The 72,089-nt window shown below is 37.8% G+C and overlaps 2 protein-coding genes across 4 annotated transcripts; one reads left to right on the top strand and one right to left on the bottom strand.

The window, feature by feature from the left end:
- The first annotated feature begins 15,074 nt into the window (after nucleotides 1-15,074).
- On the top strand, nucleotides 15,075-25,032 carry LOC105033401 (uncharacterized). Of its 3 annotated transcripts, none has more exons than XM_019846638.3 (2): nucleotides 15,075-17,198; nucleotides 24,640-25,032. In XM_019846638.3, exon 1 carries the CDS (start codon nucleotides 15,197-15,199, stop codon nucleotides 17,036-17,038), a length of 1,842 nt encoding a protein of 613 aa, XP_019702197.2. In that variant the 5' UTR covers nucleotides 15,075-15,196; the 3' UTR covers nucleotides 17,039-17,198; nucleotides 24,640-25,032. The 3 variants fall into 3 exon arrangements, with proteins under 3 accessions (XP_019702197.2, XP_019702196.2, XP_010906478.2); XM_019846637.3 differs by having other exon boundaries at nucleotides 15,075-17,232; XM_010908176.4 differs by having other exon boundaries at nucleotides 15,075-17,382.
- A 1,655-nt stretch (nucleotides 25,033-26,687) lies between these two features.
- On the bottom strand, nucleotides 26,688-37,428 carry LOC105033400 (C-type lectin receptor-like tyrosine-protein kinase At1g52310). Its single transcript, XM_010908175.4, has 4 exons — nucleotides 37,062-37,428; nucleotides 32,772-33,197; nucleotides 31,935-32,505; nucleotides 26,688-27,517 (listed from the first exon to the last, which is right to left on the bottom strand). Exons 1-4 carry the CDS (start codon nucleotides 37,144-37,146, stop codon nucleotides 26,938-26,940), a joined length of 1,662 nt encoding a protein of 553 aa, XP_010906477.1. The 5' UTR covers nucleotides 37,147-37,428; the 3' UTR covers nucleotides 26,688-26,937.
- Between the last annotated feature and the right edge of the window lie 34,661 nt (nucleotides 37,429-72,089).

Genomic DNA, 72,089 nt, shown 5'->3' with positions numbered 1-72,089 from the left:
AGGCTACAAGAATTTCTAATGCAAGTAGGACCTGTATCAAGGGACTATTTAATTTTGAATGGGATTCAAATCTTTTGCCTATTTAAAGAAACTTTCTCTAAGGCTCTAGGCATCAGCTTTCTAGTAACCCCATGCCTCCCACAAAATCCCCATGCCTCCCTATCTTCTCCCCTTTTGGTTCCAACACCTAAAGGTGTTGAGCGTCCTCCATCTCTTTGCCCAAAGGGTGTTTGGGCATCCCTCCTTGCTAGCTGATTTTCATATCTTGATTGCTTCATAAGCAAAAGAAGGAGAGAGAGAAAAAAAAATGATCAAGAAAAAGATCAAAAAGTTGATTGTGATCTAGGTTTCGTTAAGATTCACAGGGTGATCATTCTTGGAGAAAAAAGATCAACACCAAAGAGATCTGTTCCAGACTGATCCTAAGTGGATACCTATAGAGGTCAGACACTTGCATAACTAAAAAAAAATCTACTCTCTTTCAGATCCAGATTCAAAAAAAATAATTATAAAATAGGTATGTGATTCGATCATATATTTAATTTCAGCATAAAATCCAGTATGTGTTTAATTTTAGCATATGAAGTAAATTCTTCTGTTCTATATTTTATGCATGCATGATTTAGATTAAAAAATATTTTAATCTTTTATTTTATTATATTATTTTAAAAAAATTAAAACATACATGCATACCCTTACACGAAATTCCAATAGTGGTATCAGAGCCACAGGTTCATATGCATGAAATTGACATACATATTTTGAAAAAAAATTTAAAATCTAATTTTTTTAATATATGAGATATATAGATAATTAGTTTAAATTTAAAATTTATTTTAGATTTAATTTTTAATTCATATATTCGATATATGAAGACATGCGTAGATTTAAAATTTATTCTAGATAGAATTTTGGTTCATGTATATGTGATACATAGATGCATGTATAAATTTAAAAATTATTTTGATATGATTTATGATTTATATATAAGATATATGATTGCATATTTAGATTTAAAAATTAGTTTTAAATAATTTATTATTTATATATGAGATATATGATATCATGATATGATCTAAATTTTTATTTAGATCTGAATTTTACATACGTATATGAGATATATACTTATATATTAAATCTAAAAATTAGTTTTATAATTTAAAATTTATCTTTCATATAATAAATTTAGATCTAAAATTTAATTTCAGAATATGAAATTTATGTTTGTGCATGAGAATTTTTGATCATAAAAAAATCAAAAATTAGGTCATGTAATTAGATTACATCTAGAATTTTTTATTTGAACATAATGGATCTAATTCAGTTAAGTAATTGATCAAACTAAGTCAAATATTAATTAAGATTAAGATCAATTAAGTTTAAAATCATGCAATTATTGTTGATCAAATTGATTAAATCCCATATGTAGAATCGATTAACCTAAGGACCTAATTCGGCTCAATGACTTGAGCTTGATTCGCTAAAGCTAATCTATTTGGACCAATTAACCTATTGGTATCTAAGATAAGTAATTGAGAGGTGGTTATTTAATTAGTTTCATTTGCTGATCTAACTAATTTATTGGTATCTAAGAAAAACAACGGAGGACCCCTACCGATCTCCACTTACCTGATCAATTTGAAAGATTGAGACTTGAATAAGGTTGCTTGGCAGTTTAGTTTAGTCCATGCTAATTAGATCGATCATATAATGACTGATTAGATAAGACTTAAATCTAAATTTTTTCATAAATATTAAGTCCATAGGTCTTCCATCATTATAGATGTGTGGATGTGGTACTGGTGTTGATTATTTTTGACTGATCACAGTGATTCAGTTGCATTAAGAATATGCAACCACTTTATTAGCAAAGAGTTGCTCTAGGGTAAGGATGGGATTGGGCTCAATAACTATTAGACGAAGAACCCAATAATGGCTTTGCACCTGCTTGTGAATGGTGGATCAGATTTAACTAAGGAGTGTGGTCAATAACTATTAGGTGAGCTCACATAACTTAGAGACCAAGTCACTACAACATGCTTAGAGAAGTATCTGAGCAAAGAGTTATCCATGCATTGATGTGTATATTACCAATAACTGTTAGGTGAGGTGCATGGCATCGGTGGCACTACAGCACCCACTAGAAATTCAGTTATCACGTTAGAATTTTTACTTTCTACTCAGAGAGTGGAGGGATCTGAAAAAATAGTAGGAGTCATTATTTACTTCTTAAAATTCATAAAGCAAATATAAATTTAAAGTATAAAAGTCTAACTTGAATCTCTACTCTCGCAGTTAAACAATATCAGCTTTAAACCCTCTAACCCGCATCCTTGAATCCAACCATTTGATTAGAATTAATTTTAAAGACTGGTTAAGAAACCTCAGAATTATCCTGACTTCTAAAAAATTAAGTCATGTACTTGATCAAAAACTCCTAATATTATCAAATCATACTACTGCTGAGCAAAGAATAGCATATAAAAAGTGGACGGATGAAGACAGTCAGGTTAAGTGCTATATGCTAGCTTCCATATCAAACAAGTTACAGAGTCAGTATGAGCATATGCCCACTGCTAGAGCTATGATCACTCACCTACAAAAATGATATGGTGAGTAGAGCCACACAGCGTGCTTTGAAGTATCCAAGAAACTCTTCAATCTGAAGATGCATGAAGGACAGTCGATCCATGAGTATTGTATGATAGTGATCAAGGATATTGAGGAGCTTGGGAAGCTCAGACTTGATATGCAAAAAAAATTACAGATAGATTTGATCCTTCAATCCCTTATGAGTTCATATAGTCAATTTATTATAAATTTTCATATAAGCAAAGTGGATTGCACTATACCTGAACTGATCAACATATTGGTCACTACTGAAGAAATCTTGAAGAGTTCAAAGGACACTGTTCTTACTGTGGAGTAGACTTCTTCATCCAAAAGAAAGTCTGGTTGGAAGAAAAAGAGTAAATTCACGAAGAAGTAAAAGAAAGAGAGCAAGCCAAAGAAGAATGTTTCGAAGAAGGCTGAAGCAAAGAAAAAATATTTTCATTGCGATGCTGATAGCCATTGGAGGAGGAACTGTCCACTCTATCTGAAGAGCCTAAAGATCAAAAAGGATGACAAACCTTCAAAAGGTATATTCGTAATTGAATCTAATCTTACGATTTCTTCTACTTCTAGTTGGTTATTAGACTCTGATTCGAGTGCTCATATATGTACTTCAATGTAGGATCTAATAAAAAATAAAAAATTAAGAAAAGATGACATGATCTTTTGGATCGGTAATGGATCGGTAATGGAGCAAAAATTACTGCAGAAGCTATTGGTACTTATCCTCTTCGATTACCATCTGGGTTTAGATTAGATTTGAAAGACTGTTATTTTATTTCTGTAGTTAATCAGAATTTAATTTCTGTGTCTGTGCTAGCACAGGATGATTTTAATTTTAATTTTAATAAAAAATTTTATTTTATTTATTTATGAAATAAATTGATTATACATGATCTTTTAATTGACAGTCTTTATCACTTGCATGTTGATGTGAATGTAAATTTAAATGAGCAAGTAGTGAGGACCGTAAATTAAAAGAGATCTAGAGATAAAATTAATCAAAAGTACTTATGGCATCATAGATTAAGCCATATTGGAGAGGATAGAATAAACAGATTAGAAAAGGATGGGATCTTAGGTTTTTTGACTCAGGTCATATCCAGCTTATGAATCTTGCCTTCGAAAAAAAATGATCAAGTTATCCTTTGTAGAACATTGAAAAAGGGCCACCGAGTTACTTGTCCTGGTACACGCCAACGTGTGTGGGCCATTTAATGTGTAAATCAAGATGGTTATATCTACTTTATCACCTTTACTGATGATCTGTCATGGTATGGATATGTGTATCTGATGAAACGTAAGTTTGAAGCCTTTGAAAAGTTCAAAAAATTCAAAAACAAAGTAAAGAAACAAACAGGCAAACCCATTAAGGTTCTTCAATCCGAAAAGGTGAATACTTTAGTCAAAAATTTTTAAGATATCTTAAAGACAATGGCATAATCTTTCAATGAACTCTTTTTAAAATATCTTAGCTCAATGGGGTATCCGAAAAGAGAAATAGGACTCTATTAGATATGGCCAGATCTATGATGAGCTTCACTGATTTATCCTTATATCTTTAGGGACATTCTTTATTAACTGTAATTTATTTATTGAATAGGATTCCATCAAAATTCATTACTACCACACCATATGAGATATGGCATGGTAAGAAGATGAGTCTAGATTATCTTAAGACTTGGAGATGTCCAAACTATGTCAAAAGACAGATGGCTGATAAATTAGAGAATAGATCTATAATAGCTCATTTTATTGGGTATCCAAAAGAATCAAATAAGATACTACTACTTTTCACAAGATTACAATGTGATTGTGAGTCAGAATGCCATATTCCTAAAAAAATAGTTTATCTAGGATGGTGGCAATGGAAGGTTAGTTGAGCTTGAAGAGAAGGTCTCTGAAGAGCAAAGAGCTATTGATTCTCATGAACCCATTATTCATGAGCTAGTAGTTGATGTTCCTCCACCACTTTGTAGATCTAGCAGGATCTTCCATCTTCTTGAAAGGTACATAGATATGCTTACGAAGGAAGTAAAGAAAATATTTCTTATGAGAGATAAGGGTCATAGTGATGATCCTAATACCTTTGATGAGATAATATCTGATATCAATTTTGAGAAATAGTTAGATGTAATGAAGTCAAAAATTGACTCAATGTACTTGAACCAAGTATGGACCTTAATGGATTCACCCAAGGGTATAGTACCCATTAGGTGTAAAAAGATCTACAAAAGAAAAATAGATGTAGATGGCAAGATAGAGACCTATAAAACTAGGCTCATGATAAAATGTTATAGTCAATGTGAAGGTATTGACTATTAGAAAATCTTCTCACTCGTTGCCATATTGAAATCCATCCACACTCTGCTTACTGTTATAATTTATTTTGATTATGAAATCTGATAAATTGATGTGAAAACTGTCTTCTTGAATGGATATCTTGAGAAAGATATCTATATGAAGCAATTTTTGGGTTTTCCATCTAGTGATGGTGATCACCGAATCTGCAAGCTGCAAAGTCCATATATGGATTAAAGCAAGCTTCTTAGAGTTGGAATCTTCATTTTGATGGTGCAATTAAATTATTTAATTTCATCAAGAATGAAGAAAAATCTTGTGTATACAAAAAGGACAGTGAGAGTATAATAATATTTCTCATATTGTACGAGGATGATATTCTCTTCATTGAAAATGATATTCTCATGCTGACCTCAGTCAAAAGACAGTTGTCCAAGAAATTCTCCATGAAAGACCTAGGAGAAGCATCCTATATTCTTGAAATAAATGTCTATAAGAATAGATCTAAAAAGATGCTAGGCTTGTCACAAAAGCTGTACATAAAGGAGATGTTGAAAGGATTCAGCATAAAAAATTTTGAAAGAAAATTTCTATCTCTTGGGCATAAGAGTATGCCATGCTATGTACTTAATCTGATATAACTATTGCTGTGAATGTCACGAACAGATATCAATCGAATATAGGCTGGGAGTGCTAAATTTCTGTGAAAAATATCCTTAAGTACTTGAGAAGCACTAAGGATTTAGATTTCTAATCTTTGAAGAAGAATCAAAGCTAAGAGTGGGAGGATACAAAGATGCTAATGATAGAATATCTATATCAGAGTGTATTCTTGTTAGATATATTGGAAGAATTTTGAGTAACCGATCAATGAAAGCTGTGTATGCTGTAGATGTGTAAGATGAATTTTGTTTCAAAAGTTAGTTGTAGAATTGGATGTCATATCATTAGATGTCATGACACAGTATTGCAAAGATAATGACACTGTAACCCTTGCTAAGGAGCCAAGATCTTATCAGAAGTCCAAGCACATGGAGCAGCGGTATATACGACTACCTCAAAAAAAAAATATCGAGGTGCGAAAAGTAGACTCTGCAGATAATATAGTAGATCTGCTGACAAAGTAATTAAGCCAGCCAAAGATGAAAGTCCACCTTGAGAAGATGAGACTTAGATTAGTGGCTACTTGACTTTAGTCCAAGTGAGAGATTGTTAGATGTATATCCTAGAAGTTAATATGACTGACACATTATAATAAATCTTGGACATAATTTTATACTTAAAATATTGATTTGATCAATAAAAGGATAAGTTTATTTTCCTTCAAATGTGATGTATCTTTGAATCATCCATAAAATAATACTTTGATATATATTCTCAAAGGATTGAGAATTACAGACATGTATAAAATTTTTAAATACTTTCGATCATAATATCATCATGAGAATGGTGATCGATCTGGATAGATCGATACATAGATCACTTTCTTCGAGATAGATGAGTCTCTTATCAACAGTGCAGAGACACTGAGCAACGAGTGCTGGTAGTTGTTAGAGAATAATTAGTATTAAGCATGACCATATGAGAGATCATTTGGATTTCTACTCGATCATCAGTGATCATCTCGATGTTGTAGTTGTGTGAATGGTCTTTTGATCTGTGATGGTATGATTGCTCATAGTAAGGCTACTGAAGTTTGACTGACATATAAGCATGACCTCAATGAGATTTTATAGTAGATGTTGGTGACAGTTGATCCATTATAAAAATAGAGTATGTATCTAGATGAAATCTATCGATCTTGATAGAGAAGAGTGGTCGTATGAAATTTGAGAGGCTAAGTCTGAGATCTATGGCTACAGCAATATGATTGATGGAAAAAAAATTTTATAAGGATTACAATTAGACTTGAGCTAATCGAATGTATCATATGACTGATGATGAGATTTGATAATTTATCCATGACCTACCATCTAGTCGAAACTCATGATAGAGAGACTAAATTACATATGAACTATACCTTGAGGTTCTTTTCGGTTCTATTGGATTGCTACTACATACTGCTAGGTGTCACTAGTAGATTGTGAGAGCTCACTAAAATTCTCAGGATCGACAATCCTTGATGAGTTAGAGTGAAATCATTCCGACCCATTAAAAAGAGTTTCAATAATACTATGATAAAGATCATGGTATATCTCACTACCAGATAGAATTGAACCTATGAGATTACACAATAAAGGGATTAGATCTGGAAGAAGCAATTGAGCTTATAAAGTCTCATTTAGGTTTAGAAAAATCTTATTGGATTCAGGATAACCTTGCTAGTACATGATTGAATCTAATTTTTTCTTTATATTTAAATTTTTTATTTGATAAGATTAATTTAAATTAATTATCTGTTAATAATCTTAATGAATTAAATTTATTGGACTTAAATTGTCGGATCCCTAAGATTTTGGATCATATGCATTAAGGGTTCAAACCTTTAATTAATTTTTTTGATCGTTTGCACTGGGGCGCCACTTGATTTGATCAAGTTGGGCATGCTCACATAATAGAGAGTGTGTGGGACCAATATGGGGCATCCCCTAAGCCCCATGTGGCATATAAAAAAATGGATGAAAAGGCTCCAATAGTTGGCACCTCATGGATCTCCTAAAGGGGGTCAAATATCTAAGGCTATAAGGATTTCTAATGCAAGTCGGACTTGTATTAAGGGGCTATTTGATTTTGAATAGGATTCAAACTTTTTATCTATTTAAAGGGGTCTTCTTTAAAGCTCTAGGCATCAGATTTTCAGCAGTCCCATGCCTCCCACAAAGTCCCCATGCCTCCTTCTCTTATCCCCTTTTGGTTCCAGTGCCCAAAGGTGTTAGGCATCCTCTATCTCCATGCTCAAAAGGTGTTTGGGCATCCATCTTTGCTTGCTGATTTTCAAACCTTGATTGATTCATAATCAAAGAAAGGAGAGCAAGAAAAAGAGAGAAGAAAAAGATCAAAACAAGGATCAAAGAGTTGAACATGATTCAGGCTTCATTCAGATTCATAGGGTGATCGTTCTTAGAGAAGAAACATCAACACCATAGAGGGTAGTTCCAGACTGATCCTGAGTGGATACTCATAGAGACCAGATATTTATATGACTAAAGAAAAATCTACTCTCTTTCAGATCCAGATTCGAAAAAAAAAATTATGAAATAGATATGTGATTCGATCATATATTTAATTTCAGCATAAAATTCAGCATGTATTCAATTTCAGCATATGAAGTAGATCTTTGTGTTTTATATTTTATGCATGTATGATTTAAATTAAAAAATATTTTAATCTTTTATTTCACTACATTGTTTAGAAAAAAAATTTAAAAACATACATACATTTCCTTATATGAAATTTTAACAAACTTTATATCAGGACAACCTTATTTTAGCACAAGATTGAATCAAATGAAGTCTAACTTTCAGATCTAAACCAAAAAATTAGATCCATTCATGTCACAAGAACCTAAGGCTCTGATACCACTATTAGAAAATGGGTAGGTTGCATGTATATATTTCAAAATAATTTAAAACGTAGCAAAAACAATCTAGGTTAAATTTTTTTAACCCCTCATGCAATAGATTAGAACTATAATCTACCCATGCTTAGATCTATGACATGCATAATTTGAAATAAAAATATAGATATTTTAGATCAGATCTCAATACCTTATGCGGGTCGAAATACACCACTACTGATGATCCATGGATTTGAATGGTTCTTTTAGCCGCGCATGTGTCTGACCTCCACAGGTATCCACACGAAGATTCATTTCGATCAGAGCTAGGTGATCTCTCCGGGGTGCTAGCTTCCTTGTAAAAATCTCCTCTTTGATGGCTGACGTAGCTTCTTCTTCAGATCTCACAGACACTATGAAATGAATTGAAGAAGAACAAGAGGAGGAGGCTCGATGTCAGAAAATAATTTTCTCTTCTCCTTTTTCTTTTTTCTTTCTTACTCAAGGCATCCAACTTTTGGACCCTCTTTTATAGGGGGCATTGGAATTAGGGTTTAAGGAGATGCCGCAAATTATTACGTGCCAAACAAGAGGGATGTCCAATAATTTTGTCATCAAGAAAGAAGAGTGGTGTGAGAAAGAAATCAAATCTGATTTCTTCTCACACCAACTTCTTTCTCAATGTGCGAAGGATAGGTTGGCACCATCTTTCTTTCCTTTTATCCCTGATTTGTTTCCTTCTTATCCTCTTATTAATTTGAATCAAATTCAAATTGGTTGAAGGGATAAGATGATGAGTCATCACACCATGCCGCCTACCCTTTCTACACCCCTCTCTTTCACGCAAAAACAATTCATGCCAAACTTTTTAGCATGAGATTTTTCTTGTGAATGTTAGGGTGTGTGCAAGAGAAAGAGTCCCAGTGAGTTGGGACTCTAAGTGTTTCAATTTGATCTCAGTCCAAATCTGATTTGGTTGGACCCAAAGAGAAGAGAGAATCTAATCTAATTAGGAATCCAATCTCCTCAATGAATTCTTAATCTAATTAAGAATTAACTGAACCCAAATCCTAATCAAATCAGGAATTAATCTTTCTTACAATCAGGCTTGATCCAATCAAATATAATCTAAGTCAAACTGAATCCAATTCAATTAGACTTGATCCGAACCTCAATGCTCAATCAAATTGAGCCAATTAGTAATTTAATTTCTAATTAATCCTCTTATAATTCACTAACACTTAACAAATTCCTTAATTGTAACTTTTGCTTAGGATTAATCATCAATCATATTGACGATTATAACCTTCAATGATTTATAATCATTAATCATCCATCTGATCAAATAAGAATCTCTTTTGTGTGTGATTCCATAGATTTTACTCTGTCTGATAGTGAGATATATTGTGATCTTCATCACAATATCATTGAAACTCCTTTCGCTAAGTTGAAACAATTCCAACTCTATCCTTCAAGGATCATCGATAATCAAAATGATGTTCAATGAGTCTCACAATCTACCAGTGACACCTAGCAGTATGTAGTGATAATCTAGCAGAATAAAAGTAATGAATCTTTAGGTATAATTATCATATGATTCAGTCCTTTTATTATGAGTTTCGATTGGACAGAGGTTATGAAGAACTCGTCAAATCCCAATGTCAGTCATATGTCAGATTGGTTCAACCCCAAGTTCATTCGTGAATCTCGTGAAAACTCATTTTCGATATTCATACTTGCTTTAACCAAAGATTTTCTAGACTCAGTCTCACAAATTGCATAGGATTTCTTCTTTTCTATCAAAGTCGATAGATTCTATCTAGGTGTATTCTACTCTTATCAGTGAATCTAAATCTACCGTAGCCAACATACACAGCAAGGATCTGAATGGCTAGCGACTAAGTAAACATGTAGTCAAACTACAGTAGTCTCACTGCGAATAGCCGATGCACTGCAAGTCAAAGGACAACTCACACCACTATAGTATCGAGAAGACCACTGACGAGTGAGTAGATATCCAAGTGATTTTTCGTATTGATTATGCTTGGTATAAGTTGTTCTCTAGCAATCACCTGCACTCTCATCCTAATATCCCCACACTGCAGACTCAAGATTCATTTGTCCAAAAAGAAGGTGATCTATGCATCAATCTAACTGAATCGATCACTATCCTCTATGATGATCCTTCGATCAGGAGTATTTAAAAATTAATCAATAATGTATGTCTCAAATTTTTAACATATTGAGAATATATAAAATCATCTGTTAATCTCTAGGATAAGTCATGGACACATAATACATGATTGAAAATAAAAATTATCTTTTATTAATAATAAATATTTTATAAGTACAAATACATACTCTGAAATTATAAAATGTGTCAGCCAATAATTGACTTCTAGGGTACACATCTAACATCCGAATTAATCACCATCCCCGTGATGATCTTACGATCGAAAATAAATTATGAGTTAACTAATAATAACACATGTCTCAAATTTTCAACTCTTGAGAATATATGTTATTGTACCTATTAACTCAATGGACGATTTACAGACACAATAAACTCAGTTGTAAATGGATAAAAATCTAAATTTTATTAATATAAAAGTCAATAATACAAATTATATCCTAAGAAAGTTTTACAATTATCGGCCAATCTAACTTTTAAGGCATACATCAAACACTAAAGAGTCCTAAAGCTAAAAAGAGAAAGAAGAATTAGTTACGGTTAGATGTTAATTGCAATCAAATTAGCATAAAGTAAACTTTTTATCCTGAGATTATTCTATATCTATATAGTTTCTAACTATTTCAAGTACACCATCAAGCACTTCAAGTGCGAATCTAACCAACCAACTAGCTAGATAAGTGTAAGGTTGGTGGGGATCCTCCCGTTGCTTTTCTTAGACATCAATTACGTTGGCCAAATCAGCGAATGAAACTAATTAAATAACTATCTTCCTTCAGGATGTAGTCTCTAAATCATTTTTCTAGACACCAACTGATCAACTAGGCCCGATCTGATTCAACTTTCGAGGTTATTTATCCTATTGAGCTCGAGCTTTTTAGGAACTGACGTCTAGTTAATTTTAATTTAGAGACTTGGATTAATGCAAATACAGGATGGTGGTTTGTGGGCCAAGGAAAGATGATGAAATCTCTACCTCATGTTGTTTATGGGTTATATCCTTAAGATATTTGATGAAAATATGCAATACAAAAAGAAAGGATATCCAATATAAGTAAGAAGGTTTAATTAGTTTTTCTATTTTAGTTAAGTGTTATGTGGTGTCTTTATTTTCTTTTTATGTTATGTTATATTTAAGCAAGAAAAAATAAGAGGTAAATTTTAAAATTAGGTTAATTAAGTATGAAAAGATGTAAAGAGTCTAACCTAAATTAAGTTAGGAATATAGGACAATTAGATATACAATTAAAGTAAGAAATCAAATCTACTATTTAAAATTTAAATTTTTTTATTTTTTTATATCTAAAGAATCTATTAAAAAAATAAATTATTCTAAAAATAAAAGACAAGTCTAAAATAGATAGAAAGTCAAATCTATATAAAAGGCAGAAAATTATTTTACTAGAAAGACAGTAAAGCAATCTAAAGCAAGAAATAAAGACCTAGAAAGCAGTAAAATATATATTGTTTATATTTTATAATTTTTTAAAATTTTTTCAAAATAATCATGTCAAAGTCTTCAATAATGGTGCCAAAATTTGATGCGTATTGTAATACACCAAAATTAATCTTACTTACTACTATATAGGTAGGGTGAGTCAGGATCATATCCGCAGGGATCTTAGTTCGATTATTTCAAAAAAAAAAAATAATAATAATAGATTGAGATAAACTAATAAAAAGATAAAAAAATTATAATAAAAAATTTTTTATCAATCTAATAAAGCATACATAAAAGAAAAGATAAAAGTGTGATATATGACAATTAACTCTAAGTTGAATCTTCTAACTACGCCTAATGGTAGGTGTGCTTCCTTGAATCCTTCATCTTTCTTCATACAGACAGCGATAGGATGGCTAGAAGGCTTAGTCTAGAAACTCTAAAAAAAAAAAGTAAATGAAAGGATGGAGATAATGGAGAAGAAGTGTAGCAGCACTAGGATAGGGACTTCTTCTAGATTTGATAGAATGAATGATAGGGTTAGGACCTCCTCCAGTCTTTTTGAGATGTGGAGAAGGGATCTATAGAGGAGTATGGTGGTGGCTAGGAAGAGAAATAGGGGTTGCTAGGGTTAGGACCTCTCTTAGACTTTTTGGGTGTGAGGCTTTATAGGCAAAAAGGAGGGCGGCCAAGGCTTTAAATAAAGGAGCCAGAGGGCCGACCTAGGGTTGGAGCCAAATGAGTGGGCAGCATGAGGGAGAACCATTGGATCTTCATGTTGCTTCTCTTGTGTCGATCAATAAGTCGTATTTACATTTGGATCCATGTGATATGCAATCTTATAATCTGAGCCATTAATTTTTAAGTTATGTTCATACTTGGTTGAAAAGCCCTGATTCTTTATGAATGGCGCCTCATCTATGGATCCTTGGATGGAGTCTTTTGCTTTTTAGCCCTTGGATCTCCTGCTTAATTGGTTGCCCCTTTGGAATTAGTCTTAGTTTACTTGATTTGAAGCCCAATTGGATTGAATTGAACCTGATCTCTTAATTACCTATAAAATAGAATAAGAACATCAAATTCCAATTAATTAATATCAATCAATATAATATTCAAAGTTCTTATTGTTATAAATTAAGTGTTCATCAGACGGTGTGGTGGAGGGTGGGTTAAGGAGCTACGGGCTGAGGATGAGAAGGGAGGTAGGGGGAAGAGAAGAGGGAGGCAGGAGGCTGCCGCTGGCCGCTGTGGGTTGAAATAAGAAAGAGAGGATTCTGAAGATTTTAGGGTTGGCAAATGATGTCGCTTTGCTACCAAGCCACCAAGCTGACCTGAGCCTTCAAAGCCTCAACCTTACTAGCTCGAGTTCAGTTTGTTAAATCGAAACGAGCCTATATTTTGGCTCAAGCTCGGGTTTGGGTTCGGTTTAACCAATCTCAAGTCAAGCTTTCAACGAGTTGAGCCCGAGTCGGCTCACTTGTTAACCACCCCTAGTTTCACATATTTTCTCAGTGACTCCCACTCTTGCTGCTTGATGGAGAAGAGGCTGTCAGAATTTTATGGTATCCTTTTGCTAGTACTGAAGTGAGCTACGAACAAATGCTCAAACTGCTCAAAAGAATTAATACTTTCCGATTGAAGCCCAGAATATCAGGCTTGAGCAGTTTTTCGAAGGGTAATCAGGAAAGCAATGCAAAGAAGGACATTGGAAGCCCCTGAAGTAAATGAGAGCCTTATAGCCCTCCAAATGATCAAGTGGATCAGTGGAGCCATCGTAAGGCTCTATTTACGGCATCTTGAATCGATTCATCCAGAAATTTATCAAAAAAGTAAAGGATGAGTATTGATGCGAGGATGTTGGATGAATCTTGATTGTCAAGCTGGAGTAGATTAAGTCGGCAATCAATCTCCCGTAGCTTATGGTTGTAGTTGTCCAATCGTCAGTGAGACTCATCAAGGTGTCGGAAATAACCTGGGGTAGAATCCTTCCTAGAAGAACTCAAAGGAGAATGAGGTCTTTTCCTCTTTTTGGAAGTTTGTCTGGGGAAAGAGACTATCGTTCCTTAGATCTAGCATGCCAGTCATGCCAAAAATTGGCACGATATGAGTGCTGAACAAGTTGAGGATCGACATAGTGGGAGTGCCAAGTTTATCGGTGTGGAGGAGGCCGTCGGCTGTGTCTTGATGGCATAGGCTGCGGTGCAGCTCCTCCGACTATTACTATTGGTGCTGTCGCTGTTTCGTAGTTTGCTGTAAACTGTGAACAGCCCCTGTCAGAATTTTGATTTGCTGCGCTAGAGCAGCAAATTGCTATAGGTCTGTTGTGACCATCGATTGAGAAACACTGGCTCGGCATTGGTTGTCGGAAGTGCTTCACATCTCGAGGAGCATCTGGCGGAGCTCGTCGATGCATTTTGGGCTCTCATTTTAACCATGGTTCTCCCTTGATGGATCTACCTCTCCCTCCTACTTGGCACATTAAACTGTTGCCGCTAAACTTCGGCGAAGTGGTCGATCTTGAGCCGAGAAAAAGCACCTGAATCTTGGAAAAGTAGAAACCTATAAAAACAAGTCCTTTTGTCAGAAGTTGTCTAGTGGAAAATCCTTCGATGTCTAAATCAATCGAAGAAAGAAAACAGTTGAGAGAACCAAAGCTCAATAATAGTGAATTGAATCTCAAAAAAATTTATTTAGGTCCCCCACTTATCCTTTTTTATATAGGGTGAGATTGTTGTTATCTTGTAACCTCCATCCTATAGAATATAGGAATTAGGATGGTACTAAATTTACATGGGTATTTTATCGCCGTCGGTAATGTAAAGGCTGAGTAATAAATTTTGTTGGTGGTTATCATGACTTACAATCTCATAATTATGAATAATTAATATTCATATTGCATAACCACCGTTCGGCCCTCATTTTTTTGAAGTTGAAATAGCTGACTAAATACCGAAAAAGTCATCAACCAAAAATAGCCAGCTGCATGCCGAGCTATAAGTCTGTCGTGCCGCATCTGGCCAGCCAAAATTATCTGAGGATTCTTCCCAACAGATATGGATACTGGCTGATCCGATCGGTTGCGATCCCTAGCAAACCACGCTGCATAGCATATAAAGGTAAGTCTACTGAGCGCGACACAACGGTAGAATGCAGAATGATGGTGAGGGGTTGCCCGACCTGGTGCTGCTGCAACTGGTGGCACGCGCACACGCTCAGCAATAGCCGTAGCGCCATCTGCTGCTCCTCCTCCTCGGCGCTCACCCGAGCCAGAGGCCTCTCTACCTCCTTGGAAAATCCAGCTCCCCTTGGAGGATCGGCCGACGAGGAGAATCCGGTGGCGGAGACCGCGAGAAGGGTGTGCGAGACGATCCTGAGGCAGCCCCGGTGGGAGAGCTCCCTCTCCTCCCGCTTCCCTCCCTCCCGCCTCTTCCACCCCGCCTGCGTCCGCCTCGTCCTACGGCCCCTCGCCTCCTCTCGCCCCCTCCTCTCCCTCCGCTACCTCCTCTGGCTCTCCTCCCACCACGACGCCGCCCCTCCTCTCGACACGCCCACCGCCTCCTGTCTTCTCGACGCCCTGGCCCGCGCCCGAGCCTGGCGGGCCGCCCTTCTCGCTCTCCGCTCGACGAAATGCCGCCCCGACCCCGCCGCCCTTGACTCCTTCCTCCTCCGCCTTGTCCGCAGCGGGCTGCCAGATGAAGCCGTCGAGGCCATCTCCGAGCTCGGGACCCACCTGGGCTTCTGCCCATCTCTCCCCACCTGGAACGCTGCCCTCTCTGCCTCCCTCAGGGCAGGGCGGACCGACGTCGTGTGGCGCCTCTACGAGACGATGATGCGGTTCGGTGTCGCCGGCGATACGTCCACTGCCAGCTACCTCATCCGTGCCTTCTGCGCCGAGAGCAGGTTGGCGGAGGCCTACAGGCTCCTCCGGGAGGTCTCCAGGAACGGGCTCGTGCCGGACGTTGTCTCCCTCACCAGTTTGGTCTCCGGGTTCTGCAGGGATGGCAACTACGGCAAGGTCTCCGAGCTCCTCCACGTGATGATCGCGGGCGGCCGTATGCCTGACATCTACACGTACCAATCCATCATCCACGGGCTGTGCGACAATGGCATGGGCGACGAGGGCTTCCGGGTTTTCAATGATCTCAAGCGGAGGGGTTACTTGCCCGACGCGGTCACGTACACCACCATGATCGACGGGCTCTGGAAAATGGGCCGGATCAATGACGCGCGGAAGCTGTGGTCCGAGATGGTCGGGAAGGGGATGGAGCCGAACGAGTACGCCTACAATGCCATCATGGATGCCTACTGCAAGGTGGGCGACATGGAGCAGGCTCAGAGGGTGTATGATGAGATGCTTGCCAAGGGTCTCAAAGATAACACAGTGAGCTGCAACACCTTGATCAAGGGATTTTGCTTGCAGGGGAGGATAGGAGAAGCAATCGAGTTGTTCGAGGAAATGCCCATGAAGAGAATCGAGCGTGACGTGATAACCTACAATACACTGATTCAGGGCTTCTGCAAGGCTGGGAAGATGGCCGAGGCAATGGAGCTTTATTGGGAGCTGCTGTTGGCAGGCGTACAGCCCAGCGTTTCAACATACACGCCTTTGATTCATGTTCTTTGTGAGGAAGGCAAGGTTGCTGATGCGATAGAGCTGATGAGATCTATGGAAGCTAAGGGTTTGGAGCCGTTAGTTTGCACCAATGATTTCATCATAACTGGATTCTGCAAGCAGGGCAAGGCTGAAGAGGGCATGGCCTGGCTGGTAAGCATGCTGGAGAACAATCTCAAACCACGAGGAGAGACAGTTAACGCATTAATCAGATCCCTAAGCTCACTGGGACGGTTGGATGATGCACTGCTGGTGCTAAGTGCTATGTTTGAGATCGGCTACTCTCTAGGAAGTTCTGCATGCCATGTGCTTATTAATCAACTGTGCCAAGATAAGTGGTGCAAAACTGTGGAGTGTGTGGAGGAGATCTTGGTGAGTGACTAGTTGCAGACTCCTGCTGCTGCCCTCAAGGCTGATGCTATCTCAGCGAAGGAGAAGTATTTAATTTGAAGAAACACTGTGGTCTCCAGCAATATGATGCTTGCTCTGTAGTTCGCCTCTTGCTTGGATAGGTGTTTATACTCCATTTCATTGTTGGTGGAAGGTCAGTTTATACTCCATTTCATTGTTGGTGGAAGGTCAGTACCCATAACTTCTTAACTTGAGAGGGATCTGATTGTCCAGAATGATCTTGGAAATCAAATAAAATATGCGACTTAGAAAAAAGATGGCATGAACATGGTCTTGGAGCTGTTTATGACTATGCTATGACTATTGTCCAACAGATGGTCTGTGAGGATCGTTTGCTCTTGGATTTTATACGCTTGCAGTTTCTCAGCAATGGTTTTATGCTATTGTGATGTTACAACAATTTATTTTGCTTAATCTTTGTTTTCTTCATTCTATTACATGTCAAACATTACATATTTAAGTTGCACTTTCTGTTTGTTTGTGCAAGTAGATCGAGTGACTGTTAGGCTATCTCCAATTTAGAAAGTGCTCTTTTTGAAAGCAAGCACTTTTACTCTTTGGTTTGCTGGGAAAGTAAGAAATGTTGAAACACACTTTCATGTCTGTAGGTGTTTGGTTTATGATGTAGAAAGTCAATTCGAACCACTTTGGATGTTTGGTTGGTTTGGAAGTGGGTGATATAGTCATCCAATAAGTGGATGGTGAAATTGCCCTCTTTTAGTGAATTAGTGTATAATGTGTATCATCTTTCTTTTCATTAATAGTATGAATAAAATATTTTGCGAAGTTTCAGTAGTTCTTCTGCTTCTAGGATAAATTCGCCTGCTTGTGCCTTATAAAAAGAACTAATAGGTTGGTGAATTATAACCCTAATGATATTGATATAACATCATGAAGGGTTCTTCTATCTTGCATGATTGGGCTAAAGTAAGGGATAAAAAAAATATATAAGAAACAAGAATAGAATTATACAATCGTACAGGCATCTTTTGTGCATATGGCTTTACAATGAAATTTATTTTTTTTCTTCTCTTCTATTTTATGGAAGAAAAAAATAGAATCCATCCGATCCAGATCGTTGAATGATCCATTTACCACCCTTCCTTTCGTATTCTGGGAAAACGTCAACAGCTCCTGACTTATTTGTCAAAAAAAAAAATAGAGTCCATTATAAGAAATTAATGGGTCAGTTGGATATTGGGGAACCAAAAACTCATAGCATGTATTGATAGATTAAAATATCATTAAATATTATCCACTACAAAACTAACAACTTAGTGCATGGGGCTTCTACCATTATGGGGTTTGGAAAGGGCAGACGTACACAGTCTTGCATGTAGAGAGGCCGTGTTTTTAACTCATGACACCTAGGTCACAATGGAGTGACCTGATTATTATGCCAAGATGCACCCTCATTATTACTATTATATCCATAGTCATAATATTTATGTGATATTATATAATAATAGTATGAGTGTGTGTTGAACAAGTTAATTTATATTATCATCATATTTTTTTTATTCTATCAATATTTGAAGAATATTACCTATCATATATAATGTGAACCTGGCCATATTCTGGTTGACTAAAATAATAATATTTGAAGATAAATTATTTTATTAATGTCCAAGCAATATAATTTAATATTTATTACAAAATTATGAAAATATTCATATATTTTTAGTAAAATGGTATCATTTTATTGTTATTTTTTTTTTACTATTTAACTAATGTCTTATATCGGTTTTCGATATTGAAAACATTAGTCATTTTCAATAATAAAATAAGGAACTTAAAATTTCTACTTATTAAACTTATTATTAGTTATTGAATAAAAATTATTACTTTATTCATATTATTTATTTAATTTAATTTTTTTAAGGTTGGCATCTATGGAGTTATGAACAAACTTTTTAATGGTCAAAGTTACATACTCGAAGATTTGGATTAAAAAGCATGATGATTAACCAAATTGATATACGTATAAATTTCTACATATTATTAAAAGGGGAATATGTTATTGGATGGGGCCCATGGGGGCAACCAACCTACACCTTCAAAATCCCAATGTCCAGTACACGGTCCATTTCACAACTTCAGACACCCAAAATCTATATGGAGTAGTAATATTGATTTACAACACATATTAAACATGAAGTTTATTGCTTTATAGAGCAGCAGTCATAGTCCTCCGTCTCTCATCTCTTATGCAAACCTAAACATAAGTAAAAATAAAAGACAAGCAGCAAGATATGGGGTATCATATGGATTAGATGGGCTTAGATTTTGAGGGCTTTTGATCATTGACCATGATGGAAAAAATCTGTGTTTCTCCTATCAGCTGTCTCCAAGCCACCTTACATGTCATTGCCTTATAGATGGTGATTGCTACGGTTGCCACATGTGTGGCCAACCAAGTGGCAACCACATATGGGTGATTGACAAACCTGTAAAGAAGGCATTAGACAACATATAAAATAGTTGTCTTAGTAACTTGTGAGCACAATATTGAAACTAAACCACATCCAAACCATATAATCCAAGGTTTGTTGAACGGATTGGTACTATACCGTACCATACGGGTTCCAAACCGTTATGCTGCCCAATATTGTACTAATGCTCAATATGACTCACTGTCTCATTTCATACAGTGTATCGTCACTGTAATAGAATGGTACTAATACAAGGTCTCTACCGAGACAGTGAACTTTTATAATCCATCATAAATACAATTGACATGGCAACATTATAAGGAACCTGTGAACAAGAATGATAAAATCAAAATATCCAACAATCTCACAAGAAACCTGCAAACAAGCATGATAAAATGCTTACATCGAAACTATGAACAAAAAAGATACCACCAAGATATTTAGTTGCAATGGTTGTCACATGTTTGGTTCTCCAAGTTGCAGCCATGTAGGCAATTGACAGACTTGTGAAGAAGGCATTGAAGATCATAAGCCACAAATGCTATAGCAACTTGTGAACAAATGGAAAAACCAAACCATATCCAAACCGTGTAATCTATCACCAAAGAAATCATGACAACAGTCTTACAATTAACCTGTGAACAATTATAAAAGCCAAAATGGTGACCAACAATGCAAGATAAAAATCCACCATAGAATAAAAAAACAAGCTTGGTAAAATATTGCAAGGGCAAAATTTTGCTATGCAATGTGAATATATTCATCATAGTCATTTGCCTAGGTTGTCATTTCTTAGTTTGCGATGTCATGTTAGACCTCATCAACATCATGCAAAAAACAACTCTATCTTTTTTACAGTCAACTTCTGACAAATAAACAATTATACTTAAATCTCATGGGAAAAGTCCATTTCTGCAAGAAAAGTAGAACCTATGAGCTTCATTTCAATTTTTCCATTCACAGTTTATAAGAAAGCATCTTATAGTGGCCCTTTTAACATAATCAAGGATGTGGCAGGCATGCATAGACAAAGGTAAAAAATTTCTAACTTGTAAAGTGTCAAGATAACAGTAATAAAATAACATGCTTCATAGACACTATTCCATGATGTTTCCAGGCCCTCCCGATATTAGAAAGTGACGTGAAGTAATTTTCGGGGCCAACCAAACAGGCCCTAACTGAAAGTATTATTACTATGATGTAGTTCTGCATGTTGTCTTGTTCAAGGATTCAGGTCCCAGCAGGACGTCCCACGAGATATCGGGATGGGGTACCATCCCATGTATTGGGATATAATATCCCGCTAGCATCCCAGCATCCCGATTGGATGTCTTGGGACATCTTTTGTCCCAAATGTCGAGACAGGATGGGATGAGACAGCGGCGCATCTCGTTCCATGAGAAAATCGAAACAATCCCGTCCCATGGGATTTAAAATCTTGGTCCTGTTTTTGCCTTATTGGACTATACTAAAGGTGGTTTGGTAAGCTTCACAACCAAAAGACATGAAAATTGGGAAGCTCGTATGTAGAGATTTATGTTCAATGTGCATTCTTACTACTTGGCTTGAAATGGTTCATATGGGATTCATGTTTGGTGAGAGGAGTTACTCACACTCTACCCTCTGGCCACCCTGCCCCACAAGGTCAGAGCCCAAGGATAGGACAAACTAAGCTACTACTCTCGGGACCAGGGCTTAGTATAGGTAGGATTGATGCCTTGCAGAATCGAATCTTTGCCTTTTGGCAAAGAGTCATACCATATGAACTTCAGTGGTAGTAAAGCTGTTATGCAATTTATCTAAGAGTACTTACATGCCTAGCATGACCAGCCATAGTTTGCAGTTAGTTTGGGAGGGAGGAGGGAAGTTTCCATTATGATTAGATTTGATTGGGGTCTTCTAGGTATTGTTTGGATTGAGGGTAAAGCATGTTTATCCCTGCTTTGTCCTATATATCTTTGATTTTAGGGTCAAGATAATTTATACCCAATGATTTGGTCAACCCTTTTGTTCAATATGAAATCATGCCATAGGTAGTGCACTTTAAATTCACTTTATTAAGCCCATATAAGAAATATTAATAGAAGTACACTTCAAGTTTATTGCCTTATCAATTCATAAATTTTCGTCAGTTGAACCTTAGCTAGGATTGGAGGACAAAAATATCTTTGTTTTACCAACAAATAAATCTCGGGACTTGGTCTCTTGTCAATTAGTTCTCCTTTTCTCACTTAAGACTTGGCCGCTGGGGACCAATTGTGGAGGGGCATAGTTGGGGGGTTTGTTAAGTTTCAAGACTAGAGATAAAAATATTTGGAAGGTGTAGAATTCATACTGTTAGAAGAATAAACATAGAATATTTTATTTTCATCAAGTTAATTTGCTGGATGTATAAGCAATGATTTACAAGATTTTAGGGATTAAAATAAAAATACCAAGGAGAAAGAGATTATTATGTAAATATAGAAAATTTCAAGGCTATGCCTTGCTCTGATTGGGGATAAGGAAGAAATTCTTTTAACTAGCTCAGCTCGAATTTTTTTAACAAAAAATATTAAAAATAGTAAAAGTAGGGTCTAGGTCCTCTTTTTCTTTTATTAGTGAATAATAAAATTGTGCTACAAAGCGTCTATTTGTGCTAGTGAGGTTTGCCTTTGCACAATTCGAATAGAATTTCTCTTCTAATTAAAAGAGGATATATCTATTCTAAAATAGACATGGCTAATTGAAGTAATTATCGAAAAGCCAAAATTCTACATGAGGTAGATCTTGACTTCTATATTAATTTTGTCTTCAACTTCACCTAATTCTTCTTAAATTGGGAGATGTGCTTGGTCAAAGTCTTTCTTGAAAAAAAAAAATTTGTATTAATTGGTCTGTTTTGAGATAGAATAAACTGTCCCTGATTGCTTGGTGCGCCGCATCCATGAAGGATCATGCCACATCATAGAGCTTGTTATTTGATTTGAAAAAAAAAAAACCCTCAATTGGACGCACAACCAAGTTAAGGCATTCGAAAGTTTAGCACATGATTTAGCTTCTCAATATGGTGGATTTTGCTTTTGAACCCTATTTAGTCCTCCCTGTGGTGGCCAGAGTGGCCCACATCAAGTCTAGTGTTCCTTTTGGATCATGTTGGTGGCAATCTTGGTGGCATGATTTGCTGTATTGCCCTATATCGCCCAGTACAGGCATACTATACCATACCAGGAGGAAACTGTATGTACGGAGGCATATCATCCCATACTGAGGCCCAAATCGAGGTGTACTGTGATAAAAATTGAGAAAATAGTTGGAAGCTATTTCGATACAAGATGCATACCATATCATACCGAACTAGTAAGGTATCAATATGGTATCCAGTATCGAGATGGTGGATCTTGCTTGGTGGTGAAAGTGAAAGGGCTGATGGTAAGACATTCTCTCTCCTATTTTGCGGTTGTAGCATAAGTGTTAAGAGCCAAAATTGCATGAAATGATAAAGGGTAGAGAGGTGAGGGAAATAGAGAGTGGGAGGAATTAGGAGTAGGAAGAGAAAGGTAGAAAAAATATAGGTTGATCGGACGAAAGGGAAGACAAATAAATACCTAGGAATAGTACCAGGATGCCAAGTCTACAATGTTGTGGCTATGGAATTTCTTTGAGGAAAAAAAATTGTGCTGTGCCTTAACTCTCTAATTACACATCTAATGAGATGGTGACTGATGCGGGAATCAGTCTATGCAGAGAAAACTATTTTATTGATAAATTTGAAACAAAATTATTTAGTTAAATATTATAAAAATAATAGTATTTTTAAATGAAAGGAAATATTATTTCAGTAAACCATTTGGCTTAGATTAGTCCGCTTATAGCTATGCACCTAGGTGCTTTGTCAAAAAATAAAGAAAAGAATCTCCATTCAAGTGAAGTGGAAGCACGTTGCATGCTTTGTGCTAGAACCAGTCACAACAGAAAGAAAGATCCTTGTCAATCTTATCGGGATTTAGGAAGAGAATGGCCCACTTTAGCCCTTCACCTTCCGATCAAATAGAAGTGAATGTGACTCTTCTTGATCCAACAGTATGCAGCTGTACCCCTTTTCCTAACTGACCAAGTAAGCTGCAAAACGATTGCATGTACTTTTTTTATGTGGGTTGGGTGATTCTGAATATCTAAAGGTTAACTTGAAATTAGATTCTTGACCAAACCACCCTGCAACAACTGTGTATTGGGTAAAACAGAAAATTAAATCAATTGTATAAATTTTTTTCTCCTTGGCTTCTCAACAATTCTGTGAGAAAAATAAGGTGGTGCATGATATATGACTTTAAACAAGCATGAATTTGTCTTTATTGTTGTTATTATTTTTTGTCTTTATTGTTGTTATTATTATCTATCAATACCTTATAAAATGGTACTACTCTGTTTAAGGCAACTGATGGTAACTTGTAGCAAACTTTAGTTTAAATGGTACTACTCTGTTTAAGGCAAGGGGTATGGTTTGATTCTAAAGGGCATTAGCCTTCCTTTTGTGCCTTTTTATTCAGAACCCTGGTTCTGTGGGTGTTAGGCTTGATCTGATCAGGGAGTGCAGCAAGATTCAACAACTGTACAACATTATAATGGCCAAGGGTGTCAATTGGCTTCGTTGGTAATGGATACCAGTGATGTAGATTAAAATCTGGCCCTCCCCTCAATTTCAACTGGGATTTCTCCCACCCAATTCTCAAAGAAAAAAATAATATTATAAATGTTATAATAAGTTATTTAATGTTAATGGACTGTCATAACACAGATAATGATTTGGGTTTGTATTTGCACTCTATTTTAGTAAATGGTGTTTTCCAAAAAATAGATTTTTGTACCATTATGTTATAATCTCTGTTGTCCATTATGTACCATGTTTGCTGTTGTATTATAATTGTTTAATTATTAAAGCTTTATTATTGCTTATGCATGAGATAGCAGTTGATCATTACATTTTTTTCTCTCCTTGTTTTGTTTAGTTAGTTAATGTTATATGGTCTTTTTGTTAACTAGAGAGTATTTCATAGTATTTTCTTGCCTTGATTTGTAAATAAGCTTGAGCTTCTGTTTTGCAAACATGTGTTTAATCCCAAACTAGCCAAACTTTTATTTATCATCTGAGTTGGTTGGCAGGGATTTATTCGCACTGATGCATTTGATCCAAAACAGTGCGTTATTCCTGGTGATTCTTTTGATTATGTTGAGGAGAACAGAACTTTCTTTTCAGATGTCAAAGATATTTATAACAGGGGAACAAGGTTGTTGCTGATTTTATTGATGCATTGATAGGAGCCTACCTTAGTGCTATTGGAGACTAGCAGCACTTCGTTTCCTAGATTGGCTGGGAATGAAGATTGAGTTCAATAAAGAGATCATTGTGGAAAGATCAGTATTAACAAGACCTGAAAAGTATGTAAATGTTGAAGTTCTCGAGTCACTGCTGAAGTATACATTCGATGACCTCTAACTGTTGGTTGAAGTATTGACGCATGGTTCTTATCACTTATCAGATTCCAGATATTCCAAGCTCCTATCGTGTTCATTTGAACATCATTCATAGTTTGATCGTTATGTTTTAGTGGCAATGACTCTATGTGCTTTTTTCTTTTCACCAAATTAAAAAATAGTTTTATTTTCTTGGTTTTGTGTTAAAATTGTCTCTTTTCCTGAAATTACTGGCTCAAGATGACTCTATACTTTTCATTATAATACATTGTGATGCAATAGTAGGCAATGCAGATTTTTCTATTGCTATGCATGGCATGTTTAACTAAAATGTATGAAATTATCATTAACCTTTGGTTATATAATGCTATTCATGCTACTGTTTTCATTAATGCAATGATTGTAATAAGATTCTGCTTTTGCCGTATTTCATTGTTTTGGGGTATGACAAGAGTTTGCTATTTTCCTTCATCACTTTTCCGAGCCATGAAAAAATAGATTTATGTTAAATTTCTCTTCCACTACATTCGTGAGTTCGGTTTGTAATCATTTCTGTTTGGTAACTGGAGCAGAGGTAGGCCAGCTCAGATTTTCTCTATATAAAACAGCGTGCATGGTATGGACTGCAAACCAATGGCATTATGCCATGAAGTAATGTTGTATTTGATGGTAATGCACAGTACTTATCAGTGAAAAGGACTCATGTTTCTACCAACATTTTTTTTATTTAATTTTTGATAAGCATGTTGCCTTTGAACTCGACTTGAGCAAAAGGCTTGTTGGTCTGTCAAGCATTTTTATGTGTTAGCATATAAAACGAAAATGATCCCTGGAGGACAACAATCAAGCACATAGGAATTTCTCTGCAGCCACTCTGCTACTGCCATCAAGTTCTGCAAATTAACCAATAATTAGTCTCGCTATTTGTGTAGTACTATTTTAACATTTCTGATGCACATTGAATCGAAAGTCTTCTGCTTGGAACATATGACCGTATTAATCTGATGCATGGGAAAAAAATTATGCTGCATAAAAAATCTGATGACTTTTCTCTCTGTTGCAGTTCACCGTAGTTCAAGTAGATGTGTAGCTGTGAACTACTTACCAATCCCCGACATCTTTTAATTTTCTAATTAACCCTTTCGTTATTTATACATCAAGAAATATTAGCCAACTGGAATTGCTTCCCTTCCAGGCACATGATCTAAAAGCATGGCTGCAATAAGTTATGTATGATGAGGTCCTCATGCAGGATATTCTGTAAAGTGAATACGAATTTGTTTCATGGTTGCACTGCAGGCGCTTGGAGTGATGGACTTGTGGTGTTGTGGCTATTCACCAAATGTACTTTCGTTTCTGACTGAAATGCGTTGCCATGTGGCATAGGTTCATGCCTCCCAGGGCACTTGTATAATGGTTGTTCTATGTTCTCTAGCAAGAAAATTGAACCAACAATTTGGATGTAAGTTGGAAGTGCAGCAATTTTAGTATTGATTTCTTGTCATTAATGTTCAACGCAAAAAGAACTGAAAATGATACTGGACGGTAATCTGCATATGGTTTACACCGGCAACGTGAGCTTCTGAACATCTGGTTTCTTTAAAATCATTTCACCTTAAAGAAGAAAATATTACTCAGAAGTAGGCGGTAACGACAAATTTAATATCTGAAGGAGACATCGAGGTCAAACGAGACGGCCAAAAAAAGGTACAGGGATCAGCAACACTCTAAACCTGTTAAAAAGTATAAAGAGAAGCCATCGAGTACAATTGCCCTTCCGTAAGTTCTAGCTTGAATGTTAAAAATGTGCATATCACTTCCAAGTTTCCTTTCCAATTGCCCCGGTACACACAAAAAAAATAAAAATAAATAAAAATAAAAATAAAAAAAGAACACTGATTCAACTGTTGATACTTCACAAATCACAAACACGACATTACCATTTAATCCACATTAAAAGATACAGAAAAGCCATGCATACAAAGCTCACCGGGCTCTTTCCACCTCAAATGGCAACACTGGGGAGGTGGCGTTGGTGCTTGTCCCACTCCTTGGCTGCTCTGATGCAGCTTTCAATCCAATCTGCTGCAGTTGATGGACCACATGTGACATCCTTGGTCGAACTGATGGGACATGTTGGGTGCAGGCATACACGAGATCCACCACCTTTTGTATAACCCCAACCTCAGGAACGTCTGAAATGAGGGGATCAAGAAGCTCCACGTACCTATGAGTTTGAACCAGAGGAGTTGCCCATTCAAATATAGTCTGCCGACCCACAGATTCAACAGCCTGTGCTGGTCGACGGCCACTGATGATCTCCAAAAGCAGCACTCCGAAACTATACACATCACTCTTTGTTGTCAACTCATTTCTGTATACAAACTCTGGAGCAAGATATCCATATGTTCCAGCCATCACAGTCCTCTCATGCATAACTTCCCATGGTACAAACTTGGACAGGCCTACTCCCATGAGATGGGATCCAAAGTCTTCATCAAGAAGTACATTGCTAGCACGGATATCCCGATGTACCACATGCGGCTTCACCTTGTCATGCAGGAATCTAAATTTGAGCATACAACAATTTACAACTGTTAGTTTATTACGTGCTGAAAACTACAACAAAGAGACGTGTGCTGATCTGGTTAGATACTTGCTTACCAGCAGCTTGAATAAAACCAGTCTCACTAATTGCCTAAACAATTCTCAAGCAACACCATATGAATGGCAACGCTAAGAAACAAATGCAAAAGCCAATGATAAAAAGTACTTTATCAAATTTACAACATTCATTTGAGTGCATATGCAAACCAAATTGGTGGTCCAAGACTTCTACAACTTTAACACCTGATGAGCTAAAGTCAATACATTCTTCAGTATATACATGTTTAATATACCAAAATTTCGGTCAGCATTAAAAAGTGAACTTATGAATATAATACTTTGAAATTTCTGGGCTTTGAATCAGTCAGTGAGGTGGAAATTATGCTCCTAAAGCTTAAATCTTAATTAGTGTCTACGAGATGGGTGTGGTACCCCATAAATGACCTTGCTTTCTTTCCTCCTCTCACACATTGAAATTTGAAGGGTAGCTGCGCTGTCACATGAGCTTGACTGCTGAAATAATAAGCCAAGTCTCTTTACACGCCAGCTAGCCTTTCAGGTTTAACTGTCAGCTTCCTTCTGCCCAGGTTGCCTTAGCAGGGAAACTGGTACAAATTCTCATAGGGAAACTGGTATAGACCTTGATGCAAAAAGCCAATCCACATACTTGGGAGAAGGTTTGTTGGCCAAGGTCAAGGTTATAGTTTTCTTTCTGTAAAAGGGTTATGCAGATAGCAGTTTATGTAACTTATATCGCTGATCACTAATTGATCCCTTTTTTGTGTATGTGTGTGTGGGTATGCGCCTGTGCACATGTGTACGTGTATGCAGACTTATTCATTTAGGTTTTAATTATTTCTTGTTGTAGGTCTACACTTCTAGATGAACTCCCCAAGCAAGGTATGAGCTCTCCAAAGAAAATCCAACTTAAGATGGATGGATAGGATTAATCTAAGAAACCTAGTGGTCAACTGGATCTTATATGAAACAAGACTATAGAGATTGAGTCCTAGGTTTCAGGTAGGATTGCATGCAAGTCGAATGGAGTAAGTAGATGCAAAAAGAGTGGATAGAAATGAACCACCCATGCATATAAATTTTTTCCCCTCCTTTTAAGGAAGTTCCCTACTTTCATATTTTATTTTGATTTATTTTGACCAAGGGTTCTTGAGAACTGTTGGTAAGAAATCGATCTAAAGCAAGTAAAAATTTTCATTAAAAAGTCATAAATTTATGAACAGTCTTTACAATTAGAATATCATGGGAGTCGATTATGAAAAGACCATCTTGGTAATAACATTTTGATAATTGTGGCTGATATACATCTGACCTCCTCTTCATCTGCAATGTATTAGAAGCCTTCCTTGCATGTTAATAGAAGCTCGCAGGTCGGTGACATATGATCAACAAATTGTTTTTCCTTTGGACATATAATTATGTTACTAGAGAAAGAATAATTTTGAAGGGCAAAAATATCCAGTTTGCTTGGAATCAGTGCAGTACTACAAGCCTCTTCAAGTGTAAGGTCCATAAATTAAGCAATTCACGATACAATGAAGATGATTTTATTTTCAAACAACAAGAGTCTATACTGTTATAATTCTTCCTTCCAATAAGACTCTTGATCAAAATAAAAAACAAAGCAGATGCTGGGTAAAGACATAATGAAATTCATTTCTTTTCATGTTAATGGATAAATATGCTGCACCATTCTTAGTTCTTAGCTAAACTTTTAAAGAATGTAAGAGCAAAGGCAAAAATGATGCCAATTGCAAACCATAATTATGGCAGTTGGCTCTCTTCAACTTTTTGCTGATTTCATTCAAACATGAAAAAAAGAGAGATTTTGACTTTTGAGTGAAGATAAACTAAGTTTAACTTAGAATTTAAAGAACAGGATATTTGATAGATTCCTCTCATTATAAACTGACATTTTCACATTGTAGCTATTAATATTATTTCTTTAATGTATTTTTGAATTTTCCTAACATTGACAAAGCTCACACTGAAATTCTATCTTCCCAAGAGTGAGACCATGTAGAGTTGGACGCCTTAAATGCCACCAAAAGACAAGCTAAGTTATCAAATATTCAATTGCATACAGAAAAGAGGATGTAGGTTTAAAGAGCATTTTTTTGTGAAGTTCTATGATGGGCCATCAACCAAATTTTTTTGCATATCACGTGCTTTTTATCACAGAAGTGGTTCAGTTTCATTTGAATTAACAAATTAGTTGGACGATTGGACTCAGAATAGCAAAAAAAATGTTCTTTTCTACTCAGAGAGTGAAACTCTTTAAAACTCACTAACCAATTCATTTCTAGTCAAAGTATATAGAAACTACGAAATGATTACTACATGTAAGGAAACCTAAAAAACATGTGAAAAATATATTAGCAAATTCAATACGTTCAAAGAACCAAAAACAAACATCTGGATGTTTACCAAAGTGAACATTGCATCACTCTACATCGTGAATTAGTTTTTGTAAGCCATGGTGAATTTAGACCATATTCGCTAGCATGAAGCAACTTATATGAAGTAATGGAGAAATCTCCATTCGATTCTCATTTTCAAGAATTCTCATCTAATATACTCTCTTTCATTTTTTTCACAATAAAGTATATCTATTAAGCTCTCTTGATGTCCTACATCACAAGGATTTCTTCCTCATCTTGGAAAAAATTTCAAATAACCACATTACCTTGATTCAAAGCAATGCCCATAAGTTGGAAAACATACAATCAACCAAGGTTTGCCATCTCAGTATGGGCACCGTACTAGTACCATCCTACTATAGTGTCGCAATGAGATACGGTAGAAGATGATGAGGTGCATAGAGCATTGATACGGTATAAGACTGTATCCTGATTTAATATCGGTATAGTATCATATGCCTAGTATGGTAGTGGTATCGACTAGTACGACAAACCTTGCAATCAACAGGCCAGTTCACACTTTCTCAACTCTCTAGTATTAAATGTATTCTCTATGTTGACCTAAGGTCCACGACACTGGTACCAAGATCCGTATCGGCTGACCGATAGTATGAGTTAGTACGGATCTGTACCGGACCGGACCGGTGCGAATTAACACAGAAGCGAAAAAAGAAACCGAAGAGGAAAAGAGAGGAGGGGAAGGGGAGGGAGGGAAAGGGAGAAGGGGGAGGGAGGGAGAGGGTGGCCAAAGGAGACCCCAGTGGTAGCCACAAGCAAGTCCTAGGCATGCTCGGAGGGCCGCCAAGGCTTTCGATTCCTCTGCCAAATTGCGATCGAGAGAGAGAGATAGAAAGAGGTGGGGAGGAAAAAAAAAGGAAGGAGGGAAAGCCGGTGGAGAGGCCTCCGTATGGCCTTCGACTGGCTACCAGACGGCGAAATTATGGCTTGCAGTTCCACGTGTGTGAAACAAGACTGATCGTCTCTGTTTCAAGAGATTTTTTTGTAAAAAGACCGACGACAGTGAAGCCAGCAAATCTATTGCCGGCTTCACTATTCATCATCATTTTTAAAAAAACATGATGAATAGGACCAATGGCTCCTATTCCACGGCCGCAACTCTACCCGCGCCTTTTCCGCCGTCCAGTGGCCATGGCAGCCACCCGACACCCTCCGATGGCCTCTCCACTGACTGCGCCTCCCTCCGGTACCCTCATTCTCCCTCTCTCTATCTCTCTTGCTTAAACGTCCAATCGGACGACATGGAGCCACGGAAGCCTCCACGGCCCTCCAGCTGCCTCGACGGGCCACCACCGACCCTCCGATGACGGCATCTCCTCTTTTCCTCCCCTCCTCTCTCTCTCTCTTCCTCTCTTTCCCTCTCCCTCATCCAGTGTTCTGATTTGAAAGACCGAACCGTCTCAGTTTGCAGTTGGTATAGTTCGAAACACCTGAAACCGCTCGATCAGGACGGTTCGACGAACCATCAGTTGGCCCATATGAGTTTCACCCACCCAATACTCTTTTCCAAATAGAGGTAGTGTTCATTAGACAATTATCCCAATCCCTTAATCCTTTATAAAATCTAATCTCGATGGCCTCTCTCAATAGTTCTTCTATAGTAATCTCCTTTTTCCCCAACCTCTTATTACTCAATCTCCCTATAGGGCTATGTTTCATCCCCTTGAAATTCCTTATCTTTAATCTCTTGCCTTGGTGGTTATGAAAATTCCATCTCTTTCAACTTGTTACTGATGAACTATCTATCAATTTTCAAAAAAGCCCTTTGGAAAAGTATGTTTTAAGGGATCAATTAATCAAACATAGGCTAGAGATATTGCATTCAAAAGATTTAATAACAAGAAACAAATATGTAAACAATATAAGGACATATGATGGATGGGGTCATGTTTCAGCTTTGTAATTAAGGGTTATACTTACGCAATTCCTTGAGCAAGAGTTGTGGCAACTCTCATTCGCATTGTCCAGTCCAAGCTCCTACCCCCTCTGGGTATGTGGTGCAGCCATCTATCCAATGGCCCATTAGCAACAAACTCATAAACAATATAGCGATCACCATGATCATAGCAACAACCTTTCACAGCCACCAAATTAGGATGATGAAGCCTTGCGACTCTTCCAATTTCAGAATAGAACTCCTTTTTCCTTTGAAGGCTAGACCTCTTCAGCCTCTTGACTGCCACCCTAGATCCATCTGGCAAGAGTCCACTATATGTACCACCCGTCCTGGCATCTCCAAGAAGTCGATTTCCTTCACTAAAATTCTTTGTAAGTGATCTCAGCTCTTCATTGGTAAACACTTTCCATGATGGAGGAACTAATGCAGCTGCTGAAGGACTAGGTACTTTGCGTGATCGTCTGCGTTTCTTGCTCCTCCTGTGTACAAGGAGCCATATCACAACTGCTAAGGTGGTTGAAAGAATCAAACCGCTCACAACTGCAAGGATTATGAAATATTCTTTGTGGCAGAGCTTCTGGTGGCATTTCTTCTCTGGTACAAAGTAAGAATTATTATTTGTTAAAATTTTACAGCACAAAATACATCGAGTCACACATTCATGCCAAGGGAAACATGACAAACAGAACTATTTATAAATGATATACAATCTATCCATGGTCAGCAAGAACAAGTGAAGGTGACATGCTATGAAAGTTCAAAGAAACTTTTAAAAACTGTCTATACGAATGAAATTACTTTTCACTCCAAACTGGATATACCATATCAAGAGGGAAATAAATGGGTAGGTCAGACTATACCCTGATCAATCATGCAAATAAGTTCATGAGATGTGTTGCATCTTTCACCAACAAGGGCAACATGATCTTTAGTTACCAAAGTACATGAATCAGTTGGGCTGATGCTGGTGCATGAAGCTTTTGTACAGTTGATATGAAATAGCTTCCCAGGGAAAACTGATTCATTCCAATGAGACTCATTGTCAGACCATTTCCAACCAAAACCAACAGAAGAACTGTAACCCCTTCCTCCAACCCAACACCCTCTTATACTATCAGCACACAAAGACCGAGCAAATCTGAACTCCTGAACTGACGTGAGTGCTGCCAAATGACCAGTAAAATCCTGACAGAGCACCTCTGACCTATCCCATGGAAGGGAACTTCCTACATGTCTGAAGCATTTATTCTTACCGGGGCTAGCTTTCCAACCAGCAGGGCAATATGCTGTCCAGAAACAAGCACAAACTATGAGCATCATAAGCACCTCAGTTTACTAAGTTATGAATTTAATTTATAGAATAATCAATATCCAGGTATAAGAAAACACATGCAACAATAAACACTGCTATCCAAATTAGCTGCATCTTATTTAAAACTGTAGTTACCTGTTGAAATCATGAGATTTAATAACGTGAGGAAATAAAAAAACCACATTGTGATTATAAGTTTATAAAGGTCTCAATAGTTGATATCCATCTATAGCCAATCATAGTTGCTATTTCACTGCCATGGCTGACAAAACTATAATACTTGTTCTTATCCTTCTTTTAACCTCATATATTGTTCAAACAAGTGCAGACATCGATTTGGATTTGCAAGTAAGAGTTACATTTTATATTGCTTAGAAAAATTGCTTATAGAATATCAAATTTTGGAGATAGATGGCCACCTAAGAATTATGTTTTCACGATAATTAACATAAATACTAGTTCTACATACAAATTCAACTAGCTGGTGTCATGAATAAGTGACTTGCCCAGCTCTTGTTGCATTATTAAGATAAAAACTAAACAGAGGAGTATGTCCATTATCAAATGCCTATCTCTTGAACTTACATGGATTTTACATATACTGGAAAGTTGGCTGATCTCACCTCCAGTGACAAATCCTTATGCCAGCTAGGGACTGCTTTGTCTTTATGACCATCTTGCTGAGGATACTATACTGAAAGTGTGACAATCAACAGGATAAATTATCGCTGTTGTATGCACCAACCGAACTAGTCCTATTATTGATGGTTTCAAAGATTTGTTATATGCATAAACTTATGTTTTCTTATTAAACTATATTATGTAATAGGAAAATTGCAATCTTTCTTCTAAGTTTAGCCAATTCGTTAGGCAGGAAACAAAGAAAATAAATAAGCAGAATAACAGAATATGCATAGATCTCCCTTAACTTGTGAGAAAGGTATGAAAAAATGTGCAAGATCTGGCAAGTTTCACAAAGTGGTTTCTCAAATATCTACTAATTACTTTTTGAGATCTAAAACACTTTCTCATCTTTATTCCAATTTCTAGCATATTTCCAGTAACTCTGAGCATCTAAACAATTTTATATCTGGACCTTTTGCCTATGGCTCAAAGTTGGACTTATCACAGTTTTTATACAGTGATGTTAAAATTTCTTACTGAATAAACAAATCAGAGTATCTGAGAAGGGGCACCATAATCAACAACTATAGTCTTTTCATGTCCTTTACTGAGAAAATAGGAAGCTTATTTGCATTTGGCATTTATAGTGTATTTTCACGAATCAGATAATACTATGCTATTTCCTCTGCTTGTATTGGTACTATTTACTTTGTTCGTTGGATCAATAAGAATTTCTTTTTATCAAGGAGTAATGGATTTTGATATATTATCGAAATACTTAGCCCCATCCAAATTCGAATTATTCTGTGAATTGGTACAAAATTTTTACAAGTTCCATTTTTTTAGTATGGCCATTTTCGGATTATTATAGCATATATTTGAGATGGGTCTGTTTATTCATTTTTTATCTTCAACTGTCTCTGCTTCAATTTGTGATGAAAGGTCGACTAGTTCTGGATTGGGGAAGGAAAGTCCACACAATGCAAGGCTAGTGGTATCAGTTGAGTGAATTGGTCTAGCTAAGACCAGAAAATGTAGGTTCCTCAATCAGAAAGAGATCGTAGGGAGACAAGATCAGACCATGTCAGTCATAAAGAAAGCCAATCCGGCCAAGACCAGATGCCATTGACCAAACATGATCAGTTTTTCTCTCTCCTTTTTAAGTCCATTGCAGATTTTAAAGTCACTTAGTTATCATGAAATTCAAGAATAATTGTTAAAGAAAAACCTGTCTCAAAGCAGAAGATAGACATCCAGAAGGGTCACACCTCCATGTATATCTCAACTTACCAGATTCACTAACACTAATTTTCAAAAAGGACAAAAAAGAAAACCTAAAGAATCTCTTCTTTTTCTTTTTTTCTTTTTTTTTACTTTTAACAAAATGTTTTATAGTACATGCCAAATATGCCTGCAGGAATTAACTGCTTCAAAAGAGCATAATGGCCGTATTTCCATTTATTAATAATTTTCAATTACATTAATAAAAATATGTCTGGGTATCTTAATGTAATTTTCAGTACTATGAAATACATGATATTTATTGATGAAAAGTGGATATATGATTGAAAATATAAAGTTTCAATTGCAAATGATGAGCTATAAAATGCATAGCAAAATATGTTCGACAGTCAAGTATGAACATCCTTGGCATTTTGATAATGTCATGCTGAAGCATGAAATGAAGAATATAATGCCAACAAGATCTGTTTAACACTTAGTTTCCAGGCAATGTAACAGGCAACTATATGTATACTGTCAATAGTGGAAAGTGCAACGTTACTCTAATTTTAGTAAATCTGAAAACAAGTGTAGACAGGAGGAACCTCCACTTCTAATAGTATGTTGACCTGTAACTTGTGGAGTAAGCAAAAACAAATATCTTCTCCGAATTCACCCTTTGAAGATAATATCAGAAAGAACTTGACTTAGTAAACCTCTGTCTATGGTTGGTCTTCTCGACTTCTACATTTTGATTTGGTATATGGGTATACCATGCTAATTTACTTATTGGAAGTACGAAGGATATTGTTGCAGTCCAAGAATGGTTTTGCAATCAGAGGCGCTGTTCAGAGATTTTAAGAAACCTGTAACTCACAGAGTAAGCAAAAACAAATATCTTCTCTGAATTCACTCTTTCAAGATAATAGCAGAAGGAACTTGATTTAGTAAATCTCTCTCTATGATTGGTCTTCTTGACTTCCACATTTTGATTTGGTAGACAAGTATAACATGTTAATTTACTTATTGGAAGTACCAAGGATATTGTTGCAGTCTCATAATGGTTTTGCAATCGGAGGCACTACTTGAAGATTTTAAGAAACCTATAACCTTTGGTCAACCATACCATAACCTTTGGTCAACCATGTCAATAGCACTCTCTCTATTTTACCAGCATTTAGGATTGTCTTCCTCCACCCCACCTCAAAAAAGGAAATAGGAAAAAGGAAAAAAAAAAAGAAAAAAAAAATTAACTAAACACATTCAGGACTACCTACATTCAGGAACCAGATCTTGAAATAAAACTTGCTTGAACTTGGAATATATCAATCCCTTGTGTCTTCACTACAAGTCCATCAGATATGACCATGGCAGCAATTGCCAATCTGTCTGCCAGTAAAGATACACCTTATGCTGCACGTCAATATTGCTATCTAGATTAGCAACTAAAAACCCAATTAACAGCACCCAAGATTTCTAAAAAAATGTGATGAGTGAATTTCTGAATGAAAGCTATGCGCAAACAGCCGATGATTAGCAAAGCCAAAGGATTTTTTTTTTTTTTAATAATTTTTTTTAAAGACTGGTTTTCTTAGATTCCTACAGATAACAAAACACTAATGACAAGTAAATAAAGAAGTATCTCAACTAAATCATGACATAAATAGATGCCCTAGTTTCGGTTTTACTATAAACCCTATTTCTTCTTTTCATTTATTTCCCTCTTACTTCACCACCTTCTAATTTTCGAAGTCGTGCTTCTGCTATTAGGATATATAATTTCTATATCAAAAAAAGGTTGTACGCGTAGTAAACAATTCGATTTTTCTTCCTTTACGGTATTTCCTCTAAGCTATCCAGAGACGCACATTCAACACAGTTGTGTTGGACCAATCACATGGCGCAGAGAAAGATAGATAATAAGAATCCACCGACCGGAAGAGGGAAGCGCAGAGAGGAAGTACACGAAAGAACGGAAGAGGGGGAAACTCACAGCCTTGAGCACCAAGACGGGCGATACAGCAGAAGAAGGTGAAGTAGGCCAGATGCACGACGAGCGGAACGCGCGCCCTCGCCATATCCCAACCCCCGTCCCCGCCCCCTCCCCCGCCCACCGATGCCGCACCGAGGACAGGACAGCAGCTCTCAACCTACCCAAGAAATAACGGAGGGAGAGCGAGAGAAAAAGGTGCATGTAGAGGGAAGACAAAGAGGAGGGAGCGAAAGCCAGCCCCTGTCCTCGGCTCAGCTCGCCGTCGTCCTCCTCCAGTTTCTTTCTCAGTCTCCCAGCCCTGCGACGGCGGCTACGAAGTCGAACAAATGGTGGAAGTTTTTTTTTTTTTTTTGTTTGAAGAACAAATGGTGGAAGGTGAACAGTGGAAAAAATTCCAAGGCGGACTGAGAGAGACGCGCTTTGTCACGTGACCCCATTCCGGTCGGTGGAGCGACGTCTTCTGTACCTTAATAAAATCCTGTGCCGTGCTCGACATATGATTTTTTTAAATTTTTTTTATTAATTATACTTATTTTTATATTTTGTTAAAAATAATTAATAAATAAAAAAATATTTCAATAAATTATAAAATATTTATAAACTATTTTTTTTCTTAATTTGAAACTTCTTATGGGCCACTTGTGACTTTAACTCTTTCTAAAATTTTTATTTTTTTATATTAAAATTTATTTTTTATTTTATTTTTTTCCCATTTAAAATTTTATTGATGTTGATTGATTTATATAGAGATTAATTATATTTATGTAAATCTATATATCATAATTTTTAGCTTTTAAGATTATTTTTCTGTCACTTGACATTAGTGGTGGTTACCGTAGGGCTGTTATGAGAATTTAGCACAGCAACTAATGATTTGGGATCTTCGTTCATTCAAATAAAAAATAATAATTTAATTATATTATTTAGGGGATAGTTTTTTTATGTTTTTTTCATTTTTAGCTACTTCAAGATTTAAGGTCATCTTTGAAAATTTTAGACATTAGATTTTTATACTTTATTTCTTTATATGCTATCCTTTTTACGTGACATTTTTGTGCAATCCACGGCCAGTCTCTATCGTGCTAAGAAGAAAGTTATGAGCCAGTTTTAGGAACAACTATATTTTGATGATCTGTCTCACGGGAGAAGTTCACACATCTTAGTATGCTCTCAAACTTATGACATATTGATGGTATTGTGCTTCAATGTGCTTGCCCCACCCCTAACTCAACATGGTGCATTATCTGACATAACATCAGGCTAGCATCTCACTCGTAAATGCTCTGCTGCTCGGTTGCTTCTTATTCAATACTCCTACTATTGCAAATATGCTGTCCATTCGGATTTATTTTTGGCAGGCTGCTTCTACCAAGATGAAGCTCTCAAAGCCTCAAGGAACCAACTCACACAGCCACAACTGGCATAGAATCGCATATACTTGAGACAAAACCCAATGGGAACCCAAGAAACCATCTAATCTCTCTAAAGTGCTCTCCTTTCCCATAGATCTATGGCAAATATGCTGTCTTTTTTAATTATTTTTAGCAAGCTGCTTCTACAAAAAAAGGTTAAGCTCTCAAAACCTCAAGGAACCAACTCACACTGCCACAACTTGCACAAAATTCCATATACTTAGATGAAACCCAATCAGAACCCAAGAAACCCCTCTAATCTTTGTCAAGTGCTCTCCTTCTGCACAGATCTCTGAAAAAGATACTGAAATGCAAAGAAAAAAAAAGCGAAAAGAAAAAAAATAATCACCCATGTGGGAAAAGATCTTACCTTTAAATTTTTTCTATCTTTCCTTTGTTTTTGTTGATTTTTCCTATGTTTTCCCCATTCTTCCTCTATTTTTTCCGTCCTCAAGAGTTCCAACCAGATGGCAAGCTTAGAGCATCCGAATAGAGAAGCTTAGATGATGGCTGGGGTTTTGTGTTAGGTATTTCTTTTCTTTTTCCATTCTCAGGACTCTCAATCAGGTGGGAGGCTTGCTCGACAATGCTGCATAAGATATTTTTTCTGACAACGCCGTTGAGTGGATCTCCAACAACGGAGAACACTGCTTGCTTGACCCCTCCGCTGTCTTGCCTTCCCCCATCCCCCTCCCAGAGAACATCCTCAGAAAGAACACCCACCGGTCCGACCACCCCATCCGTCCACTCCGTGCTCCACCACCATGATTGCCCCTCTTCGATGCCCGCTTTCCACTGCAAAGGTACCCCGTGATGCTCTGCGCATGTCGGAGTCTTTTAAGAGCCACAAACTCTCTCTGTAGATGCTCCGACAGCTGGAAAGTGTGCCAGTCATGCCCCCTCTGCTGAGTGCCCCATCTCCGACAACACTGCCTCCATGGTCGTGCCCCAACTCCTCTCTGATGACACCATAGCCGGTGCCACCGACTTCTGCGGCCTCCACTGTTGGGTTTCGATTGCGCAGTGGTATATGATTTTTAAAAATTTTAACATGCTTCTAACTCTTAAAAACAAGCAAATCGAAACTCAATCCCAAAAAGACTTGCTGATTACAATCAAACATAAAATGCATAATAATTAAGGTAACAAATTATACCCTCTAAAAGATGATGTTCAGATGTAGGAACAGTCTCCACAAGATACTCACATGGATGTCCTCCAATGATAGTCCATATAGAATCAATCACAGACCTTCTCAATCTGATGCTATATCAAAGATAGCTTCACAAGAATCTAGTAGACTTTTCTTCCCAAGGATGAAATGCACTGCAACCTGATAGCCTTCCAAAAACTCTACAAGGATCTGTTAGTTTGCAGGTGATTCGCATGCAATAAAATTCTAGTTACGTTAATTACAGGGGAAGCAGATATGAAATTTTTTTTTTTCAAATCTAAGCATGCAGCTTCAAAATCTTAATCATCTAGAATCATCTAACATGCATAAATAAATTTATAAATCAGTTCTGAAATCAAAATAGGAAGAAAGAAAATATACCTGGTCGCTTTTCTCTCTTCCTTTCTCGGATCAGATTCTGCGGATGTCTAAGGTTCCTATCATAGCCGCACACATACCCAACCTCTACTGGTATCCATATAGAAATATTCCGATCAGAACTTTGAAGCCCCCAGAGTGACTAGCTTTCTTGCAGGCTTCGTTTCTCGGCTTGGATCAGAATCTTTTTTCTTATATTACTTGAAGCAATCTTGTATAGGATTCTAGAGATTGATCCTAATCACCAAGAAAGATCAAGAACCCTTTCTTGAATTTTCTTTCTCTCTCTAAAGCCTTTCTCTAAGATCTAATCTAGAGGTAGTGGGGCGTGGAGATGGAACAGAGAGAAAGGGAGGCATGAAGAAGAAGTGGCGATGAGAAACAATTAGCACACATACATAAGAATAAAATCCTTCACGCATCTCACCCCTTTTATATTGATTTTTGTAGCACAAAAATATATTCCACACCAAAACAAACTCCTAATCTAATAAGATCTGATCTCTAACAAATTTAAATTCAAATTAGGACTCAATCTTAATCAAGAAAGAGTCATACAGAGGTGGGGCGCCAACTATTTGTGCCCCTTTCTCCTTTCACGCATACGTCAAGGAGGGGGCGACAATTTCAGCACCCCCACATCCCATTAGTTAGCCAGATGGAGAGAGAAGCCTAGATAAATATGGGCTCAGGTGGTCAAGTCCAATTGGATTCAATCTAGGTTCAAATCAAATCCAATTTGAATCCGATTCGAATCCAATTTAAAAAGCTGTTAAACCTGATCCAATCAGGATTGAAATCTAAGTCTAATTTGGATTATTAAATCTAATTAATCTTAAATTAAATCAAGACTAATTAAATTAAATCTGATTTAAATTAATTAAGATTTGATTCATAATTTAATCAATCTCAATTAAATTACAACATTTGTAATTAAGTTCCTCAACTAATAATTAGCACTTACTAAATCTGTAATACTTACAAATTAATTCAAATTATCAATCCAATCGATAATTTAACTTTAATCTAAATCATTGATCGGATCAAGCTCCTTTTGTGTGTAACCTCTTAGATTCTATTATGTCTGGTAGTGAGACATACCGTGATCTTTATCATAGTATCATCGAAACTCCTTTCGATAAACTAGAATAATTCTAGCTCAACCCAACGAGAATTCCTTAAACAACCCTAATGAATTCTTACAATCCACTGGTGATGCTTGTGACAATCCAGTAGAACAAAAAAAATCTAAACTGTTAGGTGCAGTTATCATGTGATTCAGTCTTTCTATCATAAGTCTCGACTCGATGGAGGTCATGGAGAACTCATCAAATCCCATCATCAGTCAAATATCAGATTGGCTCAACTCAAGTTCACTTATGAATCCTGTAAAAAAAAATTTCTAATATTCACACTTGCTTCGATCGAAGACTTTCTAAATCTAATCTTGCTAGTCACATAAGACTGCTTCTTTTCTACCAAAATCAATAGATTCTATCTAGGTGCATCCTACTCCAAACAGTGAATCTGAACCTACTGTAGCCAACATATACAGTAAAGATCCAAATGGTTAGGGATCAAGTGAACGTGCAGTCAAACTCAGTAGCCTCACTATGAATAGCCAATGCACCACAGATCAAAAAACTACTCACACCACTACAGCATTGAGAAAACCACTGACGAGTATGTAGGCATCCAAATGATTTCTCGTGTTGGTCACGCTCAGTGCAAGTTATTCTCTAACAACTATCTGTACTCTCATCTCAATGTCCCTACACCGTAGATTCGAGACTTATCTATCCAAAAAGAAGGTGATCCATGCATCGATCTTAAATAGATTGATCACTATCCTCCATGACGATCCTATGATTGGAAGCTTTTAGAAACTAACCACTAATAATGTATGTCTCAAATTCTCAACATCTTGAGAATATACAAAATCATCTTTGTTAATTTTTAGGATAAATCATGGACACATAAATATGGTTGAAAATAAAAATTATCCTTTATTAATAATAAAAATTTTACAAGTACAAAAATAGGTCCTAAAAATATAAAATATATCAGCCAACAATTAACTTCTAGGGCACACATCTAATAGGATCTCCTCTAAAATTTTTTCTCAAAAGATTTGCTATGCCTATTCTGATTTGGATATCCAACACTTGGATATATCAATCTCTTAAAAAGACAAACAATCTATTTTTCTAATTGATTTCTTTTCTCTCTTATTTTTCTTTCTTTCCTTCCTTGCCTTTTTTTTTCTAATTTTTTTTCTTTTTTTTTCTCTTCAGATCACATGCCTAACTCCTCTCTGATAACATGCACATCCCGTGGTAGTGCCCCCTTATTTATAACAAACCAAGGAGTGTGGAATAGGAACACTTCCTTTGGCATAAAATATTCTCATGTGGGACTAAATGTTTTGGTTTCTATATGAGATTAATTTACCATATGGAGGAGTTGTAAGGTAGAAGGAGTCTTCCCTCTTGTGCACAACAACCAAGGTGCCATCAACATGATGTGTGGAATAAAAAAAGGCATGGAGAAATTAAGAGGAGCAGCCCAAAAGGACTCTTCCTTTTGGGTGCTAAATAATATGGCATGGAGAAAGTTTAGTTCACATGAAATACTTCATGTGATAAGGTTAAGGCACCTAGAAGTCTATAGGTTTGAGCCTAATCAGATTAGGTCAAGGCATCAGGTTTTAGGTTAGCTCAAACAGCTTTGGGCTAAGCTTGATTGGAAATATGGGTTAATTCATATGCTAGCATATCAATTAAATCCATAGGATTTTCAATAAATCTAATTAGATTAGTCCATGATCAAATTTTTAAGTATGTGATCCATTGGATTTCACATCTAGCCAACACTAAACACAGGCTCATGACTAAACTAACTCAATTAAAATAGATCAGCCCAAATACACCAATTAATTAGAACTCCTTCTAACTGATTGCTGAATTAAACTCTTTAATTTTTACGAGTTTATAAGTCAAAATTGATGTCTAGCAATATGTCACGACTATCCACAAGATATGAAATTTGATGAAAATATCAAAAATATCTTTCAATGATGAGTTATCATGCAATTCAATCCTTCGATCATATAATATCTTAGATAAGCTATGTAATAAGTGATATATTTTTATATTTATTGAAGATATTTTTGATAATTTATAGTACTAACATCTTCTTAAAAATCTAATTTCATGAATTTATTAATTTTTTTTAAAAAATAAATAATTTTAAAAAAATATATAAAATTAGATATATTTATAAAAAATAAGATGTTAATTTAATTAAAAAATTTAAGCATCAAAATAAAGAAAAATTTTTGAAAAATTTAATGCATATTTTTTTCAATTTTTTAGATAAAAATCGAAGCAAAAATGGAGTCAAAATATCCTAAAAAATTTTTAAAAATAGCCTCCGGTGCATGGTGGACCAGCCGGTCGGTCCACAAAGTCAGAACACGATCCACAGGTGCGGTTCACAGTGCGAGAAAGATTCAGGATGTGATCCAATGGCTGAGATTCAATTCGACTTAGATCGAACGATTACTGTTTATTGTTGGTTTATAAGAGGACTCTTTTGCATGATCCGACGGTCCAGAAGCGATCCATCACATGATCCAACAGTAGAGGATGCTTTCGACTTTGAATAGGAGATCAGAAGCACTGATCAATGGCCCAGATCTCATCCAAATCCAGATCGAACGGTCAGAATCGAATCTGACCCTGATAAGGAGTAAAAGGCTGATCTTTGGGTTGATCTGAGCGGTCCAAACCTGATCCGACGGCCAGAAAAATTTTTAAGAGTTTTAATACATTTTCTAAAAGTTTTAGGACTCCTTTTCCTATCAAAAAATTATGAAAAATTTATTTATAAATAGGGTGTCCAGGAATAAGTTTGAAGAAGAGAAAAAATTAGAGAAAAAATAAAAAAAAATAGAAAAAAAATTTAAAGAGCTTTAGGGATCAAATATTGAAAAATTATGGAGCTAGAGAGCTTGATGCGTGGCTAAATTCTTTCAATCCAGGAATATGATGAAGCCTGTAAATGAATTTTTATTTTTTATTTTTGTATTTAATTTTTATACAATAAAATTATACTTTTATTTCATATCTTTTTATTTTTTTTTTGAGGTATTGATCCAGCTTACATGGCCTATACCCTCTATTGGCGTGCCGTGATCCCTGGATATGATACGTACTTTGAAGAGATAAATCGTAGTATGCTAGATTAAATTTTAGATCTTATAATTAAATATAGATAGTTTATACTCCAATAGGACGAGCTGTGATCTACTGATACAGTTCATATCCCTTAGAGATAAGCTATACTAATATCATTGTTGGGTATAAAATACCCCCCAACTGAAGTTTGGGTCAAGAGTGACCCTCCCGGGACTCTACCGACGTCCGACCTTGGGCGACATGTTTCCGAACCTCTCCGGTGGTTGAGATTCCGCAACATTCTCAAGTTCTGCTGACGGATAAACTCCCACACCTTCTTCCGCAAGTGTCGACCAGGTTCCCCCGACAGACGAACCCCTGCCGCATCTCTCGGACTTCTCCAACGATGAGCTTCTTCAATCGTCTATCAGGCTGCTCCAAATGCTCTCGAGATTCTACTGTCGACCGACCTCCTACAAGGATCAACCGTTCTCCGGACCTCTTCCAAATTTTTTCCCCAACAGGATTCGATCGACTCCAATCCGAATTTCTTCCAGAACTTCGTCAATTCATTAGTGGTCGAATTTTTCCAACAGTAGATCTCCATGACGGATGGACTCCATCCAAGTTTCTACGATGGTCGACCACCTTCCAGACTTCGTCCGAGCTCCCACAGGAGCCAGACTCCTTCCCCGAACTCCTACTGCAGGTAGACTTCATCCGAGCTCCTACGGGAGCCGAACTTCAGCCCCGAGCTCCTATTACAGGTAGGCCTCATCCGAATTCTGACAAGGGTCAGACTCCAAGCCCCCACAACAAGCGGTCTACTTCGAATTTCTACTACGGACAGTCCACGACAGATTTCTACTGTAAGCCTCCACCCGAGCTTCTATTATGAATGAATTCCCTTCGAACTTCTATTGTAGGCAGGCTTCGGCCGAGCTTCCTCTACAAATGATCTCCATCTGGACTTCTACGGGAACCGGACTCCGACCAAACTTCTGTAGCGGACAGATTCAGGAGGAACTCCTATGACACACAGACTCCAGCAGTCGGACCCCTCTAGCGGGTGAACCTCTCCAGCGCCATCCGACATCCGCTATCGATCGATCTTCCGTCGGATTCTGCATGAAACCGAACTTCGTCCACAGAAAGCTCCTGACCGAGCTTCTACAGCAGATGACCTTCACCTGCAATACTAGCACCCAAGGCACCCAACGGTAGAAGGCTCGCCAGCAGCATTCGAGCTCCTCTTAGACGGAGAACCATATCTCTCCACCAGACACCCCAATCGAGCTTCGGCCGACAGGCCTGGAGTCCCTGCCAGGCCACAGTAATGGCCACGACTCTGCTCTACTTCCTGTAATGGATCCCGCGTGACTCCATCATGCTCTGGCGAGTCACGACAACGGACATCACCCCACTCTCCACAACAGGCTCCACGTGGCAGGCCACGGTGATGGCCACGACTCCACTCCACTACTCTCCGTAACAAACTCCTCATGGCCCCGAACGGCTCACTACCAGGCGACTGCAGACATCGCTGTCAATCTGTTACACCCTCCGCCTATAAAAAGGGACTTCCAGATACGTTATTTCCTTAAGCTCTAATCTCTATCTCAAAACTCTGTTAAAAATTTTCGTTCGAGCACTCCATTCTTGTTGAGGCAGAGAACTGACTTGAACGTCGGAGGGTCTTACCGGAGCACCCCCAACTCTTGTTTAGACTTTCTTTGCAGGTCCCGACGGCGACCGCGACTCCCTCGACTCCAGCTTCTCCGACGCCGGTGGATTTTTGCAGCGGCGACCGTGACTCCCTCAACTCCAGCTTCTTCGACACCGGCAGATTTTTGCACCAACAGGATTGGCGCTAAAAAAAGGGCTGTATCTTCGCAGTACCCTTGTTCTTAAAGGAGCGCCCAACGGGACCACCTACGGTCATCTTCTTCGACATCTCCTCCTCCGGTTGCCTGCCTGATCTCCACCTGATGCCTCCCCGAAGGGCATCTACCAGGCGGTCAACGACCTCCGCGGCCAGATCTCAGTGAGCCCCGCAAGCCCCGGCCTCATCTCCGATTTCCCAAGCTCCTCCGACGACGACGATGGCGGTCGGCATGGAGCAGTTTAACCTACTGGTTCAACAGGTCAAAGGCCTCACCGAAGCAGTGCAGGCCATGCAGCAGCAGCCGCAGCAGCCGCAGGCATCAGTGCGGCTAGAAAGAGCATCGTCGGAGTTCCAGAATCCGACGACTGGGCGGGCCACTTGGGCCAGCCACCCTGTCTTCCCTAGAAAAGAAAAACAAAAGGCAGAGAGTCCTCCGTCTGATCACGATTCAACCCCCGAAGAGTCCCTGCCTCTGCTCCACCAGAAAACCCTCGAGGCCCGCAGTCGAGAGGACCTCCTGGATCAAAGACTCCAGGAGATGAACCGACGGATCGAAGAGCTCCGCTGTGCTCCCACTGCTTACGGTGAGGACATCTGCACTGACCCTCCTTTCTCTCAAATGATCATGTAGGAACCAATCCCACTGAACTTCAAGCTCCCCCAATTCGAGAGCTACGACGGGACCTCGGACCCGGTCGACCACCTGGAGGCCTTCCGGACCATGATGCTGCTCCATGGCGTGCCAGACGCCATCTTGTGTCGAGCTTTCCCATCTACCTTGAAGGGAGCAGCAAGAAATTGGTACTCGGCATTAAAGTCGGGCACAATCTTCTCCTTTGACCAGATGAGTCACCAGTTTGTGGCTCATTTCGTCAGCAGCCGGCATCCCCGGCGAGGTTCGGAGTCCCTCATCAACGTCAAGCAAAAAGAGGGAGAGTCCATCCGAGCTTACGTCAACCGCTTCAACGCCGCCGCCCTGGAGGTCCGGAACTTGGACTAATCGATTGCAATGGCTGCCTTAAAGAGCGGCCTTCAAAAGAATAACCTCCTCTTCTCCCTGGAAAAGAAGTATCCTAGAGACTTTGCCGATCTACTGGCTCAGGCCGAAGGATATGCTCAAGCGGAGGAAGCCTTCAAGCTGAAGGACGAGGAAGCCGTGAAGGAGCGGCAGGCGGGTGACTCCGATAAGCCCGTAGTTGAAAGAGGTCCGAATGAAGCCCGGCCACATTCTCGGACTCCTTCCGAGTACAAGCACGCCCAGACTCCTCCCCGAGCATGCAGGCAGAGAAGTCCAGACCGCAGGATTCGGCAGGGCTCTCCCCTAGGAAGATTCCGCTGCTATGCCCCCCTCAATGCGTCGAAAACTCAGGTGCTGATGGAGGTCAGAGAGTAGCTCTCAAGGCCAGAAAGGATGCGCACACACCCCGAGAAGCGCAATCCCAACAAGTTCTGCCTCTACCATCGTGACCACGGCCACGACATAGAGGAATGCATTCAACTCCGAGATGAGATCGAGGAGCTCATCAGACGAGGTCGGCTCGATAGGTTCATCCGATGCTGGCCTGAGGGTAGAGAGGATCGGCCAAGGGCCTCGTCACAACCTGAGCCACCAAGGAGGAAAGAGCAGCCCAGAGATCGGCCTCCAATTGGGATCATCAACTCTATCTCTGGAGGATCTTGACGGGGAGCAGACCTTCTACAGCCATGAGATTTGAAAAACCTGTAAATGTGTAAATATATTACGAACGACTTTGCTTTAAATCAAGATTCTTTTCAGATTTGCATATCTTTTCCTTTTGGCATGGACTCGTAACAACAGGGGATAACCCCTTCAGACAATGAAAACAAAGCCGTGTTAGGAATAGGAGGAGAACCTTGTCCTAACATGGGCAAAGTTGAAAGTCCGATTATTTAAAGGTCGGACAGGGGGTGAGGCCCATATGACGGCCCGTATGTGCCCCCACAGCCATGTTAGGGACAGGAGGAGAACCTCGCCCTAACATGAGCAAGATCGAAGGCCCGGTTATTTTTAGACCGGATGGGGGGAGAGGCCCTACAACGCCCTTGTGTGCCCCCACAGCCATGTTAGGGATAGGAGGAGAACCTTGCCCTAATATGAGCAAAGTTGAAGGCTCGGTTATCCTTAGATCGGATGGGGGGAGAGGCCCTACAACACCCTTGTGCGCCCCCACAGTCATGTTAGGGACAGGAGGAGAACCTCGTCCTAACATGAGCAAAGTCGAAGGCCCGGTTATCCTTAGATCGGATGGGGGGAGAGGCCCTACAACGCCCTTGTGCGCCCCCACAGCCATGTTAGAGACAGGAGGAGAACCTCGCCCTAACATGAGCAAAGTCGAAGGCCCGGTTCTCCTTAGACCGGATGGGGGGAGAGGCCCTGCAACGCCCATATGTGCTCCCACAGCCCTGTTAGAGACAGGAGGAGAACCTCACCCTAACATGAGCAAAGTCGAAGACCCGGTTCTCCTTAGACCGGATGGGGAGAGAGGCCCTACAACGCCCATATGTGCCCCCACAATCCTGTTAGAGATAGGAGGAGAACCTCGCCCTAACATGAGCAAAATCAAAGGCCCGGTTACCTTTAGATCGGATGGGGGGAGAGGCCCTGCAACGCCCATATGTGCCCCCACAGCCCTGTTAGGAATAGAAGGAGAACCTCATCCTAACCTGAGCTGAAATCGACTACATCAGAAATAGGGAAAGAACCTCATCATGACACCAACTAAGGTCCGACCATTCGAGATTTGATAAGAAAAAAGAGAACCTTCTCGACGGCCCCTCTACGCTCTCGCGACCCCGTAAAAAGCTAGGGAGAACCCTTGCTTAAAAAGAGGAGGGAGATGTGAAGGAAAAATGGTGGACTACACTAGTGAAGAATGGAAGCCAAACTATACCAAAGACACAAAGGACCTCGTCTCCATAAAGAAGGAGAAAGAGAAAGAGAGATCTACGATCATGAATGAAAAGGCAAATCAACATGACAACGGCTAGGAACCTTCAAACGGTGTCGACGTCAAACAAATCAAAGGACACAAGAATTTCAATAATGATGAGCTAATACAAAAATGAACAAGGAACCTTCGAGCAACATCGACATCGAACGAGACAAAAAATGAAAGAAGTCCAACGGATGACAATTCAACACAACGCACGGGCAAGATAACAAAAAATCTCCTTTTCATTCTTGATTAACAAGGTATACGTTACAAAGCCCTGAAGGCCAAGAAAAGAAGAACAATACTACAAGACCTGAAAGAAATACATTAGAGACCGCTTCTAGCTTTCGACTTCTCCTTCCAGTTTCATCTTTCTCAGTATTTCTCAGTACGTGTGACGAACCCATCGACTCTCGCCCCCCACCTCGTTCCACCCCATTGCCGAAACCCTAACCCTAGGGGGAAAGGGGGGATAGAACTCAAGGGGCGGTGGCGGCGACGGCAGCGGCAACGATGACCTGCATCAGGAAGAACCGAAAGTACCCCGGAGGTCGTGGTAATGCCGGAGGCATGCACCACCACCGTATTCTCTCCGACAACTACCATCTTGGGTACTTCGACGAGGTCAGCATGCGCTACTTCCACCGCCCCCGCAACAAGTTCTACTGTTCCGCCGTTCACGTCGATCGCCTCTGGTCCCTCGACCCCGACGACGTCAAGAAACCCGCCACGGCTTGTGACGGTAACTCTACCCCCTTGATCGGTGTCGCCCCGTTCAACTACTTCAAAATTCTTGGGCAGGACGCACTCACCGGTTAGTTTCGTTATTAAATTTCTGTTGTTGAAGGAATTCTCCCTCGAGTCCCCTTCGATGCTGTGGGAGCCTTCAGTGGCAGCTCGGCAGCCGCTGAACTTGTGGGCCACTGTTTCCCCTCTCCTACTCCTCTCGATCCGTAGCATCCCCTCAAGACCGACCTCCGGGGCAGAAGCCCCGACGGGAGAACTCCTCGAAAGGGCTCGAAGGACTGAAGGCTCGGCGTCGTAAGGGACGTCGACGGTGAGGGCCGCCCGGGCAACTCCTACGTCCGTGCCTGCAACAAGGGAAAAGAAAGAAGGAAATCCCGAAAGATCGGGAGAGATTGCGAATAAACCCTCAGAAGCTGAATAAACGAAGCAAGAAGAGGAAGGAACAACAGCGATGACAAAAGAGGTTTTGGAACCAACCTAAATTGGTCCAACGTAGGCGGGGAGCCGGCAGAGATGGCGAAGGTTGACGCAAAGAATGCTTAGGGTCGAAAAGGGCGCCGATGGATGGCAGAACTCTCGGGTAGAGGAAAGGCGCCGTCTGGACTCTCAGGCGAAATGAAGTCCCTAGAGGGAAGGAGGGGGTTTAAATAAGCGACGGGGCCTGGCACAGTCATGACGGCGGATATCCCTAGGCCGACCAATGCCCGCCATGTGTCCCACTCACCGTGGCATATGGTTGACTGCTGACGGGACCATTATGGTGTAGCACTTGGGACTGCGCTCCAGCAAGAATTTTGAAAAGTCTCTTCAGATCGCCCCAATTAGAAAAAGACTCCGGCATGCGCACATTAAATGTCAGAATTTCTGAGGGCGATCGCGTGCAGAATTCAAGGGGGCAACTTCGGCTGTAAAAATTTCTATATACTTCATTCGAAGCTCAAACTCGGAAGTGGGGGGACTGGTGTTGGGTATAAAATATCCCTCCAACCGAAGTTTGGGTCGAGAGTGACCCTCCCGGGACTCTGCCGATGTCCGACCTTGGGCGACATGTTTCCAAACCTCTCCGACGGTTGAGCTTCCGTAATATTCTCAAGTTCTGCTGACGGATAAACTCCCACAGCTTCTTCCGCAAGTGTCGACCAGGTTCCCCCGACGGACGAACCCCTGCCGCATCTCCCGGACTTCTCCAACGATGAGCTTCTTCAGTCGTCTATCATGCTGCTCCAAATGCTCTCGGGATTCTACTGTCGACGGACCTCCTACAAGGGTCAACCATTCTCCGGACCTCTTCCAGATTTTTTTCCCAACAGGATTCGATCAACTCCAATCCGAATTTCTTCCAGAACTTCGTCAGTTCGTCAGTGGCCGAACTTTTCCAACAACAGATCTCCACGATGGATGGACTCCATCCAAATTTCTATGGTGGTCGACCACCTTTCCGATTTCGTCCGAGCTCCCACGAGAACCGGACTCCTCCGAACTCCTATTGCAGGTAGACTTCGTCCGAGCTCCTACGGGAGCCAGACTTCAGCCCCGAGCTCCTATTGCAGGTAGGCCTCATCCGAATTCTGACAAGGGTCGGACTCCGAGCCCCCACAACAAGCGGTCTACTTCAAATTTCTACTACGGGCGGTCCACGACAGATTTCTACTGTAAGCCTCCACCCGAGCTTCTATTGTGAATGAATTCCCTCCAAACTTCTATTGCAGGCAGGCTTCGGCCGAGCTTCCTCTACAAATGATCCCCATCCGGACTTCTACGGGAACCGGACTCTGACCGAACTTCTATAGCGGATAGATTTAGGAGGAACTCCTACGACACACGGACTCCAGCAGCCGGACCCCTCCAGCGGGTGAACCTCTCCAGCACCATCCGACATCCGCTGTCGGTCGACCTTCCATCGGATTCTGTATGAAATCAAACTTCGTCCACAGAAAGCCCCTGACCGAGCTTCTACAGCAGATGACCTTCACCTGCAATACTAGCGCCCAAGGCACCCAACGGTAGAAGGCTCGCCAGCAGCGTCCGAGCTCCTCTTAGATGGAGAACCACCTCTCTCCACCAGACACCCCAACCGAGCTTCGGTCGACAGGCCTGGACTCCCTGTCAGGCCACAGTAATAACCATGACTCTGCTCCACTTCCTGTAACGGATCCCGTGCAGCTCCATCATGCTCTGGCGAGTCACGACAACAGACATCACCCCACTCTCCACAACAGGCTCCACGTGGCAGGCCACAGTGATGGCCATGACTCTACTCCACTACTCTCCGTAACAAACTCCTCATGGCTCCGAACGGCCCACTACCAGGCGACTGCAGATATCGCTATCAATCTGTTACACCCTCTACCTATAAAAAGGGACCCCCAGATACGTTATTTTCTTAAGCTCTAATCTCTATCTCAAAACTCTGCTAAAAATTTTCGTTCGAGCACTCCATTCTTGTTGAGGCAGAGAACTGACTTGAGCGTCGGAGGGTCTTGTCGGAGCACCCCCTACTTCAGTTTAGACTTTCTTTGCAGGTCCCGACGGTGACCGCGACTCCCTCGACTCCAGCTTCTCCGATGTCAGTGGATTTTTGCAGCGACGACCGCGACTCCCTCAACTCCAGCTTCTCCGACGCCGACAGATTTTTGCACCAACAATCACAATTATAAGAATTAAATATTATAATATAAAAAAAATCTCTTTGCATGGTGGATTCAAAATTTTTGGGTTATTTTTTTGAATTATTTTTTTAATAATTTAATTTATATTTTTAATTTTTTACTATTCTATTTCTTGTTAATCCTTCTACAATCAATTCTCTTTTTATTTCTTCTTAAAAGAAAAAGATAATCGCCCTAAATCTCCATGAAAATGATCTCTACTCACCCTATCTATATAGTTTGAGTTGGTTTTTATTCTTGACCGCCTACGACAGCGATCACTATAGGTATGGAATCATGTCAAGTTCAAATACTTATTTATATGTATCTTGATCTGAAGATAATGACTCAATTAATAATATATTTGAAATTTTTTTTAATTATCATCCTACTTTGATTAAAGACTTCTTGAGTCATCATCCTATGAGATCATATAGGATGTTCTCTCTCCTTATAAAAAGTGACTGATTTCTTATTGACCACTCACAACCTTCATGTATACTTCACCATATCCAGAACATCCCACACAAGCCTCAGAGAGTCATGCTAGGAAATGAATCAAAATATAGATTTATATACCTAAGGTACCATGGTGATCTCAGATCTAAAGATCACTTGTACTACTCTCACTAGAAAATAATCAGCTGACATGCATATAAACTCATTCTCGAATAAGCACTCACGTTCTCATATTAGTGTCACTATACAAGTGATTGTGAGATCAACCATCCTCTCCGTTGAGCATACATAGGATGTGCCAGTCTTACAAAATCATTGATCTTCGAATCAATGATCCTATGATTAAAAATATTTTAGATTAGGACCATCAAAGATGATCTCATAGGTCGATAATTCTGAAAGTCTTTGGCCAAAGCGAGATGATAATTAGAAAAATTTTTTTAATATATCATCAACTGAATCATTACCTTCTGATCAAGATACATATAGATAAGTAATTAGATTTAATATGATTTCATGCTCACAGCTCATCTGGGATGTTGTTTGACCGAAGGATTGAATTACAAAGTAACTTACTGTAGCGAAAATTTAGTGCAGGGGCAAAATGGTAATTTTAAAACTTTTTCAAAATTACTATTTTACAGTGGAATTATTAATTAATCTCATTAATTAATACTAATTAACCCTACACTAGGATCTAAATATGATACAACAGCATGCATTTAAATTTGAAATTCAAATTTGAATCAGTAAACGTTTTACAGTACTGTGTTCAGAACACATCACCTTTTGCGGGTAGTCGATCACCGTAATCTGATCACCGTCGGAGGGCTCTGATCATCACGTCGCAGCCACCCAACTGTCTGGCCTCTGCGGATTATCCACACGAAGCTCCCGTCTGATCAGCTCCTCACGAATGCTAGTTCGTGATTTCACCCTTTTGATGGCAGATGTTGATTGAACTCCTTCGATCGATGTGTGCCGACTTCTCGGATACTCCGGATCATTTGCACAGTTACTTGAGAGGCTGATGGATCTCTCTCTAAAATTTGGTGGACTCACGACACTCGTGGCACACCAATCTCACTTCCCAAACCCTAGGTAGAAACCCTAGGGTACACACCAAAAACCCTGCGTCCAATTTTCTCTCTTTTCTTTCTTTTTCTCTCGGAAGGTTTTGGACCTTCACCTTGCGCAGAAGCCTTCCTCACGCCCCAAAGTTTCTCTCCTAATTTTTCTACGCACGTCTCACCTTTCTCCTCTTTTTAAAACAACGTCGAACGTGTCTTATCCGCGTGAGAGGATAAAGACAAGAGGTTACACATTTGAATTCAAATCAAATTTGAATTCAAACGAAAACCAACTTATCCCTATCCCTTTGGGCATGAGAAGAGAAGGGGCATGGCTCTTTGTGCGTAGAAAATTTTCACGAGAAACTTTTTCTCATGTAAGTAATGTGGCGCACAAAATGGATAAGGATGAAAGGGCAAGTGATAAGTTATCCATTCAAATTCAAACATGCTTTGAATTTGAATGGCTAACTAATTAATTTATCCATCTATATGGTGCACAAATGAGGACGTGGGGAAGGGTTTTACGTGAGAAAAATTTCACGAGAAGTTTCTTCTCATGAATTCAAATGGGTGCAAGGAAGTTGGGTGACGCAGGGAATTTAAAACAAGGTGGTTTGATTCAAATTGAGCCAACCTAGTTTAAAATAGGTTGAGCACAATTAGACCAAATTAAACCCAACATAATTAGGCTTAATTAGGCTTAATAAAATCCTAATCAAATCAGGAATTAACTAAACCTAACCCCTGATCAAATCAGGGACTAAACCACCTTAGCGATTAGGTCAACATTTAACCTAATCGGGTCAATCCAAACTGAATCCAATTCAATTGGACTTGATCCAAAAATAATTACTCAATCAAATTGAGTTAATTAGTGATTAAATTACAAATTAAACCTCTCATAAATGTTGAGTCCAAATCCGATGGGCAATCAGGCATCAGAGACCATCGATATGAAACCCTGATCAAAGAGTTCAAATTTCAAATTCAAAATTCGAAATTCAAAATTTTGACCCCGGTACCCAAAATGTGTGGAACTCATGATTAGAGAATCTTAATTCTCAATCATAGAGTTTCAGATAGATAAGACTCATAATCAGCCATTAGATCAGAAAGGAACCTCTAATGTGTGTGACCCCGCAGGTTCGAACCTAAGCCGGTAGCACAGGAACCAATTTCTGTACTAATCGAAGTGACCATCTAGCAATGGTACCCGACGATCGGATAGGTCGAATAATCGCAATCGCAACATTCAGAACCTACGTGAATATGGTTACCGTATAATTCATCCCTTTTGACCCCTGTGTTTAGGATGACTCAGGGTTAAACTGTCAACCCTGATGATATCATCCGAATCGTGCTCAACTCAATTAGTCCTGTGACTCCTCACTAGGACTACCCTGGCCAAGGTTTTGCTAAATTGAAACATGACTGTACACAGCTCCTAAATAGGAGTGGTCAATCCCATCTTGACACACGCACCGACAAGTCAAGTACTTGACTACACCCAGCAACCTTCCGTCACTGAATTAGAAATTCAGGTAGTCCAGTGCCTAAGTGCAGTGAGTTGCTTGCAAGTCACTGTGGCGGTCTCAGGTCGGAGGGACATTTATACCCATATCCCATCGGAGCAAATCTTGACAGCAGAAATAGCTCCAGAGTTGGTCACGTTCAGTGCAGATGTACCATTACATCTCACCTGTATGCCATACCAGTGTCTCCACACTCTTTGGTTATGAGGACAACCAACCCATATGGCACACAACGACCTATGCTCGATAAATATTATCGTCCTTGGTAACAACGTATCATTTGGTCGCGAACATGTTTAAGGATTAAACGATAAATCCTCCTTTGTCGAGTCTAAATAGTCCTAAGGACTTCACCACAACACAGGAGTTCATTAGAAGATGAAATATTTGTGATGAAAAAATACCAAAATAACTTTTATTTATTTATAATTCATGTACTAATACAAAAGGAGCACAACCGTCAACAGGCTGACGATTGGCTTTGGGACACTATTCCCAACACTTACCACTGAAGGATTTTTTGATAATTTTATCAAAATTTTAAATCTTTCAGATAGTCATGACATGTTACTAGATATCAATCTTGACTTGTAGATTTATCAGAATTAAAATAGTTTAATTTAAAAAATAATTAGAAAGAGTTTCAATTGATTGGGACTCTTGAGCTGACCTAATATGATCGGATTAGAATTAGGTCAAGAGTTTGTGTCCACTACTGGCTAGATTTGAAACTCAATGGGTCACATACTTTAGAATTTGATCTTGATTAGATTTAATTAGTATTTAATATAAATCTTAGGGATTAATTTGATATATTAGGATATTGTGTTAACCCAAGTTCCTAATTAGGTTCAGTTCAAAATGTTTGAGCTAAACTAGACTAGTTGCCTTTGACCTAATTGGATTGGATCTATTTTAATTTGATTCTTATCCAACCTGGATGTGTTTTAAGTGTGGAAGAAGTCCTCTACGCCCATCAAGTTTCACACCCAAAGATAATTGCCACCCACCCTTATTTATGTCGAGAAGTGGAGGAGTCCTTCATGAAGACTCTTATCCAACTCCTCGATTTCCTCTAGATTCCTAATTATTTCATGCTGATTTTTTAAGATGGATTTACAGGGCACAGAAGAGGAAGAGTCCTTCTATATGAAGGCTCTTCTACACTACATAAAGACATAGAGAATTTATTCTCTGCATGAAGACTTGGAGCGTCAAGAGTTGGCACCCCTTGGTCCTTTTTCACATCCCCTCTTGGCCAATTTATATGGGGCATCCCATATGGGCTAAGGGCTGGATTTTAGATGAAAATTAGAGCTAATTGGCATATAATAAGGGAGAAAAATTTTGAAAAATATTTGAGAAAAAGACAAAGAAAAATTGATAGAAAAAGTTGTAAGAAGGGTGGTGAGAAAATTGGCAAGTGTTGCTAGCTTGTCCTAGGATTTGATTTTTTCATTTATTGAAGTATAAAATCAAATTCTAGATTGTGAGATTTCTGAAGAGAGTTCTCTTGACATGATCTTGATGGCAAAATTGAAGATAACTGGGCATTGGTGCGATCATTCTTTGAAGTTTGAAACTGACAGTGTTCTTATGAAGAAAAGACTGCGGCAGCACATCGGTTAGGAAGGATCTTGGCCAACTTTCGTGTGGATCATCATTGGAGGGCTTCTACTTTGAAGTCTCATGGATATCACCTACTTACCATACTACTCATTTGAGAAAGTATAAATTTTTATCTCTTTGCATGCTTGATTTTGTTTTGTTCGACATATACAAGATGATTCTATGGTTTGGATTTCGGTTCGATAGTTTTAAATGTTAAAGCTCTCGATATATATATTTAAAAATTTTTAAAATTTACTTTTCACTGTGTGACTGAAACTCAATATTTTTCTAATACTTAAGGATTATCTTCATAACTTTTCAATAATTTTTTCTCAGATTAGACTGGTACATACGCACTACTCCTAGTGAATAGGCTACATCCGATCCCGTATACGTCATGGCGTACATGATAGATCCCACTGTCGAAGCATATGAGATTTTACTCATACACTTTCTCTCCTAAAAAGTTGTCAGATAATCTTTCTTACAGAGAAAAATTTCTTGGTCTATCGGTAGATAGCCCTTTTTAAAATTCTCCATGCTGAACTGTTTCAATATGATATCGATGTATGTAGCTTGAGACAATCCAAACAATCTTCTAGATCTATCTCTATAGATCTTGATCCCTAGGATGTAAGATGCTTCTCTCAAATCTTTCATAGAGAACTGCGATGATAGCCACAGCTTTACACTTTGCAAAGTTAGGATGTCATTTTCTATTAACAGTATGTCATCTATATATAGTACAAAAAAGATGACCACAAAATTATTAGCCCATTTATAGATGTAAGGCTCTTATCTATTCCTAACGAAGCCATATATTTTGATCATCTTATCAAAATACATGTTCCAACTCCTAGATATTTACTTTAGTCCATAGATGGATCTACTTAGCTTGCATACTTTAGATTCATCTGAGGATGTGAACTGTTCAAGTTATATCATATACACCTCTTCTTCCAGCTCTCCATTAAGGAAGATGGTTTTGACATCCATTTATTAGATCTCAAAATCTAAGTGTGCTGCTATTGCAAGCATTATCCAGATAGACTTGAGCATTGTCACAGGAGAGAATGTCTCATCATAGTCAATACCGTAATGCTGACGATATCCCTTGACAACTAGACGGGCTTTATAGGTCTCTACCTTTTCGTCCACTCCTTTTTTTCTCTTAAAAATCTATTTAGACCCTATGGGTTTAATCCCTTCAGATAGATCAACCAGTGTCCATATACTATTGATCTCTATAGACTCCATCTCAAATTTCATGGCATCAAGCCATTTTTGGGAGTCGGACCTTTGCATAGCATCCATGTAGGTGATCGGCTTCTCATCGCTCTCATCTAGTTTGACAGGATCATCATCTCAAATCAAGAAACTATAGTATCTGTCCGGTTGATGCGTACTCTATCAGATCTTCGTAATGGCACCTCTACAGGCTCTGGATTTGATTCTCCAATCAAATTTGATTCTATATGTGTCGGTATTTCTACCTCACAAACTTCACTAAGTTTGATTTTAATGATATTAGTTTCTTTCTCGAGAAACTTCTTTTCTAAAAAGACTGCTCTGTTGCTGACAAACACCTTTTGTTCTTGAGCAAGGTAAAAGTAATATCCTTTAATTTTCTTTGAGTACCTTATGAACAAGCATTTATCGGACTTAGATCCAAGCTTGTCTATTTTAAATGCTTGACATAAGCTAGACTTCTCCAAATCCTAAGGTGTGAGACCACCGGCTTACATCCTAACCATATCTCATATGGTATTTTACTAACAAATTTGCTCGAGATCTTATTAAGTATGTAGCCGGCAGTTTTAAGAGTATATCTCTAAAAGGAGATTAGTAGAGTTGTAAATACCATCATGGACCAAATTATATCTAACAGTGTTCGATTCTTCCTTTCTAATATCCCATTATGTTGTGGTGTTTTAAGAGGAGTCCATTATGAGAGAATCCCATTCTCTTCTAGATATGTCAGAAAATTACTGATGAGGTATTCATCTCTTCGATCTAACCAAAGAATTTTAATACTCTTCTCAGTCTGTTTTTCTACTTCACTATGGAATCATTTGAACATTTCAAATGATTCGAATTTATGCTTCATAAGGTAGACATACCCATACCTCAGTAAGTCGTCAGTAAATATAATGAAGTAAATATATCCTCCTCTGGTGCTTATATTCATAGATCCACATACATCAATATGACCTAAAACATCACTAGCTCGCTCATTTTTTTTCTTAAAAGATGACTTGGTCATCTTATCAAAAAGACAGGATTCATAGGTTGGTAATGATTCATAATCACTAATTTCAAGGACACCCTCCTTGATTAACCTGTCTATCCTGTTCTTATTCATATGACCCAGCCTATAATGTCAAAGATAGGAATCGCTAATATTATATATCCTAAGATGTTTGTTCGATATGTACATTACACCAATAGACTATGATAGTAAGTATATACCATGTTTCAATTGTTCTCGTATAATTTTAGTATTATTCATAATGATATCATAAAAATCATCATTTATTCAAAATTTAAAATCGAGTTTGACCAAAAGGCCTGCAGAGATGACATTCATCATAAAAGAAGGATAATAATGACACTCATTGTTGGATTCGGTGATGTAGCAGAATATGAATTTCAAAAATTTTAATATGCATTCAACAATTGAAACCAAAGTTTAACATTTAAACTAGTCTATCGAAATACAAAAGCCCTGGGAACCCTTTGATGATTACAATCAAATATCAAAATCATACGTAACAAGAGAAGATCGGAAGTCATATATCATCATGAAGACCATGAACTGGTAATCTTGATATCTCCATGAGACTCCAAAGTAGAAGCCCTCCAACGGTGATCCACACAGGAGCGATCAAGGCCCTTCCCAATTCGATATGGCGCTGCAGCCTTCTTCGTAAGCTCGCTGCCGACTGTCCTTCGCAAGAACTGGTTGCACCATTGCTTGTATATCTTCATGACCTCCACTAAGATCTCTTTAAAAAAATTTTCTCAAAAGATCTCACCACACATAAATCAGATTTTATGTTCAACACATGAACAATCTGATTTTTGGACAAGCATCTCATGCTTTCTATTTTCTCTCTTCCCTTCTTTTTTATTTTTCTCTCCCTCTTTTCTTTATCTTTTTCTAAATTTTTCTCATCATTTTCCTCATCATTCTCATGCCAATCTCAGCCTAAAATGGCACACAAAAACCTGGTGTAGCACCCCTTTTATATAGAAAAGGATGGGTGACACCATGGGATGCCAACTCTTGGCGTCCCTTCATTCTTACATGCCTCCAATTATTTTTAGCATGAAAAGCAATAGGTTGGCAAGGAATAAAAGGTGATTCATTGGTAGAAGAACTCTTTCTCTTCTAGGAAAAAATTAATATGCCAACACTTGGCGCATAGGAAAAGGTTTAGCATGAGATTCTAAGAGTCCTTAACAATTAAGATTCTTCCACAAACTCAATGCATATAAGGGAGAATCCAATTTATTTTAGCATTCAAACTCCTTATCAGAGAAGGACATTTCCTTCTCTTCTGCATTCCATAATCTCAAGAGACATCTCATGTCATGAGGATTTAAGAAACATGTAGAAATAATGGAAGGAATTAAGAGTCCAATGTGAAATGGACTCTCCATTTTCATCGCCCAAAAATAAGGGACGTCTCACATTTATTTTGGCATGGAGTTCCTTCTCAGAGAAGAACTCCACCTTTTGTTCCATGTCCCACATCCCAAGGCTCCATCTGATGATGGACAAAATAATGGAACGTGTGGAAACATATAAGAAAATTAAGATAAGTAAGAAAGAAGGACTCTCCTACCTTAACTCCCAAAATAAATGTGATGCCAAATTAATTCTTACGTGTGGTTTCGGTGTGGAGGAGTTTTATTCACATGAAACTTTTTCATATAAATTAGATAAACCAACTAATAAATAGATGGTTCAAACCAAATCTCATCAGGTCAAGGCAACAAGCAAAGGGTTAGCACAAACATATTTGCACGGAACCCAATTGGGAACTTGGGTTAATTAATGTGCTAGCAATTCAATTAACCCATTGAATTTATAATAAATCTAAATAAATTAGATCAAGATTAAATTTTTATTGTGTATGATCCATTAGGTTTCAAATCTAGCCAACAGTGGACCAAGACTCTCAACGTAACCCTAATCCAATTGGATTAGGTCAGCTCAAGAGTTTCAATCAACTAGGATTCTTCCTAATTAATTTTTGAATTAAACTCTTTTAATTTTGATGAGTCCATAAGTCAAGATTGACATCTAGCAATATGTTATGACTATCCAGAAGATTTAAAATTTGATAAAAATATCAAAATTATCTTTCCGTGGTGAGTTACTGTGCAATTCAATCCTTCGATCACACAACATCCCGAAAAGATCATGGGTATGAAAATATGTCAAATCCAAATATCTATCCATATGTATCTCGATCTAATGATGATGACTCGATTGATGAACCAGTAGAAATCATTTCTACTATTCATCCCTTCTCTAGTCAGAGACTCTCAGAGTCATCATCCTATGAGATCACATAGGATGTTCTCTCCTCTTACAAGGAGTGATCGATTCTTTATTGATCACTCACAATTTTTATGCATATTTTATCATATCCAGAATATTCCACACACATCTCAAAGTGGTGTGCTAGGGAATAAACCAAAGTAAGGATCCATGTACATAAGGTATCATGGTGATCGTAGGTCAAAAGATCACATGCACCACTCCCATTAAAGAACCATCTGTTGACATGCTATAAGACTCCATCAGATATTCTTCCTGTGAGTTAGTTCAGTGAACTCATTCTTTAATGAGTACCTATAACTTTGTATTAGTGTCACCACACAAGTGATTGTGAAATCAACTATCCTCTCCATCGAGCATACATAAGATATACCAGTCTTTTTGAAATCATCAATCCTTGACTCGATGATCCAACGATTGAAAATATTTTAGATTGGGACTATCAAGATTTTAGGTCTCACTGGCATGATCTCATCATGGTCCTAAAATTATTTTCCTAATCTATGAGATTTATCATAATCATAAAAAATGACACAGTAAATAATAAAATATAATACCACATAAATAAAAAATAACTAATATCATGCAAATGAATAAGAAAAAAATAAAAAAAAATCCCTTCACATCCCTATACGATTGACTCGTAGGGCACTATTCTTTCAATCTCCCACTTGTACTAAAGCCAATCGCCTCTGTATCTGATGTATATGCAATCAGGATAGCGATTACACTGCTGCTGTGTAAGGCTTAATGAACTGGTCCATTATAATGTTCTTAATATTTACTCATTTTATGATTAAATCATGAATGAGGTAAAAGTACCTAGGATGTGCATGGGTTCCTAGTGAGATCAGATCCAACTCAGTGATGAACCCTTTCATCTGACGACTTTTCTTAGCAATCTTTATTAAAAATATTTAACTGAAACAAATACAGTAAGCTGTTTAGAACTTTTTCAATTCACTGCTCCTCTAGTATTTCTCAAGTACTTTAAAAATACTTTTCACAGTTTTCAAAAGATCTTTCAAGGATCTGCCTGAAATCAATGATTATGCACAGAACATAATTCACATCAGGCTTGATACATTGAATGTATAGGTAAGTAAACTCCTTTACACCCATTCATGTTGAACCCCTTCAACATAAATTTTATGTATCTAGACTAGGACAAGCCTAACATCCACTTACATCTATCCCTATAGATGCTAAATATATTAGATGCTTAACCCAAGTCTTTTCCATGAAAATATTTGTGATAAGCATACTATTGACCGAGTGTAATATGGGGACTACCTTCCTAATATGCTGTATGTTATCCATATATATAATCAAGAAGTTAGTGGAACTCCACTAGTCTTCTTGTACATACACATGATTCATCTATATTTAATAAAGTCAAATATTTTCACTGTCTTATCAAAAATAGAAGTACCTACTCCTCAATACCTGTTTGAATCCATAAATGTATTTGCCCTCCCACTAGAGACAAACTCTCTAGGTGGTATGTGACAATAACAAAAATCCAGATTGACATCCCTGTTAGCAACCTGTTGGGTCATACCCATAGATGCTTCAACCATAGTCCATACTTGGTTGATGTATAGGGAGTCCATTTCAGATATTATGGTTTCAAGCCAACTGTCAGAGTCTCTACTCATGATGATCTCCGAATAGATCAAGGAAACACCATTCTCAATGATGTATGGTGTATCATCATTCTCAATGATAAATCATATTTGAGTGGTACATTACATACTTGAATTGACCTTCGGCGAGGAGGTGTGTATTATGGTTGTGCCTCATCAATGAGCACATTTAGTTGAAGATCAATTTGTGGACATTCCACAGGTTATGATAGGATAGTTCATAGGTCTTGAACTTCTCAAATTCAATTATCCTCCTACTGTCCCCTTTCTAAAAATTTTTTTTTTTCTAAAAGGTGGCATACCTACTGACAAAACACCTTTTGTCTAGTAGGATGGTAGAAGTAGTATCACATACTACTCTTAAGATAATCTATAAACTAATATATATATATATATATTAACCTATTTTAGTACAAAACTTATGTACATCAGTATTTTTCACATAAGTTGGGCAACCTGCCTTTTGCCTTTTTCATATCTCATATGGAGTGCTTGTAATAGATTTTAACGATATCTAACATATACAGTAATTTTTAAGATATTTTTCAAAATGAGATAATAAGATTTGTGAAGTATTTTAGAGAATACACCATATCTCATATGAAGTATCCATCTCTGGGTTGAGATATTATTAATCTTCGAACATCCATATGTTCAAGACTTAATACCTTGCTTGCCCCTTAGATATGTGACCATCACATATTTATTTCTTGTTCTCATCAATTTGAAGAACAACATCATTAAGTGACAAAAATATGAGACCATAGTCCTAAAATTTATCGAAAAGAGAGTAATTTTTACTCTCAACATTAATTTCAAAACTATGCTACAATAGCAAAAGATTTAAAATAATATCTCTGATAAATTCAAGTACATAACAATGATCTACTAGTTCCTAAATCTTACTATAAGGTTACATAGGTTCCTACAGTCTCAGCATAAATGGACTATCCATCAGTACCAAAAGGCAAGTAGTCACCTTACTTTAGCTTTATCAATACTTTGCATAAGAAGAACCTCTATAAGATATTATATATGTAATATTTTAAAGCTAAAAATATTAGATGATAATTAATTTGTATCTCATACAAATTATTAGTAAATACAACTTTTGCATCCTGCTCTTGCTTCATACTTGCAAGACAACTCTTGCAATTTAATTCTAATGTTCATTATTGCTGTAATACTAAATTAGATACCCTAGTGAAGACATTCTTCACCTTCTTTTCCACAACCATTCCATGATGTTCGGTCTATTTAAAAATTTACTATGCAGTGATAGTAAAGATGTATATATATATAAGAACATTTAAGGACTACTCATGATGACATGCATAAGTTAGATGAGATTTTTATTTAATTGTGTCTCTCACTATTTTATCAAATTTTATAGCCCTCAAGAATGAAATCGAAGAAACAAATCTAGCTCTTTAGTGGGGTTAAGATCTCAATTTCTCATAAAAAATCTTACGGATAGCACAACAAGCTCCTATAACTTCAAAGGTAAGTAACTCCTTACTAATTACATCGCATGCAACTCTCAACATAACTTTTACTTCTAAAATACTTATAGCCTTATGGATAGCACAACAAACTATAATATTTTAGTTAAGTCATATCCTTCAATCCTATACGGTCATATCTGAATAATCTACCCTTGTGGATAGCACAATAAGGCAGCACTACCAGAATATACCATAAGCATCACTAAGTCAATATCATACCAATCATTATAGCAAGTCTTGTAGATAGCACAACAAATTTACTATAGTTTTTGACAAACTCTATTGACCTAGTATGAGCTAAGTATAATTAGATTCATTATGCACCAAGACAGTATCAAATTAGTCTCCATAGCAAGCTTTATGGATAGCACAATAAGCCTACTATGGTTCTTGACATAATACAAGCTTAGCATAAAAAAAAGTATGGGTAGTGTTCTTAACACTTCACCATTATGACTTAATATAATTTAAATGAGGGACTTAGGTCTCAAGCACATCCTAAACATATACATACATCATATTGTAATATTAATTCTAATTCCTAACTATCAGCAAGTAAGAGCATATAGAAGAAGATAAATAGTTATGGACTTTTGAAAAAATCATCCGAGCCACAAGATGATCTATGGGTCTAATCTTAGGTGCATTATAGATTGAACCATCTCATGATCAAATTTCATGCGCCTCTGCTCTCCAAAAGCTTGGTAGTCTTAGTCTTTATATGAAGTCTATCATGAATGCTTGATCTTTATTTAAAAATAAAAAAAATAATTTTTATCTATTCTCAAATAATTTTTTTTATTATTTTACATCAACATATAAAAATCTGAATCAGCAATTGGAAACATAGAAAAGAAAAGTTTAATTGATAATATAATATATCAGGAGTACTCAACCTCTATTGCAACTCTTGCAGATGCATTTATATAATCAGCCAATAAGAAAGCATTCATGCAAACATCCATCACATGAAAATTTCATAGTCTATAACCAATCAACATATATTTTATAACAATTATAAAATATAATAACAAACTACTCATGTTATTTTTATTATGATTTCATTTATACGCATGTCAATTAAGATGTTCAAAAATATGGGTATAAGATCGATCGAGGGTTTTCGATTTGGGTTCAACACTTGCCCAAATATTAATTTCAAATCAATCATTTGCCATCCATTTGAGTTAAGCTGATCAATTCTTAAGTTAACCCTAATTCAATTAGGTTAACATAGATTTGATCAACGATATCTCAAACTCTAATCCAATTAGGTAAATGATATTTTGATTAACCTAAATTAAACATGATTTTTAATTAAAATAAAACTATGAATTTGATTTAATCTATAATCATTAATTCTAAATACTTTAGATCAATGAAATATAGTTAAACAAATCCACTGGTAAAAATTCTAATCCATGTCTGATGCATCCTCTCCATGATCAAAAATTTTTCCGACTCTACACATACCTCGGACAACAATCAAGATGGTTAATCCATAATGGTGAGTGCCCGATAACATGGTAGTTAGCCTTTGGATCTTAGGTAGATGCATCAAATGCAAGAACCCTAAGTCTTGACAATATACATCCATATGTAGCATTCCAAGAGTCTGCGCATCACATGCACCGGACTTCAATTCCATCAAAAATTAGATCATGTGATCTAATCTAAAACTTATCTAACAAGTCTAAAAACCATGAAATTCACATATCCAAAATTTGATCATGGATTAATAACACTTTATTATTTATAAAAATACATCATAAAAATCAACTAAACATTAATCAGAAAATATGATTTTGACATAGTTTGAACTAAATATAATCCATATCCTAAAAATAATATAAAATTTTATTGAATCAATCAAGGGTGACTCTGATACCACTATTGAGTTTTTGTGATGCAGTAGAATATAAATTTTAAAAATTTTAATATGCATTCAATAATTAAAAATAAAGTTTAATATTTAAACTAGTCTATCAGAATATAAAAGCCCTAAGAACTCCTTGATGATTACAATCAAATATCAAAATCATACATAACAAGAGAAGATCAAAAGTTATATACCATCATGAAGACTATGAACTGGTAATCTTGATATCTCCATGAGACTTCAAAGTAGAACCCCTCCAATAGTGATCCATATGAGAGCGTTCAAGGCCCTTCCCAATTCAATATGGCATTGTAGCCTCCTTCGCAAGCTTACTGCCGACCGTCCTTCGTAAGAACTGATTATACCATTACTTGTATGCCTTCATGACCTCCACTAAGACCTTTTTAAAAACCCTTTCTCAAAAGATCTCACCACATACAAATCAGATTTTATGTTCAACATATGAACAATCTGATTTTTGGACAAGCATCTCATGCTTTCTATTTTCTCTCTTCCCTTCCTTTCTATTTTTCTCTCCCTCTTTTCTTTATCTTTTTTTAGATTTTTCTCATTATTTTCCTCATCATTCTCATGCTAATCTCAGCCCAAAATGGCACACAGAAACCTGGTGTAGTGCCCCCTTTATATAGAAAAGGATGGGCGACACCATGGGACGCCAACTCTTGGTGTCCCTTCATTCTTACACGCCTCCAATTATTTTTAGCATGAAAACCAATAGGCTGGCATGGAATAAAAGGTGATTCACTAGTAGAAGGACCCTTCTTCTGCTAGGAAAAAATTAATACGTCAACACTTGGCGCATGGGAAAGGATTTAGCGTGAGATTCTAAGAGTCCTTAACAATTAAGACTCTTCCACAAACTCAATGCATATGAGGGAGAATCCAATTTATTTTGACATTCAAACTCCTTGCCAGAGAAGGACTCTTCCTTCTCTTCTGTGCCTCATAATCCTAAGAGACATCTCATGTCACAAGGATTTAAGAAATGTGTAGAAATAATGGAAGAAATTAAGAGTCCAATGTGAAATGGACTCTCTATTTTCATCGCCCAAAAATAAGGGATGTCCCACATTTATTTTGGTGTAGAGTTCCTTCTCAGAGAAGGACTCCACCTTCTCTTCCACATCCCACATCCTAAAGCTCCATCTGATGGCACATAAAATAATGGGACGTGTGGAAACATGTAAGAAAATTAAGATAAGTAAGAAAGAAGGACTCTCCTACCTTAACTCCCAAAATAAATGTGATGCCAAATTAATTCTTGTATGTGGTTTCAGTGTGGAGGAGGTTTATTCACATGGAACTCTTCCATATAAATCAAATAAACTAATTAATAAATAGATGGTTCAAGCTCAATCTTATTAGATCAAGGCAACAAGCAAAGGGTTAGCACAAACATATTTGCACTGAATCCAATTGGGAATTTGGGTTAATTCATGTGCTAGCAATTCAATTAACCCATTAGATTTATAATAAATCTAAATAGATTAGATCAAGATCAAATTCTTATTATGTATGACCCATTGAGTTTCAAATCTAGCCAGCAGTGGATTAAGACTCTCAACGTAACCCTAATCCGATTAGTTATGTCAGCACAAGAGTTTCAATCAACTAGAACTCTTCCTGATTGATTTTTAAATTAAACTCTTTTAATTTTGACAAGTCTATAAGTTAAGATTAACTTCTAGCAATGGGTCATAACTACCCAAAAAATTTAGAATTTGATGAAAATATCAAAATTATCCTTCCGTGATGAGTTACCGTACAATTCAATCCTTCGATCACACAACATCCCGAAAAGATCATGGGCATGAAAATATGTCAAATTCAAATATCTATCCATATGTATCTTGATCTAATGATGATGACTCAGTTGATGAATCAGTAAAAACTACTAATATTTATCTCTGCTCTGGCCAGAGACTCTCAAAGTCATCATCCTATGAGATCACATAGGATGTTCTCTCCTCCTACACAGAGTGATCGATTCCTTATTGACCACTCACAATCTCCATGCATAATTCACCATATCCAAAATATCCCACATACATCTCAAAGTGGTGTGCTAGAAAATAAACCAAAGTAAGGATCCATGTGTAGGAACCAGATCTAGGGTTTCAGGGTTAGATCTTGAAATTTTTTCAAGATCATACAGCGAAAGACTAAAATAAATCAAAATTTATTTTTTAAAATTAGAAAATTTCTAGATCTAAGATTCTATTACATGATTATTACATAGCATTAAATCAAAAATTAAAATATATATATATACAGCATGAACTACATGTTGATCATATCAACATGTTTCTATACTACATCTAATGTATGTACTAAACAATAGATCAGATCTATTACCTTGCAGGTTAGACATTCTAACCTTACTGATCCAGGCTTGAGGATGATGTTGCAAGCCGCACACGCATCCGGCCTCTAGGAGTCGTCCACACGAGCCCACGAATCTCGATCAGAAGTCCTGCTTCAGGAAATCAGCACAGTATGCTAGTACTGCGCTGATCCTTCTTTGATGGTTGATCAGGTGCCTCCTTCTTCTTGATTTGGACTCTTTCAAAGATGAAAAGTAAAAGGAGGAGTTTCAGATCTGAGACGCTCTCAGGAAACTCAAGATGGAGGGAGGAAAGATATGAAAACAAATAACTCTAGAAGAAGACCCTCTTCTTCTTCTCGTTTTTCTCTCTAGACACCCTAACTTGTGTCTTTTATATCTCCACGTCCCAAAGGTCTTTCTCTCTGATTTTTGGATGGATCAAAGGTTTCTCAAATCTCTATCTACTCCAAAAATTTTATGAATAAACTAATTTTATACAGAGATATATGATAGAGTCCTTGTCTAGGTCAAATACCTAGTCAAGGCTTATCCAAACATGGCAAGTTAAGGGGCGCCCAACTCTTGAGCACCTCCTCCTTATTTTTATGCATGTATCACCAGAAAAAGATGTATAATATATACCCTAAAAGCCACAAAAATTCTAAAAAAAAATTTGGATAAATTCGGTGCAAAATTGAAAGAGTTTTGGATTTCTAAAACTCTATCTCATAGAATTCGAAATCCAAACTTATTTCTTTTTGATTTGATCCAAACCACCTTCCATGTAAGAAAGAAGAGAGGAGACCTTTTGTGAACGTAGGAGAGACCTGGGAGAGGGCTTTTGTCCCACAAAATAAGTGAAGATTGGCGTTGAATAAGAGAGAGGGCGTGGGGAAGGCTTATGTGGCGCAAGGTGGAATCCTAGTCTTACTAGGATTCTATCTCATGACTTATTTTAATTTGGTTTCCCAAACTAAATCAAATCAAAATTAGATCAACCCAATTAAAATAGATCTTAACCCAATTAAGAATCTAATTTAATCAGATTAAATTAGATTTAAATCTGATTTAATTTTTTAATCAAATTAGAAATTAGATTGACCCAAGTCCTAGTTGAACTAGGACTAGTTTTTCCTTGCACTTGGCTTATCCAATAAAACTTAATCCAATCAAGCCCAAATCAAATCTAATTAAATCATATTTAATTAGACTTAATCTCAGCCCATTGGCTTAATCAAATTAAGCCAATTAGCAATCGAATTGTTAATCGATCCTCCTGCAACACTTGCACTGGGTTAAATGTTAATCGTATTGATCATTTAACCCTAGAATGATTCTTAATCATTGATCAACCATTCGATCGGATCATGAACTCTAATGTGTGTGACCTCATAGGTCCGAACCTAAGTCGGTAGCACAGAAATAAATTTCTATACCAATCGAAGTGACCATCTAGCAATGGTACCCGACGACCGGATAGGTCGAATGTGTAGAACAACATCCTTAGAACCCATGCGGATATAGTTTTTCATATAATTCATCTCCTTGACCAAAATGATCATAGGACACCCCAGAGTTCAACTGTCAACTCTGATCAAGTTGTCCACATTGTATTTCAAAATATCAAATCCATCTGATGGATTACCCTGGCCAAGATTTTGCTAAATTGAAATACAGTGACTCATTCTTCTCCAACTCTTGGAGTGGTCAAATACTTGACTGTGCCCAGAAGCCTTCCATTCCTGAATTAGAAATTCAGTTAGTCCAGTACCAAAGCACAGTGAGTTGCTTGCAAGTCACTGAGGCGATCTCAAGTCTAAGGGACACTTATACCTATATCCCATCAGAGACATTCTCGACAGCAGAATGCTCTGGAGTTGATCACGTTCAATGATGATGTACCCTTACATCTCACCTGTATGTCATACCAGTGTCTTCACACTCCTTGGTTAAGAGGACAACCAACCCATATGGCCTACAGCGACCTATGCTCGATAGAAACTGTCATCCTTATTAACAGCCTATCATTTGATCGTGAACAGTTTTAAGGACTAATCGATAAATCCTCTCTTTATCGAACTTAAATAGTCCTAAGGACTTCATCATAACAACGGAGTTTATTAGAAGATGAAAGCTTATGATGAAGATGCCAAATATATTTTATTTATTAACAAATCAATTACAATACTTGGTTGCTCAACCGTCAACAGCTTGACGATTGACTTTTTGGGACACATTTTCCAACACCATGTACATAAGGTACCATGATGATCTCAAGTCAAAGGATCACATGCATCACTCCCACTAAAGAACCATCTATTGACATGCTATAAGGCTCCATCAGTTATTCTTTCTATGGGTCAGTTCAGTGAACTCATTCTCTAATGAACATCTATATCTTTATATTAGTATCACCACACAAGTGGTTGTGAGATCAACCATCCTCTCCATTAAGCATATATAGGATGTACCAGTCTTTTCAATATCATCGATCTCTGACTCGATGATCCAATGACTGAGAATATTTTAGATTGAGACTATCAAGATTTTAGGTCACACCGACATGATCTCATCATGGCCCTAAAATTATTGCCCTAATCTATGGGATTTATCATAATCATAAAAAAAATGATACAACAAATGATAAAATATAATACCTCATAAATAAAAATAATTAATATCATACAAATGAGTAGAAAAAAAATAAAAAAAAGTCTCTTCGCATCCTTATACAATTGGCTTGTAGGGCACTATTCTTTCACTCATCTAACATGACATTTGTAGACTCGAAAATAAGCTACATAGTTCCTAAAGTTAGAACTGGAACAAGACTTCCATCTCCAACATTCAGAAATCATTCATCTTCTCTAAACTTTCTACTGATCTATAGTCCCCGCAATAAATTATAAATATTAATTAGACTTTCAATATCCAATACCTAGATAGTAGTATCACAGATAAAGAAATTATAGGAAGTTATCATATAAGTGCCTTGTGAAGCAACAGATTGCTTGCTTCTCTTGTTCTTTG

The sequence above is a fragment of the Elaeis guineensis genome, chromosome 9 (assembly GCF_000442705.2).
Source record: "Elaeis guineensis isolate ETL-2024a chromosome 9, EG11, whole genome shotgun sequence".
Lineage (NCBI taxonomy): Eukaryota > Viridiplantae > Streptophyta > Magnoliopsida > Arecales > Arecaceae > Elaeis > Elaeis guineensis.
Note: the sequence above shows the minus strand (reverse complement) of the source record. Positions and strands in the feature narration are given on the sequence as shown.

What these genes read in the sequence shown, in the direction of transcription:
- LOC105033400 (XM_010908175.4), bottom strand. Translation starts at nt 37,146, where the DNA reads ATGGCGAGGGCGCGCGTTCCGCTCGTCGTGCATCTGGCCTACTTCACC. An exon ending in CCGTCTTGGTGCTCAAGGCT is followed by an intron (nt 33,198 to 37,061) that starts GTGAGTTTCCCC and finishes GTTTCTGGACAG; the next exon opens with CATATTGCCCTGCTGGTTGG. An exon ending in ACTCTTGCTCAAGGAATTGC is followed by an intron (nt 27,518 to 31,934) that starts GTAAGTATAACC and finishes GCTCAAATTTAG; the next exon opens with ATTCCTGCATGACAAGGTGA.
- LOC105033401 (XM_019846638.3), top strand. Translation starts at nt 15,197, where the DNA reads ATGATGGTGAGGGGTTGCCCGACCTGGTGCTGCTGCAACTGGTGGCAC.